Source organism: Aristolochia californica, unplaced genomic scaffold, assembly GCF_029961685.1.
Source record: "Aristolochia californica isolate CCGP_79_NKW_82.1479 unplaced genomic scaffold, dmAriCali1.0.hap1 SCAF_7, whole genome shotgun sequence".
In the NCBI taxonomy this organism is placed as follows: Eukaryota; Viridiplantae; Streptophyta; class Magnoliopsida; order Piperales; family Aristolochiaceae; genus Aristolochia; species Aristolochia californica.
In genome coordinates this window covers 4230283-4284795 of record NW_027182268.1, presented here as the reverse complement: position 1 = coordinate 4284795, position 54513 = coordinate 4230283, and the positions used below count along the sequence as shown (strand labels likewise).

The 54513-nt window shown below is 37.2% G+C and overlaps 4 protein-coding genes across 8 annotated transcripts; 2 read left to right on the top strand and 2 right to left on the bottom strand.

Annotated features, from left to right (window-relative positions):
- Positions 1 to 1129: 1129 nt before the first annotated feature.
- On the top strand, positions 1130 to 2804 carry LOC137936283 (uncharacterized). Its single transcript, XM_068780867.1, has 5 exons — positions 1130 to 1632; positions 1721 to 1980; positions 2122 to 2215; positions 2302 to 2413; positions 2494 to 2804. Exons 1-5 carry the CDS (start codon positions 1497 to 1499, stop codon positions 2645 to 2647), a joined length of 756 nt encoding a protein of 251 aa, XP_068636968.1. The 5' UTR covers positions 1130 to 1496; the 3' UTR covers positions 2648 to 2804.
- A 9926-nt stretch (positions 2805 to 12730) lies between these two features.
- On the top strand, positions 12731 to 21966 carry LOC137936866 (zinc finger CCCH domain-containing protein 62-like). The gene is made up of 9 exons (XM_068781799.1): positions 12731 to 13106; positions 13193 to 13362; positions 17015 to 17132; positions 18392 to 18453; positions 18531 to 18582; positions 18681 to 18786; positions 18873 to 18971; positions 20710 to 20818; positions 21085 to 21966. Exons 1-9 carry the CDS (start codon positions 13003 to 13005, stop codon positions 21696 to 21698), a joined length of 1434 nt encoding a protein of 477 aa, XP_068637900.1. The 5' UTR covers positions 12731 to 13002; the 3' UTR covers positions 21699 to 21966.
- Positions 21967 to 24078: 2112 nt separating this feature from the next.
- Positions 24079 to 29929, bottom strand: LOC137935967 (CDPK-related kinase 5-like). 5 transcript variants are annotated; one of them, XR_011109507.1, is made up of 11 exons: positions 28836 to 29673; positions 27910 to 28040; positions 27439 to 27480; positions 27130 to 27238; positions 26544 to 27006; positions 26352 to 26464; positions 26131 to 26238; positions 25950 to 26012; positions 25658 to 25825; positions 24842 to 25085; positions 24079 to 24225 (listed from the first exon to the last, which is right to left on the bottom strand). XR_011109507.1 is itself a non-coding variant. In XM_068780421.1 (11 exons), exons 2-11 carry the CDS (start codon positions 29391 to 29393, stop codon positions 24948 to 24950), a joined length of 1893 nt encoding a protein of 630 aa, XP_068636522.1. In that variant the 5' UTR covers positions 29394 to 29560; positions 29695 to 29929; the 3' UTR covers positions 24450 to 24947. The 5 variants fall into 5 exon arrangements, 4 of the variants coding, with proteins under 4 accessions (XP_068636522.1, XP_068636523.1, XP_068636524.1 ...); XM_068780421.1 differs by lacking the exon at positions 24079 to 24225 and adding an exon at positions 29695 to 29929 and having other exon boundaries at positions 24450 to 25085; positions 28836 to 29560; XM_068780422.1 differs by lacking the exon at positions 24079 to 24225 and adding an exon at positions 29695 to 29929 and having other exon boundaries at positions 24450 to 25085; positions 28836 to 29549.
- Positions 29930 to 36597: 6668 nt separating this feature from the next.
- Positions 36598 to 54277, bottom strand: LOC137936284 (phosphoglycerate mutase-like protein 4). The gene is made up of 7 exons (XM_068780868.1): positions 54046 to 54277; positions 52792 to 52888; positions 46978 to 47028; positions 46774 to 46884; positions 39164 to 39295; positions 37185 to 37260; positions 36598 to 37101 (listed from the first exon to the last, which is right to left on the bottom strand). Exons 1-7 carry the CDS (start codon positions 54078 to 54080, stop codon positions 36872 to 36874), a joined length of 732 nt encoding a protein of 243 aa, XP_068636969.1. The 5' UTR covers positions 54081 to 54277; the 3' UTR covers positions 36598 to 36871.
- Between the last annotated feature and the right edge of the window lie 236 nt (positions 54278 to 54513).

Here is a 54513-nt window from a genome sequence, read left to right as displayed (position 1 = left end):
GTCAGAGATTGCGGGTATTCAAACATTGAGAAAATCCATTTCATCATGTAATGTCATAATTATAAATGGATTTTGGAAAGCTCTTTTGACATTGATCCTCCAATCCCGGCTTCTATTTCTCATTTGTTCTATTTAAGATGAGAAATCATATGCCATCTCCGTATCTAATTTGATCAATCTTTGACTTAAGTAAACCACTTTCATTGATTAGCTCCTTCTATTGACCATTTTGAAAGGCTCTCATGTTTTGATGCCAGCGAAGGAGGAAAAAGAGTAAGGATTGTTCCAACTATATTCTCTTTCCAATGGACTGAGCAGGCAATTTGATCCAGTTACTCTTTTTTTTTTTTTTTTTGTTGTTCGCATTTGATCAAACACTTGCCAGGCCCATGACAATATGGATCAAATTGTTACAGGTTACAAAATTCAGTTGTGACAGGTTGCAACCCAAGAAAGAGGGGTGATCCATGCTCTTAAAAAAGCAAGCTAGAAAGATACAATCTCCATTGCTTGTGTAAGCATGAAGACAAAGACAGGGCTGCACACTTTTCAGTTTTCCTTACAACTGTGTAGTGTTGTACTCTGGAACTCTTCTTTGAGTACCCGCCAGAGCAGGGGAAATCATCATCCAGAACACCCTTTCTTCCCCGGTAGCTGGATTCAAACTTGTTTTCTCTGGAACTCTTCTTTGAGTACCCTCCAGAGCAGGGGAAACCATCATCCAGGACACCCTTTCTTCCCCAGTAGCTGGATTCGAACTTGTTTTCTCTGGAACTCTTCTTTGAGTACCTCCAGAGCAGGGGAAGTCATCATCCAGGACACCCTTTCTTCCCCAGTAGCTGGATTCAAACTTGTTTTCTTACGAGGGGGGGGGGGGGGGGTGGGGGGCTCCAAGAAAGGGGAGGAGCAGACTCACTTTAGGTCCTCAGTTGTTGAAATCCCTTCTGAAGGATCTCTTCTGTTTTACCTTGTAATTTACAGAAGAGGACGAATCCAATGTGTTAAACATCAAGGAACGAGGCTAGTACGTTGAAGCACTTTATAGTTTTATAATCATCGCCTCAGATTCAGAGACCTTTGTACTTTGTTCTTTCTCCTTTTCCTGCTGCTTTCCGCATTTCAAAGCATATATGCATGTATGGAAGAATTTGATAATAAACTTGTTAATCTTTGTAAAACTTCTTCTTCTTCCTTGTAATGGTTTTAACATTACTGTATCGGCTCTTTCTTTTTTGCTCTCTCTTCCTCTAATCTCGACTTAAATGTAAATGGGTAACGGTGGAAGTGTCGGTCTTGCTGTAGGAGAGTGGGAGTCACTATCCCATTTCCAAAATCCATCTCACTATCCATTTCTATTAAGAATTCGACTCTCCCCTCCTTCGTTCCTCCACGCTTCCACGTCTTCTTCTCCTACTCTATAAGCAGCAGTAGCCGCAGCTCCGTTTCCCTCCCTTGCGCCTTGCCGAGTTGCCAATCCTCCATGCCTGCCTGCTAACATGCGCCCTCTGTCCAGCTCCACCGTCGCCAAGGGCGTCGTCGCCGTCGTTGGAGTCGGGCCCAGGCTCGGCCGCTCCATTGCTCACAAATTCGCTCATGAAGGCTACACTGTTGCTATTCTCGCCAGAAATTTGGGTTACTTTACCCACCAGCCCCGTATCTCCAACCGTCCCGTGTTTGCTTCCTTCACCCTTTTGCTGATTTCTGGGTGTTTGTTTTGCAGGACGATTATCGCGATTTGCTGACGAGATAGCGCGGGAGGAGAAGGCCCAGGTGTTTGCCATTCGGATCGATTGCTCCGATGCTCGGAGTCTTCGTGAGGCATTTGAAGGAGTTCACTCCCTAGGCTTTGTGGAGGTTTTGGTCTATAATGCCTGCCCTCCTTCCTCCTGGCATGCCCCCAGATTCGCTGATATCAGACTCGAGTCTTTCCAGAAAGCCCTCGCTGTCTCCTCCACCGGCGCTTTCCACTGCGCCCAGCAAGTAAACCTCACATTCTTCCTCTTATTTTTTGAACTTCTTTGTTGGTGCCTTGCTGAACCATTCTCCATTAAAGAAAAAGCTCGCTTCTTAGTTTCTCTTCTTCTTTATCTCTGTAATTTTTCCCCCTATTGTTGGTTATAGGTTATTCCTGGCATGGTTGATAGAGGGAAGGGAACGATCCTCTTCACTGGTTCACCAGCTTCACTTAATGGCATCGCGGGTTTCTGTGAATTAAGTAAGAGTACTCAGATTTCATTCTACAAAAAAAAATCTCTGATTTCCGATTGATACAAGAGAGTTTATTTCATTTGGCAAAAAAAGGTTGCGGCAAATTTGCTCTCAGAGCTCTCTCTCAGTGCCTCGCGAAGGAGTTCCAACCACTGGGAATCCATGTCGCTCATGTTATCATCGACAGCATCATTGGTGCACCCAGGTAACTAGTCAAAACCTTTCGTCCCCAGATAGAAATCTATAGTGAGAAAGAAGGATATCAGAACTGAGCCGTGATTTCAGATCTCTGCAAAGATCATCCTCAGGAGAGCAAAGCTCCGCCGACATCTCCATGGACCCTGATGCCATTGCTCAAACATACTGGCATTTACACGTCCAGGACAAGAGTGCATGGACCCAGGAGATCGACCTCCGCGCCTACAATCAGGCATTCTAGCTTCCATTTTCCTCTGGGTACAGCTCCTCTTCTTGTTGTGTTGGTTACAGACTAATAGGTTGTATCAGTATTATCCTACTGTTAATGTTTTCCTCCCTCAATCTGTCAATCTGATTCTCCTTTGCTATAAATATATAAACTCATGAAAGTTTTTTTTCTTGTATACATGATTTTCAATCAGAATTAAATAAGAAGTAAAGATGTTTCTCATTTACATTAAATTATTTAATGAAAGCGATGATCGATAATCCCGAAATGGACAGAAAAGTAAGGAAAAGTGCATGGACAGGGGTGAAGTCCTGTCCTCCCTCAAAGACACGGAGGGGTATTCATCCAGTTGGATTCAGAATCATCAGGTGAATTCGGAATCATAAGATTATTCATTCCAACAAAAGGAGTTTCGCAAATCTTTCAGTTTCTACTCTCAATCATTTGTGGGTAGATTTGAAAGAAAAAAAAGGCACCAAAAAGTCAGGGACAACCATTACAGTCGACCAAAAGGTCTTTCGACAACGCATGGTGTCATGATCCCAAAGGGAAGAAGCTTGACTACGTGTTCCAACCTCGCTGGGTCTCAACTCTCTCTCTCTTCCCCCACCTAAAGAGAGAAGACAAGAGACTAGTAGAGGTCTCCTTCTCCGTGACAGATGAGGAAAAACTCTACTTTCTTGGCAACCGTACAGAGCTATTCCTTCTTTTGCCTAAAAAAAGGAAATCCAGGGGGAAGGGGAGGACCCCCACACTCTCTATCTACCTATAAGGAACAAGAAGGTAGTATCTAATAAGGGATTAAGATAATCGTTTCAATTATTGAATAAAATTATATGATATTTATCTTATATTGTAATTATCTCCACATATAAAACTTATCTTTTCGGATTCTAAAAAGTATAACGACTCTTAATCAATGAAAGGATCGTGGTTCAGTTGTTCATCTCACATGTTATCAGAGCAGTTGCATTTTGCCATCTTGAATTTTTTTTTTCTCTTGTCTTTTGCCTTGCTCCTGTAACCCCCCTGGAAATTCCTCTCTATGCCACACACTCGGCCAAATAAAGATCATGCTGTAATTATCTCCACATGTAAAGGTTATATTTTTTGATTATAAAAAGTATAACCACTCTTAATTAATGAAAGGATTGTGGTTCAGTTCTTCATCTTACATGGTATCAGAGCAATTGCATTTTGCCATTCTGATTTTTTTTCTCTTGTCCTTCACCTCACCCTCGTAACCCCCCTGGAAATTCCTCTTTGTGCCACACGCTCAGCCAAGTATAAGTTGAGCTCCGACAAAGCCTCCAGGCACCGCCAACGACAGTAGCTCAACCACCGGAACAGGTTTACATCGTCCTACAACTACCCTCTTTGTCTCTCACTCTCTACGACTCCCGACTCTTCACCATCCCCCCAACTCCGGTAGAACATCTAAAAGCCGCTGACAATCACAACTGAACCACCGACATGTCCTTCTGACGCCTCCCACCAACAGTTCCATTGAGACTTCGCTCCCGACCCCACCAAAGGAAGCAACCAGACACACGCATGTCGTCCGTGTGAACCCCATGTGTGATTCTCACACGTGCGAAAAATAAAATAAAATCTCAGACTACCTTCTCACTGTCACTCAACTCCAAATTACTATTGACGTTCCACAAGTCAGCACAACCACTATGTCCACTACAAATGGTGCTTCAAAGGCTCCAATGTACGTACTCAACCGAGTCTATATAGGTAAGGTTTCTCCCCTTCAATTTTTTATTTTTAGTTTTTTATTTCAAGGGTAGAGTTGTTTGTGCTCCGAGAAATCGTCTCAAGTGACTCTGACATGGTAGCCATTCCATAGTAGCAGAGCCAAATACAAACACTTTAGTCAGACAAGATTCAACTAAAAATTCTACCTGACACCCTTGATTCATAAAATGTTTCTCCAACAAACCAACGAGCCTCTAAGTTTGACCCTCACCTTTTCCAACTTTTCCAAAAACTCAAGAAAAGATTCAACCTTTGCATTCCAACATGAGTGGTGTTCAGATTGGCCACATCAACTCAGACTAGATATTATGGCAGAGCTTGACCTGGTTTTTCAAATAGGACCAATCTCATCCCTCTCCATCATATATGATTAGTATAAAATAAAAATTTGGTACTCTTTTTTGCTTTGATTCCAATTGTCAAAGGAGACATGGGCTGTGTCAGAGAGATATGGGTTGATAGGACACGAAGGACATTTTTTTCTTTGGCATATGCTGTACTCAAGCAAAAAAAAATTAAGGGTCTTTGCCTCAATAAATTTTTTCTGTTCGGCGTCTCCAACCTCAGCGTAGAGGGAGAGAGTCGAGAAGAGAAAGGGGGGAAGAAATACCTCGGTGTATCCTCAGTGTTGAGGGAGAGAGCAGAGAAGAGAAAGAAGAAACACCTCGGTGTGTCCGGGTTCGGGAGATCTGCATCTTTGCAGTCCTCATTTTTTCTCTGGTAGTCGAGAGAGGAAGTGTAGAGGCTCTGTCTAGTTTGCTTTTACTTTGAGGTGTTTGGGCGTCGGCAAGGCTCGGGGAACTACCAGGATCTCCATACAGGTTTCACTATTTTCTTTATTGATCTCTACTAGATTTTCGCAAATCTGTCCTTCTGTTATCTGCGGTGCTAGATTGACTTATGGGTTGTGATTTGAGAATGTTGTAAACACTGTGAAATTTTTCTTCCTATGATAAAATAAATGCAGCAATCATCTATAGACGTAGCCAGAATTGGGCGAACCACGTTAAAACAGTGTTGTTATTTTGTTTCCTGTTAAATCTGGTTAGAAATTTCTTAACAATGGAAACTCTGGTCTGGTGACGCTTCGTCAGTTCAGTGGCCCAATCATAATATGCTGGAAAGGTGGTTGAAAATTGTCCTTCTCGATGGGTTCCATCGAATTGGACTGTGAGAGGCTGATGGGGATGCAATAGAGTCAGTATCAAGGTTTAATAGTTTTGGATTCATCCGAGAAGAAAAATTACTTTAGAACCCAGTTATCTTCTGGTAATGAATAATGTAGTAAAGAGCTAATTTCTCTGGTAAGAGTCTCGGTATCAAACAACAACTAAAGCTGCTTCTCCAACCGGCCATGATTTTACCAGTGAATTCCAGCAATTCTCGCAACGTTGGAAACCAATGATTGAGGCGTCAAAGAGACTCAGCCAGATAATGTCTTCTTTTAGGCCATATTTAAGACAGCCAAGTACCAAACAGTCCATGATAAGTCTATTTTTTAATGGCATAGAAGTTTGGTTCCAGTCTGCTTGATTTTATATCATTCCCTTCTTCCAGTTTGTTGTTCAGGTTCACAACATTGATACCACTGTCACTCTGTATTTATCAGTATATTTGAACTTCATAGAATGTGTCACTAATATAGGAAACCTTATTTTTAGCTCCTGAGATAAACATGGTGATATTTGTCAAAACCCAATTTGCCCATCAAAAGCACAAATGGTAGAAGTTTGTTCCTAGTGGATTATATCGATTCTGAATGACTTGTTAACAAAATGAACCAATCCAATAGTGACCCATCATTAGTCACCCAATAGTCACTCCCCAATCCCATAACTGTATTTAATCATATGTTTTTGTTTTATTAATTTTATGACACAGTCATAAGTCCAAACCAATTGTGCACTAACAAGCTTTTGGATAGAAATACCACGACATGGATAAGACAAAATATTCTTGGAATTGCACTCCTTATTTGGATAACTGTGACAAAGAGATTGGTTGGAGGAAAATGCAATCAGAGAAATTAATTCCAGGCGAGAAAATTAACTACCAATGACTCAATACAGTTTTTCACTGGAAAAAGAACATAATGAAAATAAACAGTAAACAAAAAGAAACCCAAAGGAACATAAATCTTTCAGGTTTCAGGCACCTCATCTTGGATCATTAGATAGAACAGCCAACAATTATTTTCATCTTGTCATCTGTTCAGCACCCTTAGCCTGGCATTTGACTCATGTTTCCAAGAAATTTGTGACATTTGCAGGTTCTTTGAATGTTGGCGATTTCAAATCTAACAATAGCAAAGCCGACTGCACTTTTTCTAGGAGAAATCAATTTGAGCTTGAGAGAGAGAGAGAGAGAGAGAGAGAGAGAGAGAGAGAGAGAGAGAGAGTCTCATAAGCATCTCCAAAATAATAAATTAATCTTAAGTTTCAACCATTTGCTACCATGCTTTTCAAAATGTCTTCCTCCCCCACAGTCAATGATATTGAACGGAGCTATGCAAATTAATCTTAAGTTTCAACCATTTGATTCCATTATACATATTAGGATCGGGGCATACTTAAATAATAAAAAAGTATTTCTAGCATTCCTTAAAAAGTAACATCAGAGAGAGAGAGAGAGAGTCTCATAAGCATCTCTGTGATTCATCTGCTACCATGCTTTCCAAAATGTCTTCCTCCCCCACAATCAATGATATTGAATAGAGCTATGCAAATTAATCTTAAGTTTCAACCATTTGATTCCATTATATATTAGGATCAGGGCATACTTAAATAAATAAATAAAGTATTTCTAGCATTCCTTAAAAAGTAACATCAGAGAGAGAGAGCATCATCAGCATCTCTGTGATTCATCTACTACCATGCTTTCCAAAATGTCTTCCAAAATGTCTTCCTCCCCCACAGTCAATGATATTGAACAGAGCTATGCAAATTAATCTTAAGTTTCAGCATTTCTTTAAAAGTAACATCATTCAAAATGGAAGAACTTATCAGTATAGTCGCAACAGCGTATATAAAAGCTCAGCTCTGAGTTTACACTGCATCATGTAAAAAATAACATGCTCATAACACTGAGAAAGTTATTCATTCACCACAATAATTTATCATCCTGCAAAATCATCCCATAAGCTCATTATATAATTCAGCTATAATCCTTTTCTTCCGTGGCTTGGGCCTTTGGTTCATTTGTTATATTGGGGGTGTTTCCGATGTGAGGTCTTAGGTGCAAGTTTCACAAGGGGACGAGGGGCTGTGTGCATGTGTAATCAACATTAAAAAAATCTCTTAATTGTTGTGACACATGCATACATTTACTCAGAAGCCTTAATCCACATTCAAATTCAACCATGCTTTCCCAGATTATGAGTTGTCAAAAAATAACAGAAAAAAAAAATTCAAATCTTCCTCCTACACTATTATCTACTTCCTCATCAATAAGTTATTCTCACATACTCCGGGAAGACTTTGTTATGGTCATGGGTTAAATACCTATGTCTTTCGCTCCTAACAGGCCGGTCTTTTGGGTAACATTGGCTAGGTGCTTAACAGTTGGTATCAGAGCGGGCTCCCACGTCACACGTTCGAATCCCGGAGGGGGCGACCTAGAGGCCAGATTAAAATTATTGGTAGGCGTGCAGAACGGGTTTGGCCAGTGTCGCTAGAGTAGGCCGTCGCTAGAGTGAACTGTCGTGGACGTCGGCTCACTAAGGTGGGGTGTGATGTTATGGTCCTGGTTTAAGTACCTATGTCTTCCGCTCCTAACAGGCCGGTTTGTTGGGTAGTATTGGCTAGGTGCTTAACAGACTTTAGTGGCGGGAAGACGGGTAACCATGTTGGTAATTTTGGATACAAGTGTTGGAATGACTTGTCTTTAATATGCATGCTGCGCATTCACTAACAGATCGGTCTTTTGGTGCAATAGCTAGTAACATGGTATCAAAACAGGTGGTCTCGAGTTCGAGTCCCGCTCCCCCCGTTTGTTTCGTCCCCGCATAGGTGGGACTTTGTCTTTGGCCGTCCCCGTATAGGTGGGTTTGTGCATTTGCATTTGTACACGGGTGTTCCCTGTGCAGGCGAGTGTTGGAATGACTTGTCTTTAATATGCATACTGCGCATTCGCTAACAGACCGGTCTTTTGGAGAGGGAGATATTATCTCGGAGGAAATAAGGGCGGATGAGGTCCAAGAGTGAGGAGAACACCGGATAAGAGACGGAGTATGATTCTTGATAGTTGGCGTCGCGTGAAGTTGGGTCAAGGGAGAGGAGGCGAGGTGGAGAAGAGGATGAGGACGAAGTTAGAGAAGAAGAGGAACGAAGGAGGGAGGCATAGAAAAGTACAGAGGCAAGAGTGAAGAAGAGAAGAGGTACCCCACAAGAGGAGGATAGATGAACGGATGTCGGAGATGAGAGGATGGAGCCGGAGGGATCGAGATGATTTTGGAGGTGGAGAAGGTTCGACAGCATTAGAAGGAGAGATGGATCCATAGTACTCGGCTTTTCTCTTTCTCTACGTGTTTGTAAAAGTAAAACAAGATAGATAGAAAAATGTTTTCCTTTCTTGATTTTGGAGTACTACGTGCAGTTATATTTATAGGTGTTTTGTAGATAAGATATATCTGTTACAAATATTTGAAAAATATTTAAATTTGAACAGATTTTGTTATATCCTGGATTATCTTCCATAATCGTTATCCTCATCTATTTGTTTAGCTTTTATCTTTTTGTTGAGATACAGTTCTTCCAATAGTGTTTATGTAGGGAAAGCTGGACAGGACGGAGAAGAATGAACCGAAAGCTAAAATCTCGTTCTTCTGCCAAACCTGATGTTCTTTTGCTTAACTAACTATCTATCGAATTTCTGAAAGCGGGTTTCTACCGCAATTCTGCAATCGAGGGTTTAAAATTTTGAATTTCTGAAAGAGGGAATCTCTTCAGATTACTGTTCAAAATCACGGATTAAATTCTGCACCTCCTCCTTCTATGGATTTCATGAACGAATTTTCCAAGGATGCATATGTTTTGCTGTCTGAGCAAGCGCACAAGGGTCCCGATTTTCCTCTAGGGTTTTATAGGACGGAGCGACGATGGATCTGATTTAGCGGAATACCAAACTTTGACCCACTGAAAATACTAATCGACCTGTGTTTCCACGCTGCTCCCTCCACATTCTGGCAGTCTCTATTCCCGCCCTCAGCAGTCCGCAGACGAGCTGCGATCCAAGTCACCTCCCGCTCGCCGGCTGAACGAACAGGATAACGACTGCATATACGCATACCACAAGCGAAGAGTCGGAATTAACTATCAAGACTGGAGAAGTCAGAAAGGCCATGGGGATCGCCGAATTTAGCTACACGAATCTTCACAGAATCCAGAGCTTTGGTCCCTTCTCCAGGTTTTAATCGTCCGCTACCGCATCATATTTGGATTGCCCATGGTTTGGATTTGGATCTGGTTTTTAAAAACACATCCCAGAAGTCTAACCTCATTCCAATCCTTGGATGCATAGTTTTTAGGGTGGAGATGGAAGATAATAAATTTAAAACTATATAAAACCTATAACAAATTGACCTCTAACAACATTTATATAATCAAATTGACCTCATACAACAAAAACAATAATTTTTTCTCTTTTTTCTTATTAAAATTTATATTATTTTCAAAATGCATCATGTAAGTAAACTCAATATCCAACTTGAATCAAATCTTTTGTTCTTCACCCAAGAGGTGATTTGTGTTTGGGCCACCTTTAAAGTATGAGTACTCTCTTTGTTAAACCCTAAAGTTGGGTAATTTTTTCGCTTTTAAAATCGAGAGGAGTGTGTTTTAGACTATGTCCGTTTTGACTAGTGTATGGAGATTTGTGATACGGCTAGAAGTGATTTTCTTCTCCCACATTGTGTTTTATCCAAGTTGGGTTTATATGTCATTTTTTTTCCTCCAACTTGAGGGGGAAAAGTAGATGAAAACGTACAATAAAGAGGTATTCTGTTCCACATGTTGTGGTAAATTTTTTTTTACTAAAATATTCAAGAAAGGGGGAGAACAAATGTTAAAGATTTAACATCTATGAAACCGTTTTAGCCAATGAAAATTGAAGACAAAAAATCTTTTCATTGCAAAAGCTCGACTGTTAAAGAGCAGGCATGGAAGTCTTACATGACTCTCACAATAAGAATTCTCATAGAGCCAGAGTTATTATGGTGGAATCTAATAAGAGTCTCATGGAAGGAGGTCTCACAGAAGAGTCGTAGTTAAAACTGTTTTAGTTTTGTTAGTCTTCTATTTATGTTCAGTTATTCAATTGTTCTAGGACTTATCTTTTTAGTGTTAACTTTAGGTATAATTGGGATAAGAGTAGATTAATTATAATAAGATTCTATTTATTTACTCTATTATAAATAGAGGCTTATGTAATCAAATTACAACAAGTTAATGAAGTTTTTATGTTTTCCAGAAATTTAACAATGATCAATCAATCCAAGTGAGATGATTGATCATGCTTTATCGAATGAAATGGCCATGTTCTGGATGATCGATCAATCGATTATGGTTGATCGACTATGCTTTATATTTCTGGCATGCACAGTTCTGGATGATCGATCATTCCAATGCTAGTTCAAAAATTTTAACTTTTAAAGCATGAAAATATTTTTCTCAAAGTGCTCTAGCATGTTCTAAATGATATTTATGATGTTCTTAAACTTGTCTATATGCAAATTATGACCTAAAGGTCTGATTTCACATTTATACTTAAAAAAGATAGTTTAGAATACTTTCTTACATAAAGTGATTGAGTTTGGACATTTGACTATCACACTTAAAACTCTTGTCTTCTTGTTATCTTCTTCTTGTGGGTGCTTCTTTGGGAGACGTCTTTCAATGGTGTTTGAGGTCTTGAGTAAGGCTTAATTATTTTGAAGCTTTAGACTTTGAGATGCATTTACTCTTGAAGATGAAGTATTTGAAATACTCAGATTTCAAGTTGTTAGAACAATTAAGTTTTGTTATCATAAAAAACAACACCGGGGTCAACCTACGATTAATAAGAACCATGATAACTGGATTGTCGTTCAAATTTATGTGGATGATATCATATTTAGTTCTACAAATCCTTCTCAATGTCAAGAATTTTTCTTGTGTAATGAAGAATGATTTTGAAATGAGTTTAATGGGTGAACTCACATTCTTCCTTGGACTTCAAGTAATGCAAACCAAAAATGGCAAATTTATAAATCAGTCCAAGTACACTAAGAGATTGCTTAAGAGATTCAACATTGAAAATCTTAAGTCAATTAGCACACCCATGAGTTCATCTTTAAAACTTGACTCGGACTAGATAAAAAATTATATAAAAGTATGATATGATCCATACTTTACCTTTCAGGTAGTAGACCAAATATAATGTTCTTGGTATGCCTATGTGCTAGATTTCAATCCGATCTTAGTGAATCTCACTTAGTGGTAGTGAAAAGAATATTTCGTTATCTACTTGGGACACCAAACTTAGGTAAGCCATTGGTCTAGTCCAATGCTGATTTTGTTGGTTGCAAAATTGACAGAAAAAGTTCGAGTGGTACTTGCTAATTACTTGGAAATATGTTTGTTTCTTGGTTTTCCAAGAAACAACATTCAGTTGGACTATCCACCACCTGAACTGAATATATCACATGTGAAAGTTGTTGTGCTCTACTTCTTTGGATGAAATAACAACTAGATGACTATGACATAAAACAAAAAAAAATTTCAGTCCATTGTGACAATATGAGCGCCATAAGCATAAGTAAGAATTTGGTTCACCATTCTCGGTCAAAACACATAAAGATTAGACACACTTCATTAGAGAGTTGGTTCAAACCAAGGTTATAAAATTGAGTTTGTTCCCACCGAAAATCAATTAGCTGATATCTTTACAAAACCATTAGGATATGACCATTTCTCTAAGCTTCGAGGAGAGTTAGGCATGAGCAATCCAATAGATCAACTATTTCAATTGATCAATCAATTGAAATAGAATGATTGATCATTCCAAGATACAGGATGAGAACTTGAAGAGACATAAACGTTTTTTAACACAATATCTTCACTCCAAATGAAGAACAAATTAAGGGAAGTTTTCTTCTCTATATGGTTCCGCATGATAGAGGATAGGGTAGGAGCCCCTTTTGCATTTTCTTCTATATGAAAGGGATTCTCCACCATCACCTAATGGCGGAGTCTACAGGAGATCCCTCTTCGCTTGTTATAAATAATCAAAGAGAAGTGTCCCCATGGGGTGGGGGCGTCACTGCCCCTTTCCATTTTTTTATCGACTGGGAATGAGCTACTACCCTCCTAATTGTCAATGACATGGGCAATGACACCAATCCTGTTGTTGATGAAAGCCTTAAACAAAGGGTATGGGGGCTTTCGCTCCCTTCCAAGTGGTGCATCAAGTGCACCCTACACGAGAGTGACCCAATGATCGATTGATTGATTAGTCGATTCACAGGGTTTTAACTTATGCTGATTTTCATTTATATGTGATCTTGATAGGAGACCAAGTATAATATTCCATCGCCTGCTAGAGTTGTTTGTTTTCCTTGCCCGGTTCTCATGACCAAACGAGATCAACAGTACGTCTGCATCTCCTCTTCTTCTTCTGAATCAGAAGAAAGTGATGACGACGACGATGATGATGTGAATTGCTCTTCGCCCAGGTACCTCGCTGTTATGAAATTTGGTCCATCAAATGTATCGTCCTTTCTTCTTTTCTCAAGTTTACTTCTCAAATTTGGTGTATTAGCGACGATGGGAGTGAATTGAGCGACGAAGAAATCGATCAAGAATGTGACAGCGACGATGGAAGTGAATTGAGCGGCGAGGATATCGATCAGGAGGCAGTCGAAGATGACTCGGATGACTTGTCAGGGGATGATGAAGCTTATTGCGATAAAGTCGTCGCACTGCTAAAGGGTGATTTCTCTGTTACTTGTCTCACTTGGAGCTGCATTTTTTTCCCCTCTAGTTATTCTTCAATAGCGGTGACCTCTCTTTGGCTGCATAAATTTAGTGGTTTCTCCCATCGACTCCTTTGAGTTCGTTGTCTTTGTGTTTTATCACTCTTTTGTAGAAGTATGGAAGTTAATGAGCAAGTATTGCAACGTTTTGCTATGAAATATATGACAATTTGATCCAAGTTTATTTGTTCTTGAGTTTTATCTAAAGAGCCAGAATCCAACATTCATTTCCTTGGAAAAAAAAACATCTCCTGTTTCTTGGAGCTTTCTGTCTGATTGTTTTTTTTTTTTTTGCAGGTAGTTTTATTTTTTCTTTTCCGGTTGTTTCACTTTTTTTTGGTCTCATATTGCGGATTTTCGTTTATGGCTCTTGTGTTATTGTGAGATAGGAAAGGCGCCTATGATGTCTTGCCATATATTTCCTTTAACTTATGAATGTGGGCAGCTGTTGCAGTATGCCTCACGATGATTGCCTCATTTTGGTTAGAACAGGAAACATTTTTTTGCTACTGTTATTATCTACCTTGAGAATATTTTTGGTTGAATTAAGAGATTTTTTGTTAAAAATTGAAGCCAAGCACTTCCGAAGTTTCTATAGTCACAACTCTTTACCTTTTACTATTGACTTCACTCCTGTCAATTGTTGTGCTTTTGCAGTGTGATAAGTTGAGGACATGGCACTTTTACCGAATAAAACTCTGGACAGTTTGTTCTTGTACTTTGAATATTTATCGACAGTTTCTGTTGTTGCTCATTTATTATTTTAAACCTTCTATAAGTTTACTCAGGACCATGGGTTGCTGGAGGCAATTAGTTAGACTAGCAATCAAATGGTGGTGCCAGGAAGAAATTATAGTTGATAAAACCAAAAATAGGAAAAGGAGATATGATGGGCTTTCTTGACAAAAGAGGAGGCACATGCTTGTAAAAGACAAAGTAGATGAAGCAAAAAATGATCCACAAAGGGAGGATGAAGCCTATGACTACAATAGGCTTGGAGAGGTAGCTGTTAGTCGATAAAGAAGTCCTCACTTCCATTTTCTTTGAGCCTTAGAATGTATTCATTCTGTTCAGAAAATATAAAAATGAAAGGTAGCCATAATGTGGGAGTCAGAAGCACTGTCGAAGTTCTATTGCATGAGTTATCTTCTTATACCATCTCAAGTACTTCTAAGGAGGTCATAAGTTGATAATTGATAGCTGATAGTATTACTGAGAGCAAGATGTGGTATCCATAGATCATTTGCCTTTTTTAAGTTATGTGGGCTACACCAAAATAATACTCTAGTAAAGCCATGAATATTCGAAGTATGTCATTTTCAAGAAGATTAGTAAACTCGATTTATATATTATTTTCATCGGTTGAATTTTTTTTAATAAATATTCTCAGAATCATGTTGAGTTAGATTTCTTTCACTGCATTTTTTCTAAGATATGATGAACTTAAATGTAGAGCATTTTTTGCTGGCCTGGACAGAAGATGTTTTCTTATACAATTTCACTTAAATTGAAAAGCCATGATTACAAAAGCAGAACTAATCAAGAGCATAATAAGCTCAGCAGTTGCAATGTTTCTCTATATAAGAAACTAATGTAAAAAGTAGATGCAATGGAAGCCTTTTTTTTGTGTGTGTGTGTGTTGTTGAAAAGAAGGTGATCATTGAGGCCAAAAGCCAAATCACAGCAGCGGACTAAGGAGGGTAGATCTGAACAATGGGGGATTGAAGATCAACCCCTTCCTTAGCCTACTTATCAGCAAGCCTGTTACTGCACCTACTAGCATAGGATCATTTACAAACAGCATTATGACCAAGGCTACAAACCTTATAAAATACTTCCAATGGCTCCAGGGGGGCTTCTTAAACTTCTTTCACCACCTAATTACTGAAGTGGAGTCGCTTTCTACCTCCAAAGGTGCTGAGAAGTGCTCCTGGTCAGTTTTAACCCCCACAAAAAAGCATTGTTCTTGCAGAGTTTGGGTTAGAATGGTTTGAATCAGAATGGCCAAGAGGATACCCCTGGAACACCCATCAAAGCTGAGCTTAATGTGCCCCAATTGAGGCATCCACTCAATTACCCGAGTCACAAAAGTAGTCAATATGCTGGCAACCAGCAGTCAACTGTTGTGTATTAAACCACCTAGAATATCCTCAAACTCAGGCTAGTAGCAAACCCAGGCTGCCACTTGATTAGTAATGTTATTGATCAGCTTTGGAGAAGGGGAGGACTTGCTGTTGAAGTGTCTGATGTTTCTTTCATCTCAGATACTCCAAGGAATGCATGCAAGGCAAGTCTTCCACAACAACTTGCCCGAGGGGCCCATCTTGCAAGAGATAATTTGCTAGATAAAGTCATCAAAGGTGCAGGGAAAGGGACCTTGCAAGTTAAATTTGGTAAGGAAGTGAGCCCAGATTTCAGGATGGTAGGGCAAGGCAACAGTGGCTTCCCTTCGAATTAGATTGTCATATGAGAGGATGCTGCCTCTTGCAGCACTTCAGACGAAATTTTTTACTTTATGGGCCCCTCGAGACTCCATGCCTTGAAAGCCAGGTGATTGGGATCTGTTGCAATTGATTAGATCATTACACCCCTGATTTCACAAGATCCCAATGCAGTAGGAGTCCAGATTAAGGTGTCAATATCTGATGGTCCAAAAGGCTAATTGCCAAGTTGAGTTAGCATCACACTGAGGTCTGTTAATTCCTCATCCTTAAGGTTCCTTCTAAGCTGAATATTCCAGACAACTTCCCCCTTCAGCCCCTGCTCTGAAGATCAGCAGCCTTGCAGACTAGCTGGTTAGGCTGGCTAGAGATGTTATAAGGCCTTCCAAACTCTTGGCGGAGCCAATGATTTGCAAGCCATAGATCAGTCCAGAACTTGGTTGCTCTCCCATTGCACTCATGCAATTTATTTTGGCTTCACATTTTACTAGCAAGGACTACAATTTTACACCAAATAGGAAAGAGATTCCTGTTAGGGACCCCATCAAGCCATCAAACCTCATCAGCCAGACCAAGCTTCACTGACATGATTCTCCTCCTAATTGAGTCATCCATCCTAGCAAATTTCCAGATCCACTTCATCATGAAAGCTTCATTAAATTCTCTGATTCTTCTCACTACCAGACTGCCTCTCCTCTTCGATTGATTGACCCTGCCAATTAACTAGGTGGAATTAAATGCTTCTGAAGTCCCTTTCAACAGAAACCTTCACTCGTCTTTTTATCTGTCTGCAATGCTCGCGGGCTGTGTGAGTCAGGAAAGATAGTGAGTGGCGAGCCCTGCAAGAGAGGACTTAGCAGGTAAGCCCTGCAATCGAAGCCAGTCCTTTATCAAATTTGTTCTTGTTTTTTGGCTTTATTTTTTGCTAATTTTTATGTGACTATCTTGATAAAAGTAGTCCGGATGATTTTTCCATTTGTTTTAGATGAGTCACACTTGGATTTCATATCAGTGTTATACTGCTTGTTTAGTTTCTTGTTATTTGACCACATGATGGCTTTAAACTTGTAGAATAGTTAGTGTGGTATTGGGACTTCTATGGAAGTGATATCGAAAGGGTAGTTGGTTTCATTATTACATGTATGTGATATTGTTGTCTCTGCGTAGGAGGGAGAGATCTTCATGCACTAAAATTGGAAGAGTGCAAAGCATATCTGCGGAAGCATGGTCTCAGAATAACAGGGACTAAAGAGACCTGTATACAAAGAATCCAGGAGCACTGGCGGTCAGTCATTTTCTGTTACTTATGTTGTGTACGAGTAGATCAAGTTATCTGTTACACCGATCCTGTTGAAATTTCACGACTAATATGAATATTCTACATATTAATTGGAGCCACTCATATGGGGTGCACCAGTTAACAGCTGTTCTCCCAAGCACTTGAATGATCAAGTGACCTGAGCTCATTTATTTGGCCACCTAGACAAAAAAAAGTGCTATGTCATCGTTGGGACCTGAGATGCTTGAAGAATCTTATCCTTTTTGTTCCATTCTGTTTAATGTATTGTGGTTATCTCATATGTGGGTTCTCATATGCTCATTAGTACCATTTGCTCTGTTCACTTTGTTGTCTTTGCATTTGAACCTAAGTAGTTGGTCTGGTGACCCATTTATTTTAGATTATAAGTTGATCATTTATAAGTTTATTTTGATGTGTTTCAACTATTTTTTAATGAAATAAGAAATCAGTTTGCAACTTTTATCCATACATACAGACAATGGTCTTGAGTTTATGAATCGTAAATTTGATTCTTTCTGTTAGTCAGAAGGAATCATTCATCAAACTTCTTGTGTGTTTACTCCACAAAAAAATAGAATTTTTGAGTGCAAAAATCATCATTTACTTGAGGTAGCTCGCATTATGCTGATTCACATGAATGTACCTAAATCTTATTGGGGTGATGTTGTTCTTACTGTATGCTCTGATACCATGAAAAAAGTAAGAAGAAAAAAGGTTGAAGAGAGAGAATGAGAGGGAGAGAAAGTGGAGAAGAAAAAAATTGAGAAATAGACTGAGATGGGGGACCTGCATGTCCCCCAGCCTCTATTTATAACTTAGGGTTGAGTCCAATTTACAACATTGCCCCTAATTTAAGTGAAAACCCTAATTCTCTATATCTCCTATTCTACGTGTCCTCTTTACATGAAATTTGGTCCATAGACATAGTTTGACATGTAGAACAAGATTACATAAAGAAATATAAATAACGATAAGGTAAAATGACCAAAATACCCCTGTTCTTGTTTTTTAGCACTTCCACTCAAAAAATATTAAAGGATATCCTCTTTCATTGTATTGTTATCATTTGCACTTCAACAGAAATAGCCAGGTTGTTGACCTGATTACTGTAGATTGCGTCTCCATCCCAGATTTCATGTAATGTTGTGAATTACATTTTAAGCTTTAGGAGAAGGCATACATTTTCACTTTTAGTCTCAATTGTCCACTAGCTGGCTTACGGATGTCTTTTTTTCATCTTTTAGGATAAAGGATGGCAGAGGGGAAAAATTGTATCCAAGGTCATCCTTTATGATCAACTGTACAGGTGGAATGGATCCATTGAACATTCATACGGGTCTTTACTTTAGCATATTTAGATAGTAAATCCAGAACCCATTGCAGGTGACGTTTGCAGAGGTGATATTGTTCTGTTCAGACAGAGGGTTTACCAGAAGTAAATACACTTTTCAGAGACTTTGTTTGAATATCTATGTGAAATATTAAGATTTCCCATTTTAAATGGTGATATTACTCATTCACTGTTTCAAATAGGTATGATCTTGCTAGAAAAGGTGGGAATCTCATAGGGAAGCGAACCATTGCTGGAAGAGTAGTCAAAGAGAGTTATGGTGCAGCCAAGCAGCAACACACTTTTACCGTAAGACTGATTCAAATGTTAAAGATTTATCCTCTGTAAACCCTATTCTATAGTGATTATTTGTTAATGCGATTTGGTTGAGAAAGGTTGAAGTTCTGTGGAGCAAAGGGCTGAAGACCTTGCCACCATTATTTCCTTTGCTTGTGAAAGGCCGCAATCTTTACAGGTTAAAAACTTTGCGACAGGTAAAAATATCTATCTGTTCTATAATCTGCAATTTTACATGGACTGGTTATATATTTCATCATTAATTTGGACAACCAAGAAAAATAAAAAGATACTCAAAGTGAAACTAAGTTGAAAACTATTGCCTGAGCCATTTAACAAATTAGGAAAGATAATCTCAAGCTACTGGAATTCATCTTTTCCAATGACAACTTGAACTGTATCAATAGAAGTTTCATGACAACCTATGATCGCCTTTGGTCTGAGAATTGTGGCAAAAGTAGAAAATAAGAAAATATTAACCATGTTAAAATCCTTAATAGGATTTAAAATATTTATTTAAATGAGTTCCATTTAGTCTTTTTTTTCTTCTATTTAAATGAACTAAGATAACTTCATTTGACATATGATGAGAAGAAATCTGAAGTTGGAAGTGTAACTATGGTACTTTCATGTCAAGCAATTTCGCCAGATAGAACGTGTCATCATGGATCACCGCCAATGACATTTATTCTGTTAAGAATTAAAATCACTCTGGTTGAGAGATTAAAAGTTGTTTGTATGGATATGTGAGTAGTTCCTCTTGTCTGCTCACTACCCCAGAGAAATAGCTACTACCGGACTTCAAACCTTTCAGACATTTAGAGAAAAATGTCTCCATTCGCTCTCTGCTCTTAATCTTATTCATGCTCTAAGGAGAAGATGGCTTTTTTATAGTTGATCTCATTGGCTTCTTTATTTAGAGAGAACTCCCAGTTATATAAAGTAGTGACAAACAGAGCAAGACAATCGGCTCTAGGAATTTTCTTCCTTTTTGTAATCATAGGTTAATAATAAGAGATTGCCCAGATGTCTCCTCTTTTAAATGTATATATCTTGTGGATTGGTCTTTGGCTCCACATGTAGGGTTTTATAGTAAGAGGTCTTCATTTTCAGTCTAACTAGGCTTTGTAGGGTAGTGTGTAGTCTGGTATTATAAGACCCTGATTGAGCCAGTCAGTTGAGTTGGGTTATATATGTAAGACCCAAAGGAGAGTCAAAACCCGGCTGACTTGGTCAGGTTTACCAATTTGACTAGTTACTGGGCGGAGTTGGCATGTCCAACTAGACCACCCCCTTTCCTTCTCTTCTGATATTGGTGGGCGCTCCTCTTCTACTGGCACCAGAAAAAGGGAGTGGAGGCCTCCTTGGGGATACCTCCTTTGTTGCAGAAATCTGCCCCTCTAGGAGAAGAGCCCCCACCCTCTTCTCTGGTGTGTAGATCTGTAGGATGATGATGGAAGGTGGATGGTTGCAGGACCTCACCAGGGGAAGGATGGTTGATGTCTTTTTTCAGATCAAGGGAGACTTCTTCCGTCTTTTTTTTTTTTTAATGAACATCATATTGACATCATCTGGGTCAATCGGCTGCAAACCCAGGTTCAAACTGACCGGGTCACTGACTAGGTCAGTTTGAAGAGAACTGTTCTTTTATGCCATTTATTGTCTTGGGAGTCTTTGGGTAATTTATCAAGAAGCACGTAAGAAAACTCAAAATTTCCCTACCATTTTTACAGTATTGGATAGAATATGGATGTAATTGGAACCTCTTAGAGCCTTGGGATCTTGATTGGAAACTTTTCAAACGATTAGTGTACCCCTAACCACCTCCACATCATTCTTATATGTTTATCCTCTATGGCATAGTTGTCCCATAAAAAAATGTTTGTTCGTCTACAATTTTTTTAAAAATAAAGAAAATTGTATGTTGAACTTCAGGTATGGGATGATGAGGCTGAGAGAGAAAAGGTCTTGGCTGAGAAACACAGAAGAGGAGGAGAGGCAAGACTAACTAGAGCAATCAAGAAGGCTCAAGCTGCCAGTAGAGGTCAGGTTCCCTTCTGACAATCGAAAGCTTACTTTTTATAGAAACTATGGAACTTAGCAACAAAATATGGAGAGGTCATTGTGGCCCTATTAAATCCATGCTCTGATATATTCATTTATGCTTTCATATACAACTTATACATAGATGGACATGCAATTGCATTATCAATTCTGTACTAGTGTGATGGAAATGTTACTCTCTCCCATCTAGTTTGTTGTCCTGTTATAGTTTCATTATTCTGAATGTTGTTTCATGCTTCTGGTCAGGTCCCAACTGCCACAGAAATTTGCATCACACAAAGGCACCTCCAAAGGAGAAAAAACCAGAAAGATGCCCCCCAAGGAAACGTAAAAGAGCAGATTGTGATGATTTTCCAGTGCCTAGAAATGCAAATGTGAGTAGAGATGCAAAAAGAAAAACGCATGAACCGACATCATCAGGTTCCAAGCAGAAAAAGCATACCCATCAGACTACCATTAACAAGAGACTGAAAAGTCATGACCCTAGGGTAGTCTTTGAAAGAGGCCCTCTTGGCAGTACTTACTCACACATAGCGGTGCAGTCTTCTGGTAACTTTGTTCCATTCACTGGTTATAGAGGGATGTGCTCAAGCTCTAATTACAACATTGGCTCTGGTTCTACCACGTACCCAACAGCTGTCTCTACATTTAATCATGAACCATTAAGCCGCAGAAACAATTTCAACACAGGCCGTGCATATCCTAGCCATCGATCGGATCCTAGAAGACTCAACCGTAGCATTTTATTACCCTGCTCCACACCAGGATGCGGAGACTCGGCGGCTAGAGACTGTGTTGGTTGTTACTGCTGGAAATGTTGCATGAGGGTTGGCAGGAGATGTTTAAGGCATAAGTACTAGAAATTGCTCTCCGTTTGCCGGTTCTTTTGTCTGTGCATAGGACCTTGGAGCTGCTATATCAAACGCGTTTTTGAATTCAACCTATTGCAGTCCTATGCACCATCACAAGAAAAGTTTCCTTTTGTAGCTGCCACGACAAAGGCAACGACTACTTGGGAAGCTATTTGTGCTTTTCCGAAAGCAAGTTGTGATTGATGCTAGAAATTATGGGTTCATTGGTCAATTTACTTTAAACTACTGAGTTTGATATCAAGGAGGCTGCATGGGCTATCTCAAATGCCACGTCTGAACTTTTCAATTTTAATTTCTTAAATTACCCCCTTATTGAGAAGCCACCTGAGCTCACATATTATAGCAGAGTATAGGGCTGCAGTATACCCTTAAAGATATCTCCATTGTGGGTGTGATTGTGAGACTACAACACAGAGAATTAAAGTTTATTTTCTAAAAGACACTCACAAGACAAGATACCTGCACATAGTCATAACACGCTACCCCAATGGAACTCACATGCTTATACATAAAGTTTAAGTTCGAGATTCATTCACTAAAGAGTGGTGTGGGTGGCGACATATCAACTAGATGAAGTTTAAGTCTAAAAGACTCCTGTCATCGAAAGCTATAATGTACTGATTGTCGTATCAAATTATATGTTAGTTTTAAAATTTAAAAAATGGTGGATAATGTTAAACCTTTTTTTTTTTTTTTAAATTTGAAGGATACATGCACACAAGAGAGGCTCAGCCACGTGTACCTTTCTCTTTTATCTTAGTCCACATTGTTTTGAGTAATGGGACTTTTAAGACGGTTATAGGCCAAGACACTCCTTTTATCTTTGATCACATGTGTGAGATACCCATGCATGCATGTGTTTATGATATCATGCGTGACCTGTGTTGAAGAGCAGGTATGGAAGAGTCTTATAAGACTCTCATAGAGCCAAAATTAAAATGGTGGAGTCACAGCAGAGTCTCAGTTAAAAGTGTTTTAGTTATGTTAGTTTTCTATTTATGCTCAGTTATTTAATTATTTTAAAACTTATCTTTTAGTGTTTAACTTTTGGTGTAACTTGGACAAGGGTAATTTAATTGTAACTGGAGTTTACTTATTTCTTCTAATATAAATAGAAATTTATGTACTCAAATTACATAATGTTAGTAAAATTTTTCTCTTTTTCATATATTCAACAACATGGCATGCACACACGTGTGTTTGTGGGCCTTGCATGTCACACGTGTGACATGTAAGGTAGGCTAGATGAGTTTTTTTTCAAAACAATCGAATTGATCCGATCATTGGGATGGATGCGGATGAGAGCCGTTGGATAAAAACTGTTATAGATTTGAACCATCGGATCACATGGTTATAGATCTAAATCATCGAATCAAACAGTTATTGATCTAAATAATCAAATCGTGCACTTATAAATCTGAAAAGTCAGAACATGTAGTTATAGATCGAGCAGTTATAGATCTGAATGATCACTGAATGACCAGATCATGTAGTTATAGATTTGAATTCAAATTGAATGGCTATATATCTAAAAGGCAGATTTGAACTGAGATCAAGGGAATACACATCTAGATGGCCAAATTAGTCTGAAGATGATTTTCATCCTTAGGGTAGAAAAATCTATAAATAGAGTTTCATGCGGAGAGCGGTAGATCAAAGGAAAATCACTTAACTTAGTGATCTTGGTGTTCAATCATAGTTTAGAGAAATCACTTATATGGAAGAAAATGATCTTGGTGTTCTTCATGTTGTTCAAGAATTCGTATCTATTGTATCTTAAGGAAGGATCACCAACATCTAATATATTATAAAGGTGAATCTCTTTCGAAAACCATGAATAAAAACATTGGTCTTTTTGAGGTATTATATAATTTGTTCATTATTTATATGATTGGTGAACGAGTCAACAAAATGTATGCATTGACACCAAAATTTATTTGGGTTTATTACATTCAATATTGTGAATTATATAATTTTCTAACAAGGCAAAGTTGCATCAAGCCTCTTTGTAATTCTGTTGGTCTATCCTAACACAAGGGTCATAAGAGTTTGTTTGGAAGGGCTAGAGAACATCTTGAAAGTTGGGTAACATAGGAGAAATGAACCTCTAGGTGATTTGGAAGGTGATAGGATAAGAGAGCTGACATCCTTGAGCCAACTTAAAAAACAAAAAGAAAACAAAGACATGGACATGGAAGACAACCAAAAAAAAAAAAAAAACAAAGAAGAGAATTGATAGGATGCCAATTGCATATTAGACTCCAACAAGGAAGGATAGAATGCAGTTGGATTAGGACTTCTTCTGGGCAAGAAATGTTACAGTAATAATCAAATAGAAACTTCATTATTTAAAGATGGAAGTCCCAAGAAAAGCAGGATTCTAAGCAGAACATAAGACTTCTATTATGATAACATATTGTAATCTAAAGAACCAACAACATCCAAATCAAGCTAACCCAAGACTTGAAGAACGACATCATTGCTCCTGTCAGCTTCTATTTTTGCCAACCAAAACCTAGCAGACATGAAAAGATACTAAGAATAATACAACAACAGACACTAAACAAAAGAAGTTTGCAATTTGGCTGCATCCTCAAGCAATTATTTAACAAGAGAAACTCAAAACTCACCACAGTAGAGTTTTCCTATAGCCCTAAAAAAACTCGGAAAAACAAAAAAAGAAGCGAAACTCTTTAACTTCTCCACAGATTAGGAGGGCAATTAACACAATGACAATACATTACCTTAACATTTCGAAAAGTTAATTGCTCAAAGAGTTTCAGTGTCCAAGACACAAATTAGAATGGAATGAGCCGCGAATATATATATTTGACTGTAAGTACCATACAACACTTTCATTTTACAGTGGGCAAGAACAACACCAGCTATTGTGGCTTTAAAAATTACGGTGAATGGGACAGACAAATAGACGCTCCAGGTGAGACAACCTCACCCTTTTTGGTCACTACACAATTACTGCTCCGGCTGGCTCATCTCTTTTTTGTTTTTTTTTTTGTTTTTTCCCTCAGAAGGTTGGCTGAGACTGGTTATACACCCGAAAACTCTAATTGGGTGGTGGGCATGATGCAATCCACAACAAAGCACCCTGAAACAAGGTTGTGAAAGCAAACCTGAAAAATAAGTGTCCTCCTTCCTGCCTGTTTTGAATACACTGCACCGGCACAATTGATGCCGCAACCTAGAAGCGTATCCCTCCATTGGTTCACCAGAGAGCTACTAAGCCTTTGCAAAGGTACGGCTTGATATACCATGTAATAACTTCACAAAGCCAAGGAAGCTTAGCTTCCCATCAGTATGTCTGATCCAATCATGTAGGACCACATGAACAGGTACAGATGGGCCTAGCCCAAGTTCCTGTCATCAAAGACCAAATAAATCAGACAAACCAACATTATTTTCTTCGTAATTTTGATTATCATTAGGTACTTCTAAGTACAAAGCAATTGACAAAAATCAGAATACATTACTGATGATTATGTCATGCCCATAACAAGAAGGCAGTACAGTCGAGAAGAAACAATAGATGTCTAATAATGAAAGACTGAATCAGGTTTAGGCTGTGACATGGATGGTTGATGTAAAATTCTGGGCAACTGTAGTTTCGAGGTCATTATCAAATAAAAAAAGAAAGAAAGAAGAAAATGTAGTTTAAAAGGAAAATGTATGATAGGCGTGTAGTAACTTTAAATATCTTAAGTACTTCCCGCAATATTATTTTCCATCTCATTCAGAATAAAGAATATAGACGAAAATATTTATAAAAAATCCAAAGACTAATTCAAGTGCATAACGACAATGCTTTATCAGCAAATTATTCTAAAATAAAGAATATGAATTCCGTCTCCACGAATGTGTATGCAAAGAGGATAGTAAAAAAATACAAGGGCCTGAATCGATACAAAGAGAGAAAGAGAGAAAATTCATACGGAAGCAAGTTCTTCAATTACAATGGCTCTGTTTCCATCCTTCTCAAATATCTCGTAAGCAGAACGTGCATGTTGCTCCCACCTATCTGATCCTTCAAGCTGAAGCACGCTGAGTGCTGCAGCACAGAATTCCTCAAAATCCATTTTTCTGTATTGAAGAGGACCCAGCTGCCACAAGATGCAACAACATTAGTACGTTAGAAACATACCTTTCCATTCTCTAATCAAGAACAGAAACCAAACAAGCTTAAACTTAAAGAATATATGAGTAGCTCTAGGGATGTATACATACTGATGCTAGAAAGTCAGGAACACGAGATTCCTTCATTGCATCTGTCGCATTTTTCATTAATGCCTGTTCAATGTAATAACAAAAGTCACATCACCCACAAATCAAAATAATATTTCACAAATCATCAATAATCCCATACGTCTCCAGAAAGGTCACCAGTTACAAGAACAAAGAAGCTAACCATTCTGATGTTCTCCAGGGAGATGCACTCATTTTTATTTGGCTCCAATAGAGCAAACTGCTCTTTAAGGTAGAAAAGCTCATCTGCAGTCAATGTCTTTGACAAAGCCTGAAAGGGTAGAACATATACATTAACAGCAGAAACACAAACAAACAGGTCCAAGTAAACCAAAAATATTAAAGGGCAGTTCACAAAGACAGAAAATATCACCAGATACACACCCTCAATGCAGCCTTGCGCAGAGATGATGAGCGCATGTAAGCCTTCATAAGCCTGAATATTAATATATCCAATGGTACTTTTACATCATTGTAATTTCTAATCCAGGGATGACCTGTAGAGATAAATTAGTTAATACAAGCATTTCATTATATCGAGTAAAATAATGGAAATAAATGTAAACGGACACTCACTCAGAGCCTGAGCAGCACTCATTCTTTTTCGTGGATCTTTATTTAGTAATCGTTTGACAAAATCTTTGGCTTCAGCAGAAAGAGAAGGCCATGGTACCTCATCAAAACTAGGATCAGCTTTAAGGACTGCCCGAAAAATTCCAGACTCTGTCCTGGCCCAGAATGGACGGCTTCCACATAAAAGAATATAAGCAATCACACCAATGCTCCATACATCAGCCTCCGTGCTGTAAGACCTGTGGAGAACTTCAGGCGCTACATAGTATGCACTTCCCACTATGTCATTTAGCCTTTCATCTGGAAAACAATTTGCAATCTTAGAAACCAGAAGCTCAAAGTGACACCACTTTCCAAGAAGCAATATGACAGCTAAGCAGAACAAACCTGGCTTGACAAAATCTGATAACCCAAAATCTATCGCTTTCATTTGCGAATTTTCATCCTTTAACATGAAAAGAAAATTCTGATCCACAGAGGGAGAAAAATAAATTAGCCCAAGTATTTCTCACAGATTGCTGCTTGATTTATACAGTTGGGTAAATGAAATTAGTTGTAAACTGTAGCCGACATATGACAAGAGATCAACCTCTGGTTTCAGATCTCTATGAACAACCCCTTGAAGATGACAAAATGCAACGACATTTAATATCTGGATCATGACAACCCTGGCATCATCTTCTGAATACTTTCCACCACTACAAGAGGAACAATGAATTATTTCGTCACATATGCATGAAGCACTACAGACATCAGTTGTCAGGAGTCTCTTCAGTTCATGGAATAAGACTTCTGAAAAATATCTATACTCCATTGATTCATGAGTCTCCACAAGTATCAATTATCCATGGAGTGCAAAGATGCCACAAGTAAAATTAAATAATCAACAAATTAGTACCAAGAAAGTATCCTATCCAAAAGTTCCCCTCCTTCACATAACCTGAAAAAAGCAGCAAATAAATGTCAAATGCGATGAATTGTATTGTTTTGAAAGTCTAACCTGGACTTCAAATACAGAATATCTCAGACATATATAAAAAACAAGGATGTCATTAAAGCAGGGGGAAGAAGCTATTTAAACTTTTTTTTAAACAATAACATGCATTAAAAAGAAACCCAGAAAGATTTCTATAACTACACATAAACTGCCAAACAGAACTACAGGAACAATGAACATAGAAATTAATGCTGCAGTTTGAACCCGAGGCATCCCATTCAATTGCTCACCAGACCAAGATCTAAATTGCATTACTTCTAAAATTTTTAATTTTCTCCACGTCATAATTAAAGTCTTCAATAACCAGGAGCCAACTGTTTCATAATTATATAAAAAATTCAACAATCAGGAGCAAGAACGTTTCTGGCTTACTCCATTACTATGTACACATTGTCATGGTCTTCGTATGCATCATAAAACTGCACTAAATTGTTATGTCCAGTCAATGCTCTCAATATTTTCACCTCCCTTCTAACGTCCTCAATGGCAATAGTTGTAGTCATCTGCCAAAAGCAGAAAACATGACATAAGTCAAGAGAAAAAGGGACACAGAAATCTTCCCAGAAAAATCGGAAGGCTTAATAACTTTCACATGCTCAAATAGGCTCCTGTAATAAAAACTAATGAGAAATTATTATGCAAAAACTATATCGCAATTAGAAGCCTAAGCCTCATCAATATTGTCACTCCTGATTATTTCATCTCAAAGCATTTACATGAGAACTGTGATTTCTAGCCCAGAGAGATAATTGCCCGACCATCCTTTGCATTCTCTTTTATGAAATCATCGAGACACGTTAAATGATCAAATCACACTAAAAATTGTTTTCCATACAATCAGTTGCTCAGAAAACTGGCTTATGCATGTTCAAGCTAGGTGATGTCCCAGAGTTGGTAGCCGACTAGATATTGTTTGTTTAGTCCCAGAGAGTTGGTAGCTGGCTGATTTGAAGAATGTTTGCTTTGAAAAGAACCATATTTGAAGGCTAAAATCAACAGAACCGACAACACAGAATGACAAGAACTACAATCACTAATTACTCACTAAGGCCCAATTGATGTCCCTCTCGACCGTACTCAATTCATCAATGACTAATATAAAAATCAAGACAGCACAGAAAACCATCCTGAAAACCAAAAATGGACGCCAGAAAACAAGTAGTCGGATGTCATGGCGTAGATAGAAAATAATCAACACCTCAGTGAAGATATCAGACTTGTAAGATCCAAACTTCACTTTTTCACTTATTAATAAGTAAGAACCAGAAGAAAACGACCCGGGAAGCAAAATGAAGTACCTTGGCTTTAGGGATGACCTTCACCGCAACCTGCTGCCCCTTGAGCTCACCTTTTTTAAACTTAGCCTTGCACGTATACCCAAAATGTCCTCGCCCAACCTCCTCTCCAATCTCGTATTTGTTCCCAAAATTCTTCGAAAAACCAAAACTCTTATCCAACCCAGTGACAGCCTCCGCCTCACTCCCCTCCGGAATGGCTGCCTCGTTCGGCTTCACCGACCCATGCCGCCGCGCCAGCACCGCTCTTATATGCTTCGCCGGCGACGGCGGCGGGAACGGCTTCTTAAAAAACCTTCTGGGAGTCGAATTCGAGCTGTGATTCGACGGGGACTTCTTGGAAAAGAAGTGGTGCGCCGGGCTCGGGCTGTAGAACGGAAAGAAAGGTGACTTCTTTCCGATCTCCTCGTCCTTCACATTCGAGTTCTCCGCATTGGGAACCTGAATTTGCATTTGGGGAGGCTCCCCGGTTTCCTTTTTCTTCTCCTTCTCCTCCCAATTGGCTTCCTCCGCCTCAGAGGTGTTAGGGTTCGGCAAAGGCTTCCCATGGCAGAGCCCCATTTTCGACCAGTAACCAGTAACAACCAAAAAAATAAAAAAACAAAAAATTCACACACACACACCCGAGAACACTAGCTCAAACCTCCTCTCTGCAACTGCATTCTCCTTCCCTCTCTCAGCTCGAAGCTCGATCCAAATCTTCTTCTCTGCAAAACCCTAGTAAAAAACTACAAGGAAATAAAAAGAAAGAGCTAAAGTGTACTGAAGAGAGAAAGACTGACGACTGGAGTGAAAATAATAATTATAAAAAACGAGTAACGAGTAACGACGATGATTTCACTTTTTCTGCTAATGGCCGCACCTCAACGAGCAGAAAATCCCAGCCTGTTCAGATGCTCTTTGCCACGTGGCATCCGGATTACTAATTGCTTCTTTACTCCTTCATTTACTCGTTTCGCTTCTCGGAGCCATCATGAGGACGGAAGTCGCAGAGTAACAGGCACTTCTCTCTCATCTCTTCCGCTTCTCAATGAATTCCCACAGTCGACCCTGATTAGAGGTCTAAATGTAAAAAAGTGGCTTCAGTTACAACTGGAATGAGGTTGAAACAGGGTAAGACAAGAGATAATATAAAACCCATTATTGGATATTGTACATTTGCTTGAGATCTTCAGGTCAAGATTCAAGTCCATTGATGACCACGGTCAAGAATCAAGCTACCAATAATATAAAATGAAGATGCCGATTAGCAGATCTGATCCTTGCATGAGACAATCAGGAACTGCAAAGAAGTAGAAGATGACAGCTAAAAAGACACTACAGGTAAATAATCCGACTGTATTTGAAAAACATTTGAATTAGTTATAATTTGCGGTTAAATACATTAATCGGGAGGTAGATTAAAGCCTATCAATCAGCAGAGAAAATTCAATCATCTGGGTGCAGAGTGGGAGTGGAACCTATCATGAGCTGGGGCAGTGTTTCAACAGTGAATGAGATCATTCCAACATCAGTCACCTAAAATGGGTACAAAATGAGATGAACAATGAGTAGAGTCTTATTTATTCTTCTCTTAAGAAGAGCCCAAACCAGTACCCACCAAAAGCACCACTAACCTCCCAAAACAGATAACGTGATGTTTGAAAATAATTTCTACTGATTTTGATGGTACAGGGCAGCCCCTCTCCAACAGGTGGAGACTGTCTGCAGTCTCATCAATGGTCAATGGGGACCCAGTACAATCATTCTGTTCAGAGGAGAAATCTCAGTCCTTGTTTCTCCTTTGAAAAAAAGCTAAAATCACCAGTGAACACTTGAAAAATGATGAAAACCACTGTGGTGGAATGAAAAGGTGCCACTGCTTCAACCTCAGTTGAGGATGTCACAGTTTGCTGTAATTCCTAGCATTTTTATTCAGAAAAAACTGTTCTCACCAAAACCCACAAGTAACCTATAAGATTGCTTTCTATTGGTTGTTCATAAGGTCTTTTTTTTTGTAGAAACTTATCTCACCAGATTGGATCCTTCAATTTGGAGCTGCAAAAGGCTGTTTGCTGGTTCAGTTCTCCCCTCTGTCATCATCAAAGCATTTTGGTGGGTTGCCCCTGAGGGATATTACAGTCCATCCTCTCTCCCCTCTTTTTTTTTTCCACTCTTGGAGACAACACCCACAAAAGGGAGAACAATGATTACTGTTGACTTGGTAGCAGCAAATTTGACTGCAATAAACTAGGGGCTTTGAGTGATTTTGGAGGTGATTATGGGGTTCCCCAAGTGAAAGGTTCCTTGCTTCCAGAGGAAAAAGGCCATGGGAAATCCTAAAGAGAAGGTGAGAGCAAAACTCAACAACTTGAAAGCAACACCCACCAACAAAAGCAGCCTGCCCCACTCTTGATGGCTTCACTGGTGCAACTGAGCACACACACATGCAGCCCATAACACATGTGTCTCTCCCTTTTTACCCCTTGTCTTCCTCTGAACTTTGTTTGTATGAGGGAGAGTGAAAGAGACCTATCAAGATGCATGAAGTTGCCCCATTTGTAATCTTTCATTTCATTTCATTTATAGTTTCTTCCTGCTAGAGATAGACTGGTTCAAGGAGATTGGAAGATATCTGGATCCCTTCAAGAAAAGGACAGCAAACAACAAACAGATGGCTGAGATAGATATCTTACCCACGAAGATTCATGAAAGATTCTCTGTTTTTTCCAAATGGAAGTATGTGACAGATCACTTCTTTCTGAGGTATGGGACAGACAGTTTGCAACTTCCGAGAAATCTATAAAGCTGGTGGATGAGGAGTTTCTAGTTCCCATGCCTGGCACATGTTTGCTGCTATTTTCATAAAAAAATTCTCCACTACAGTAGTGTCTGCTCTCAAAAGCATGGCTCAGGGAGTTCTTTACAGCATTTGACAAGGGAAATGCATGAAATTGCTTCTACTTTAACCAAGTCAAATACTTGTTTGTGTAATTGCAGTTTAAGCTGGTAATAATGGAAATTAAACCTCTTGATTGCAGGGTTAGTCAAAATTTAATAAGGTGGTTTAGGTGATCCAACTAAGCAAATTCAAGGACATCTATCGAGAAGGAAAGGCTTGTTGGACCAGCTAAAAGCTTACTAACACAATTCTCCAAACAGTCGGACCTCATTTTTCAAGAAGGCACTCAGTTCTGCTTTCTGCGTGAATGTCATCTATAATACCAATACTTTCTCGAAGAAACTTAGCTTTCTAGGACAGAGGAGAAGCATTATTACCATTATTGTACCAGTAAAGAAAGGAGACGAAGCAAGTCAAACATATATCCATTGCTTCATAGACACCCAAGACCAGTTTTGACAATCATCCTTTAGCTAGCTTTACAATGAAATGTGTATCACAGGTGTCTGCAAAAGTGGCAGCTGGTGCAGCAATACTTTCTCGAAGAAACTTAGCTTTCCAGGACAGAGAGAAGAAGCATTTAAATGGGTTTTTTAAATGGGTTTTAGATGGTTGGAGGGAGAAAAGGAAAGGGTATAATGGACGAAGCTTCTAGGAGAACATATGACTCGTGGACTTTTTGACAAAGACGACAAAGTACTTGATTTGATTGACCAAATCAATTTGTGCAGCAAGTTGCTAAATAGAGTGGAAACATGAAGTTTTCATTGAATGTGTCAATAAGTTTAACGGAGACAAAGGGAACACCAAAGACATGTGATCAGTTGAAAAAATACACAAGGACTTGGAAGAAAACTTTACCAGATTGTGACAATTTGCCTTAAATACTAGTGTCTTTAGGTGGAAGTTGATAACATAGAGAGTCACTACAAGTAATGCAGTGTGGCAAAAATACATAAAAGAAGTCAACGAATGTAATATAGGAAGTTATGTTTTTTGTATTCCTAATCGGGATTCCAAGTTTTCTAAAAAATGTAACTTTTTTTGTATGAACATAAAGAAGCCAACAAATATAGGCGGGAAGGGTGCTTCTATATGAAAAGTTGGCTTTAGTTGTTGGAACTTCCATAGCCATGGGGATAGCAAATCAAACATTTGTGGAGTTTGATGCAGACCTTCCTTATATAGTGGAAGGGGCATTGATTGAGGAGATAAATAAAGATGATACAATTAGGGAGATCCTTGAGCCACAACCTTATGGTAAGGAGTCTATGCTCGGTGAAGAGTTAAAACGTAATCACATTCCAAGTCTAGGGGATCTTCTACTCGTTGTAGGAAGAGATCCCAATAGTCTCCTAATAGTATCGAACATTGATGTCATTAACAATATGGCACCAACCCTTGTGGAAATCTTTAAACCCAAAGATGTCAATGTAAAGCTTTCATGGTTCATAGCACTTCTAGAATTCCTTGACTTGCCCAAAGAAGTTAAATTCCGTGCCCCCCAATTGCTGGACACTGTAGATAACAAAGATATATTTATTCGATATTTATTCGGGTGACACTAGAAGAGCGAAGTGATTGGCTCATGTTTAACTACAATGAAATGTACTAGATTGACAAATGATTGATGTTGAAATTGATTTTGGGACATCATATATGATTTTGATTGAATGTTGTGAATGTGTGTGTATTTTGATTGATTTTGATAGAGCGGAGTGATTGGCTCATGGTTAACTACAATGAAATGTAATAGTTTGACAAATGATTGATGTTAAAATTGATTTTGAGACATTATATATGATTTTGATTGAATGTTGTGAGTGTGTGTGTATTTTGATTGATTTTGATACATTATGCCAAAATGTAGATGAATGTGTATTTTTGGTTAATATATGGATGTATTCGTGGTTAATATATGGATATGTGTGGTTAAGACAAGAATGTGTTTATAGTTAAGAGATGGATGTGTTTGTGGGTAAGACATGGATGTAGTGTTTTTGTGGGTAATACAAGGATGTTGAAAATTATTTGATAATATAACTTGAGTTTTTGTGTTTTTATATATATATATATATATATATATATATATTTGATGATATAGGTTGTGTTTTTGTGATTCAGACATGGACACTCATTTGTATTTGTGCCTTTGTTTTCATTATTGAATGTCTAACATTGCAAATACCCATGGATAATCTTTCACATAAAGAAAATATTAGCATTATGATTGCCTTTTACACAGTTGTGCTTGCACTTGCAAGATATTATTTTTATCATCGTAATAAGCGAGTACAACATTATTATGGTATGAGTGGTCCACAATATTTGAAAAAAAAACATTTGAGAGATCACCTATTAAATTTAGGTTTACAAGATGAATAAAATTGTTTTTTCTCAATTGGCCGGGATGTTGAAGAGTAGATGACTCTTATCTAATACAAGGACTATATCTAGGGAAGAATGACTTGCATATTTTGTGTTACTGTTGGTCAACAATAATTATATAGTATTACCTTAGAGATGTTTGATAGATCAAATTGGATCATCAGTAAATATTTTAATAAGGTGTTAGATTCTATTGTCAGACTACAATTTGATGACATTAAATGACCTTCAATATTATCTTTACCTTGAGGTAAATATAAATCCATTTGATGAATAATTTTAGATTAATATCAAATATATGTTTGTATTAATTAAATTAGTGTTATTAGGATTGATGTTATTGATGGTACCCATATTAAAACACATATCCTGTTTGATCAACAAGTAAGATACTAGAACAGGAAAGGTTTCCTCTCACAAAATGTAATGGCAACATATACATTTAATATGCAATTTATTTATGTAATTGCTCGATGAGAGGGATCAACAGTTGATTCATGTGTAATGAAGACAATATTAATAAGAGATAAACTCTGGGGTAATCGAAGGTAAATGACATTCTTTATTTAGTATATTTTTATCTATTATTTTTTTAATTAATTTATGTAGAATATATCTTTGTTGTAAGTAAATATGATTTACTAATGCTGGATATGAAAATATTCCATGGTTTTTTGACTCCTTATCGAGGGACTTGTCATCATTTGCAATTTTTAAGAATTTGGAGATAACGCTCCTATTAATCCAAGAGAATTGTTCAACCTAAGACACTCATCTGAGTGTACTTTTGGGGTTTTAAAAGCTCGTCTTAAAATATTAAAAGATGTTCCTCCTTTTGCTTTTGATGTTCAAATAAAAATTGTGTTTGCTTGGTGTATATTACATAATTATATATGCGAGGATGATTATGTGGATTTATTTGAAGATGATGATGATGATGATGATGATGATTCAAACGATGTGTTAGGTGGAGAAGATCATCAAGGTAATGATGTAAGTGAAGATGAAGATAGTGATGATGGTAATGATTTTGAGGAAGGAGGACCAAAAAATAAATATTCAGAGGGAGTGTGTAACATAATCCATAAGAGCATCATATTTTTTAGAGTTATTAGCAACTCAAATGTGGCAAAATTATTGGTTATTATATTTTAATGAAAATGAACATTTAGGTTGTATTTCATAAGTACTAACTTGACTTTTTTTATATTAAATATTTAAATGTGTTATACTTGTGTTATTTCTTTTTCATTATTATGTCATTTACATAAGATATTGGAAAATTATTCCAATATAATGATAAAAAAAATTACAAGTTCTATCTACACTAAAATAAGTGAAATTGACATTATATTATGTTCATAAAATAAATAATAAATATATTAATATTGATAGTAAAAATATTTTGGTAAATTTTTATATGAATTGTGCACTTTTACGAATAAGTTGTTTCTTATATTATATCTAAATAATTTAAATATAATTTAAAAATTTTACTTTCTTAGTTTGTTAATAGAAAAGTTAAGTAAAACCATATCAAAAATTTAAATCTATTAGAGTAATTTTATATAATAAAATGCACTCTTTGTATTTATATAAATTCATGATTTTTAATATTATATTTCATTACTAATTTAAGAGTGAGAGTTTAGATGTTGGAAAAGTAACAATTTGATCTAGCATTTGTTTATTCATTTAATTATTTTATTTTTAAATAAATAAATAATCTTAATTGAAATTTTTAATTATTTATTAATTTAGACAAATTAAAATCTATCTTAGTTTATTAATAAAAAATTATATAAAAATATCTTATAAAAATTAAATCTATTAGAATAATTTTATTTTATAAAATACCCTCCCTGTTTTTTTATATATAAATTCATAATTTTTAATATTATATTAATTACTAATTTAAGAGTGAGAATTTAGATATTTCAAAAGTAACAATCTGATTAACCATTTGGATATTATAAAAGTAAGCATTTGTTTAATTTTTTCATTTTATATATTTAATTAATAAATAGTGTTAATGTAATTTATTAATTAAGACATGTTAAAATCTATCTTAGTTTATTAATAGGAAGTTAAGTCAAACTATCTTATTAAAGTTAAATCTATCAGAATAATTTTATATAATAAACTATTTTTTTATTTATATACATTCATGATTTTTAATATTGTATTCAATTACTAACTTAATAGTGAGGATTTAGATATTACAAAAGCAACAATTTGATTAACCATTTGGATAAAATAAGTTAAAATCTATCTTAACTTAATAATAGAAAATAAATAAAATGATATTATAAAAGTTAAATCTATCAGTATTTTATTAATAAACTATTTTGTACTCACTAATTTAAAAAAGTACTTTATGCTGGAAGAAAAGAAGAGTAATTGTAAGTGCAGTGCACTCTACAGAGATTTCAAGTGTAACAATTTCAGTAGAACCCGCCTTTACTCTTCAAAAGAGAAATTTCAAGCTGCCTACATCTTATCCGAACAAAGAGATGAATGACATTGTCTCTTTCTCTTTATCCATAAACAAAAAGTTGACATGTTTAAGCGAATTATGGGCTTCAATCTGACATTGGCAAAACAATTTTCATCAAGTAATCAGTACGTAAGTCTAACTTGATTGGTACAAAATACTGAAGGCCAAAAAACGCCTTAATTTGTCCTGCCGTACTAGAGCCAGAAATAGATTAACCAATACCAGAAAAAAATGAATTCGCTTTCCCTGGCTGTGGGAAGAGCTATAATTGAGCTAACCCGAATGCCGGTCACCTCCGAAGCCGCTCTCAAGAAAACCAGATCTGTCAAGATGGCTCACATCGCCCCATCTTTTAATGACCCAACGGCAGTCAGACAGATGAAATATGTTTAAAGATGTATTCAACACCTTTCCCTGGGATGATCCCTTTGGAGCAGAATGCCCAGCTCGCTCATAAAGTGCTCTAAGAGTTCCACCATGGGTAACCACAACAATTTGCTCTCCTGCGCAAATGGTAATAATACTAAGAAGCTTCTCACTGAAAAGATATATGAATAAAAGTTGTATTCATCAAATAGAAACCAACCTTTGTGGTTTGCAGCAATTTCTTCCAAGCCAGATGTTGCTCGATCATAAAGTTGATCTAAACTTTCTCCACCGCCCTGTCACCCAAGGGACACAAATTAAGGGCCTGTATGGAACCCCTAGAAAGGAAAGAAAATAGGTTTTTTTTTTCTCGTTTGGATGCCCATGGAAAATAAGAGAAAGAACAAAAGAGAATCGTGGTTTTTCTTGTTTGGAAACACAAGGAAAATGGAAAAGAAATAAAGTTAGTAATATTTTAAAATTTTGATCAAGTTTCTATTTTTTTTTTTTTTTCTCTTGGAATTGCATCATTTTAAGATGGAAAATATTATAACTAAGAGAAAAACATTTTCTTTTCTCTCCGTGATTCTCTGCTGCCAAACAACAGAAAATCACTTTCTTTCTCCTTTTCTTTTCTTTTCTTTTCTTTTCTAGGGGTTCCAAATAGACCCTAAAGCTCAGATATGAGATGCTTCCTAGAAAGAAGTGCTGGAGTTATATAGAGGAGGGTCAAGTTGAAGATCCACTTATAGCCAATGCTTCAGTACTTGTACTAGTTATGTGATTTATATAGCCTTTTTGACTCTGTCCAAACAGAGATATAAGGTAGATGGGCATGGGCTACTGGTAAGGTGGGTTGAAGTACATTTCAAAATGACTAGCTAAATTAAGAAGTCTCTTCCCAACTAGTAAGTACATAGATCTTTCTAATTTCTTATCCATGGACTATTGTTAACAATTTACATAGGTCACTGAAAATACAATAAATAGACAACAAGTAGAAAAAAGTGATGATAATTTGATAAAAGAAAGAGTTTCCTAAATCCTCTGCTTCGATGAAAAAATATAAGCAGAATCCGCTGAAATAACCTGGAAACGATGAGCTATGTTTTGTTTAATATCATCTTACAGAACATTTTTTACTGAAATGGTTACGGAATATTTTCAAGTGATCCACTCTCCGACAGCTAGCCTAATGCCACTCAAAACCATCGTACCTTAGTTTTCATACTCACTCGAAAGTTGCATTACCAGAAAAAGTTCAGATAAAAGAAAAAATTCAATGTGCTCAAAAGATTCTACTTGAAACAACATATCCTTCAATTGAGTGAAATATTACTCTGAAGTACTATTTGTGCAAAAAGACGGATCGTCAGACATCAGAAGATGACAATCCCAACTATTCCGGTCTTCAGCCCTTTTTGGAAGTCAAAATCTTGGCTGACTATGGATCTTTGACAGCATTTGGTGGCATCCAACCCAACAGCCAACATGGCTTTGTACATGTTACAGTTTTACCACAAAAGCAGAAAAGAAATGGAGTTATTAGAAAGCCAAACACACCTAATATAGGTCTGTTTGCTCATGGTGGCATCTTTGACAGCATTTGGTGGCGTCTAGCTCAACAGCCAACATGGCTTTGTACATGTTAAAGTTTTACCAGAAAAGGTAGAAAAGAAATGGAGTTACTAGAAGGCCAAACACACCTAATATAGGTCTGTTTGCTCATGGTGGCATCTTTGACAGCATTTGGTGGCGTCTAGCCCAACAGCCAACATGGCTTCGTACATGTTAAAGTTTTACCAGAAAAGGTAGAAAAGAAATGGAGTTAATAGAAACCCAAACACACCTAATATAGATGTGTTTGCACATGGTTTTCTGCAAGTTCAGAAACAGCATGCACTTTCTTTCAAGTTGTATAAGCAAATTGTAGTAAAACTGAGAGGAAATATATAAACCCAGAATGAAACAGTTAAGAGATTTTTTCAGGAATTTCAGTTCATTGCCCGTACTGAAGAGGTTTGTAACTCCTCAGAGCAAGTTTTCACTAAATTTACAAATCATAGCTAATTTTGGAGCAGTTCAGCTGCTCAGCATATGCTACCTTGGTTTGAATAAATTTCCACATTTACCCCAGAAAGTTAATAAAAAAGCAACGAGGCCTGAGAAAAAACCCAGAAGAAATATAGAGAAGCTTACAGGGACTTCTTGGTCTGTCTTAGGTGATACAAATGCTTGATAGGCCTTGGGGTTAAGCTTTGATGCTTCTCGAAATACTAGACCTTGAAGATCCCCCAAATTTCTTTCTCTCAATCTTGCATCTTTCTTTACCTGTGTAAATGTACTGAATCAGTAAAAAAAAAAAAAAAAAAAAAGAGTAAAAGAGAGAGAATTTGAGTTAAGAAGAACAGCAGTGTAGAGGGGAGAGAACAACAAGGTTGGCCTAATAGCAAGAAGCTGGGTGACGTTAACCTGCTTTCAGCATTTATTGCATCCAGCGTTAACACCACTAAGACTGAATGACCTTCAAAGTTAATGCATAGAACTAATTTTACAAGCCAGAATGGTTGTTATAGTAGTAGCATGGCTAGTTTTGTTTCAACCGTGTTTAACCAGGTTCAACCCAGATTAAAATTATATGATGCAATTTTGGTCTACAAACAATCCTTATCTATATATTCAAATTTCTTATTACTAACGATATCTATGAAAAGTAAGGTGGTTGGGGGACTTTGCTCTTCCTCTAGGAGGCCAAGTTTGAGTCAAATTTTAAATTTACATGACATAACTGGAATATTACAGCTGAAAAAAGCCAGTTTAGTAACAAAGGTTCCATAACAAACTGATCCAGATAAATTGGTCAGCTGGATATAAGTTAGAAACAGGTCTGACCTATCTGAGAACCAGGAAGGATCCAAGTTCCAGTCCAACCCAGTTCCACGAACCTGCCAGATCTAGGTGACAAAGATTGCCATACACAACAGGTTACACTGAAGAGGCACTGATAAAATTAGTCAACTACCAATTCTCCAAACCAAAAACATGAATACAAAGAAAACACATGTTTGCATTCATCTAAGGTTAAAGGCATTGAAAAGTAAGGCCTCTGACAAAAATAAAGTATCCTGTTTCATCTTCAGCACTGATGGAGAAAAGCATAAGTATTTAAAACACATAATTTGAAGCACTTCTAACAAAGACAAATTCTTAGCTTCAAAATACAAATATTGTCGATCTACAATTCACTCAATAACAATCTGAAATAAAATTTTCAGTCACCTTCCGAGACCAATACTAATTTTAACTTGTACTGGTAAATGTAAGTGAAGATAGAATGACTAATAGACTGGCCCATTGGTGCAAGTATTTACCACAGGGTATATTTTCTGTTGAGAGGCAAATTAAATATGTTATCAACCTTGGCTTTAGATCGTGTGGTAGTTTGGTTGTTTGATTATTCACAACATCATAAATCAACCTAACACTCAATGGTTGAGCATCTGGCTACAATTTTCTAAAGAAGTTCATTAAGGATATCTGTTGATTTTTAGAACTCCATAGATTTAGCTCATGGAGAAAAAGAGGGAGACACTCATCGGGAGAAAACAGGAGGAAGAAAGGTTATGAACTTGTAATCCTAACCCTTCCCCTAAGTTCAATTTATAGATTAATCAACCTACAATATTACAATTATAACCCTGGAACTTAACCTAATTACATCAATGCCATCTCTATGAGATGACTCTTTATTTACCATCCTGCCATCATTGTATAGGCTTGTGGGCCTTCTCCTTGATCTATGGGCCTTGAGCCCATCTTCCACATCTCTTGAATGTGTGAGCCTTCCTTGGTTTTATGGGCTTGGGCCCATCTTCCAACACACTTGGATATGTGGGTCTTCCTTGGTCTGTAGGCTTGGGCCCATCTTCCAACACTCCCCCTAAAACTTGGGGTGAGAGAACATCATGAACTCCCCAGCTTGCTGCAAATGGTGTATAGGATCTTCTCGTATAAAATGGCAGTCCTCCATATCTTCCAACACTCCCCCTCACACTGGTGATCTCTTCCATGAGGCCCAGTTGTTATAAGATAAGTGAGAGTAAAATCACCCCAAGCCGTATGACATCGCTTCATACTGCAGTCATAACTCATGCTGGATGTGGGGCACACTCCTATCTTTTGTAGGTAGTGGGTCTATACACAGTGCTCATAAGTGTAATAAAACTCCTCCATCACTGTGTCCCTCCACAAGACACCGAATCTCAAGTGGTAGGAGTAATAAATGCTAATTAAGGGGGGTAACGGGTAATTACCCGAAAGATAATATTCTGGGGCCAACTTGACTTTCTTCATCATCAGAGTAGCCAATGCTGATTAAAATCAGCAATTGAGAAATCCTTTTTCAATAATAATGTCTCATCCAAAGAGACACAATAGCAGTAGCTAAAATAGGCATGGGCCCAATAACACGTACCAAATAATCCTTTAAAATGACCCATAAAATAATCCGATGCGAGTCTGTGTAACAAATAATATGTTGACCAAGGAATAAGCTACCAATACATCAAAATAATAATCCAGTCGGAGAAAAAGAACCGAGTTGCGCCGAGTCAAATAGTAGACCACTATATTGCCGAGTCATGAAAGAAATATGTATAGAACTCGGGACCCGGACCCCTATAACTGAGGCAAAAAATAAGTGAGCCGAGTCAGGTTGACCTGGATCGAGTTGATCTGAACCGAGTTGAGCCGAGTTAACTTGGCAGATTAGAAACATCAAGTGATCGCTGGTTCACTGGTTTGACCCGGCAACATCTGGTCTGAGTTAGGCTCGGCGCTGAACCAGGATTTAATTTTCCTAACTTAGGAAAAATTAAATCTGGCAACTCCACCTTCTTCTTCCCCAACGCCGAACAACTCCGGAGACCAGAGATGGCAGGGAGGTATCGTCGCGGCAATCAGAAAAGGAACAGCAAGATCAAGATTAAATTCCGTGAATCAAGCGGCAATAAATCCGCAGTGTCGAAGTCGGCAATGAGCGAGATCCAGCAAGAGTTTCTGAAACCAGGAACTGCCATTTTACAAATCCCGTTAATTCAGCAGCCGAATCCCATTAAAATAGTAAGCCAGCTGCAAATAATCTGCACCGAAAACAGCTGGAGATGTTCAACAAAACAGCATGGAAAATCCTCTGCTAAAAGAAATACTCTCTGATTAGCATCCAGCTCTCTTCCAGAAATAAGATAAACGCCAACGAGCAATTTTGGAATTCTGGAATGAGATTACGGTTGCTGGAATGAAGACGACTTTCCAGCGAAGGCAACTTTCCAAGATTTTTAAAAAGGCAAGCTGTTGTATCCGGTTTCAATAAGACCTTCCAGAAATAAATCTTCCAACTGCTGTATCCTGCTGTCGACGCTAATCACCTAGAGATACCAGCATTGTCAAACGGCAATCACGCCAGAAATTCAGTATGAAATTCTTTAACCTTCCAAACAGCAATGGAAAGGCGATGTTCTAGAAGAGGCAACACAGCAGAGACAGCAGTAGTAAGAAAACGTGATCTTCCAAAAAATCTCTCCTCTTCTCTCGCAACTCCCGTCGGTTCGTCTGGTTGGATTGTTGTCAGCAGAGAGTTTACGAATGAAGCAGCAGGGATGCTTCGCATCCATTAATACGATCTGAGAAGAGTTGACATGATCTCTGGTGTTTGGTTTCGGAGAAATTTCTGATGATTGACGCAGAGAGATTCCCTTCGGAATCTCAGGCTGGACGACAACAGAGATGGCAAGTCTCAGAACTCTTCCAATGCAGCTAAAAGTGTAGGCGTTGTGATAAGAAATCTCCTCTGTAGGTTTACTTTCCATGTTTCATAAGGAAATCTATACAATCACAAACTTTCCTTCTCGGGATCACATTGCTAAAAAAAATTCTGAATCATCAGCAGTGAGAGCTTTGATCATGCCAGCACAGCAACATCTGAAATCCTTAAATGTATCTTCCACTGTCCGAGGAGTATAGGAAGCCCCCTCCATGTCTACCAGCGGATATAAACGTGGAGTGACACAAAGCAAAGAAAAAAGCAAAGCAATAGAGCAGGGGAGAACGAATGGAGCTTCCAAACTTATTGAAAAAAAGATTAACCCACAATACAACTCGGAATGAGAATTCTAAAGAAACCATAGTTACGAGTCCATAAAATTAATACTATGATATCATGTTGAGTTGGGTCCCAAGGCCCATCCCAAAATAACTAGCCAACTTAGGAAACCTCTTTCCCAACTAATAAACTCAAGATCTTTGTACTCCATAGGGGGAGTGTTAAGGAATAGTCCAACATGAATAGTCCAACATGGATTAGTGAGTACAAGGATCTTGAGTTTATTAGTTGGGGAAGAGGTTTCCTAAGTTGGCTAGTTATTTTGGGATGGACCTTGGACCCAACTTCACAATATCTAAACCATGTTTCGAGGCATGTCAAAGGAACTCTGTCAGGTGCCTTGTCAGCAAAGTAGAGATGTTGCACAAAGTCTTGTCTTCGGGTAATTGAGTTATAAACTTATGTTAGGGTTCTAACTGTCAGTCAAGGAAGCACACTGCTTTTGTTTTTTTTTTTTTTTCCAAATATCATAAGAGAATTTTATTAAGGCACACTCTGTTTGTCTTTGTCTTTGTTTGTCCAACTATTTTTTCAACTACAATCACATCTGCCTTACAGGTCCGACTTGTTTGATTGAGCTTTTATGTGGATTACATAAAGATCTCTATATTCACAATTTAGATATGATTACCTACGATTATTTTGCCATTTGGACACAGTATCCAAAATACATTAGCCTGGAATAGGAACATTTGACCCAAAACAGTGATCCATGTATTTCTCCATAATATTATAGTTTTTGAATGCAAATGAGCCATGAATTTGGATATTTGATTCTCAGTACACCCTAGAGCCTTATTATACAAAGACCAAGTAGACATGCTATAAGTGGGAACCTAGATAAACATGGATGGAGTCAACTTACAAGTAAAAAAGTTCGTGTTGATATACAAATATTTGAGAAAGGAGCATGTTACAGGTAAATGGAAGAAACTCTCCTACTTGGAACATGTAATCCAAACTAGAAGGTCCAAGAACCGAATAGAGAAATGACCTAACAACATGTAAAAGGATAAAACTGAAAAAACAATACTGTATGAAGTTTACAAGCAAACAATAAAATTGAAGATCAAAAATTCTATTTATGTTGAAGAATAAATATCGAAGAGTCTTACATGACTCTCATGGAATGGTGTCTCATGGGAAGGAGTTGTTGCTAAGGAGAAAGTTTAGTATTTTCAGATTTCTACTTAGTTAAAAGTTGTTTAATTGTGCTAGTATTTATCTTCAAGTAGTTGTTTATTTTGATTATCATTAGGAATTCTATTCTAGGTGTAACTAGGAGTTGGGTAGTTTAATTTCATTATGAGTTCATATATTTCCTCTATTATAACTAGAGGCCCAGTGTACTCAAATTACAACAGTTAATGATTCAACATGGTACTAAAGTAGGTCCTATGAGTTGATTCGGTCAACCCAGAGAGACTATATAATCCTTTTCTTATCTCTGATTTCTATTAGTTCGGATTTGTATTCTATTTTTTTCTTCCGCATTGATGTTTTCTTATCCCATTACCCCTTTTTTCCTTGAAGTTCTCACCTTCATACTACACTTTCCATATTACAAATCATATACTGGCGGAAAGATCTTTGAGTCTATTTCAACACAAAAATAATTTTACCAATGGGAGTTTTCTACAAAGAGAAATTGGCATCTGGAACAACAAAAATCATGCAGTAGGAAAGGTTTGAGTGGCAACCAAAAAACTTCATTTTTCAAACGTTTTATGCCATCACAAACGAGACTTTATATTAGAATTACAAAAAAGAAAGCTTTGTGAGTCTAATTTCTAACCCATTTAACCATTTTCTTAATCCGATGTGTCTAGATAGAGATATCAACATCGGAAGAACCAAAGGTCATGCTACCAGTATGTTGCTTACAAAAATCTGAATTTTAAGCTCCTTACTCAAAGATAAGTTTATTTGTTTCAATTATGGTTGTTTTTCCTTAGCGTACATAAATTTAAGGCTCCAAAGTTTATTTTTTAATTGCATGCCTCATTAATTTACAAACACCCACATCATAGTTCTTTCTTCTCAATCAAAACCTGGTTTTGCATGTACCATATAGTAGTCATGCATGCCAAAATTTCTCTTTTTCCTCTCCAGCCATTGCCTTCACTTTTGTATGCCATAAGTTCGCTCCTATATGGATGAAAATTCCATTGAAATTTCATCTTTAAAAAACCTTTTTGCTAGACAAAATTACCTTGTCTCTCACATGAAACCCTAAATTAGGGTTTGAGGTTGTTTCAAATGAAACAAGGGATAAAAAAGGCCTATTTCTCATGTTATTTTCTATTAGAATTTTCTATTTTATTTTACTAACTTGCTGCCATTGACTCTTAAGCTAAACAAGTTCTCTTATTCAACACCCTTTACTGTTCTTATGTGTCCTTGAGCTTCCTTCAAAACTTTCTATTTTTTTGTTCAATTGTGGTAAACTTTTTGCTCCTACGTAATGTTACTTCATTCCTCAAGAAAATTTCAAAAGGAATGATAGAAATCTAGACTTCTATTTTTTTATTCCTTTTTTTGTGTCAAGATTAATCACTCTCATTAATCTATTGATTTGATGAACACCTCCTTTTTTGGAAGTATGAGTGTTGCATTGCTTCCTTTTGTTTAAAGTATGAGTGCTACTATTTTTGTGTTTCTCTAGTATTTCTTCCATTCATTATCTTTTATTTTCATCACTTCGGAGCAATACTTATAGACCCACTATTTGCACAAAACAAAAGCACATCCAACATCCAGTTTGCGTCAACTATTTTATTATTTACCCAATAGGTATTTTTGTTTGAGCTACTTATAAAAAGTAAATAGTCTATTTTTTGTGCCCGAAAATTGAGCCTTTTTTCACCTTTGAAATTAATGGAGTTATTTTTTCTTTTCTAACTCAAGACCATTTTGATTGGTGTATTGAGTTTTGTCATATGACTAGGAGCGACTTTTTTTCTTCCATATTTGTTTGTCCAAGTCGGATCTTTATGTCCTATTTTATCCCCAACTTGAGAAGGAGAACTAGAAGAAAAAGTACAACCAATAGGTATTTTCTTCCATATTTTGTAATAAATTTTTATGTGACTTAAATATCTTAGGGGAGAATAGAAGATGAATAATTAGTATCTATGAAGAATGTTTTTAGCCAATGAAGATTGAAAACCAAGAATATTTTTCTTTGCAAATTGACGTTACAAACTCCAGCTTGAGGGGGTAGTGTTGAAGAATGAAAATGAAAGAGTCTTACATGACTCTCATGGAAAAGTGTCTCATGGGAAGGAGCTGTAGCCAAGGAGGAAGTTTAGTATTTTTAGATTTTTATTTTGTTAATAGTTGTTTAATTGTTCTAGGATTTATTATGAAGTAGTTATTTACTTTGATTATAATTAGGAATTCTATTCTAGGTGTAACTAGGAGTTAGGTAGTTTAATTTCATTATGATTTTATGTATTTCCTGTATTATTAATAGACTCATTGTACTCAAATTACAACAATCAATGAATTATTTCTTTTTTCTAGAAATTCAACAATTTATTTTCATATGACGACAACAAAAATTGGTACCAACAAGCACCTAGCTGGTGTATCATTGCGCCGACAACCACATATAGGAAAACTTTAGACAGTTAGTCTACTAAAATACCTCAGGCAAACCACAACTCTTTGCAATGATTTGTGCGGTATCATAAGCTCTCTTCAAATCAGAAGAGTAAATTGCTGAAACACTGAACTCCTTAGATAGTCGATCAGCTACCTAGATGGAAAAAAAAGATAGAGAATAAAATGCGAAGTGATTTATAGAAATTTAAAGAGTACAATAAATAAACATCAAGGAAGTTGTGCATACTGCAGCTGCTTGTTGCCTCCCAATGTCATTTAACTCAATATCCAAGTGCCCCTACATAAATGAGATCAACAAAATAACATGTGAAGTGTAACAGATGACAAAAGATATTAAAATTGAAGTCTCATATTAACAAATACAAAAGATTTATAATGCTGTATGAAAATTTTCTAGTGCTTTGAGAAGAAAGTGAGGCATAATGTTCGGACAGCGCGGAAGTTTTTTAACTTTGCGACCATTGTGATTATTATGAATTAGAAGCTGAAAATGTTTGGACTCAATTGTGAAGAGACTACTAGAATAACTTTTTGTGGGATTCTGAAAAAATGAAAAGATTGTTTCTCATTGTTGAACACCACTTGCTTCATATTATCTTTCTGAAATATTTAAGAAGCAACGAGTTTTAATGCAGATATGATAAAAAAAAAGCAAAACATTGTATTTATCAGCCATTGAATTATAGTTAAACCTGACAATAAGCCCAGACCCAACCTAGATCTGAGTGATTTAGTCTGGTTTTGGGGGGATATGAACATGTCCCACATTGTTCAAAAGGATCCGAGAATCCAACCAATTAGAAATTTATCTGAATAGGACTTAGACATAGAGAGATCCGACTTGGGTTTGACACGATTCCCAGCCAAATGTAGATAGTAGATCAGAGGAGGTAGTATGAAATGTCATGATTTCATTACATACATTTCATTTTTATCCTTTTTTTCTTATAATCCTTATTAATTTTTCTCAAAATGTTTTAATAATTTTGCATATTTTATATAACATGAAGAGAATAGAAGAGATTTGAGAGAGAAATAAGAGAGCAAAAGAGAGAAAAGAAAGATGGGGAAAAGCAGCAATGCTGCGTTGGAGTTCAGTGCTAAAAAAGCACGAGCTCCCCTCTTGAATTAATGATTTAGGTGAAAATTTTACAAAACGGCAAAAATGCCCCTAGTTACACAAATTCTATAAAACTTAAAATACAATTCAGAATGAGATGAAATTTGGAATATAAGATCTTAACTAAGATATCTATCTAGTAGAGTTAAGTAAAGAATAATCAGGGTGAGCGAAATGACCAAAACATCCCTGTACTAAAATTTTCATATTCCCCCTCCAATTGGAGCATAAATATCAAACAATCCCAACTTGTCACAAAATATTAAATGTTCACATCTCCCCAGAGGTTTTTGAACACATCTCCAAGTTGGTATGATGATCTCACATATGGTGTAACTACCTTCCCTTGCATAACTACATCTTTGATAAAGTGAAAATCCACTTCTATGTGTTTAGTTCTCTCATGCAACACTGAATTGTTTGCAATGAAGATAGCCACTTGATTGCCACGTTTCATCCTCATAGGTTCTGGGTGTTGGAAGCCAAACTCAAGAAGAATAGACTTGACTCACTTAAACTCACTAAATGTATACACTATAGCTCTATACTCAGCTTCTGCACTAGATCTAGCAATCACTATCTGTTTCTTACTTCTCCAATTTATTAAGTTACCCCCAACAAAGTAACAGTAGCCAGAAGTGGATATCCTATCCATTTTACTTCTAGTATATTTAGCATCAAAGCAACCTATCACATCAATCTTTTTACTTCAAGTGTATAATAGACCCTTTCCAGGGGACCCTTCTACCACTTTAAAAATCTCTGAGCAACTTCTAATTGTACCTTCCTTAGATTTTCCATAAATTAACTCACAATACCCACAACCAAGGATATATAGGGCCGGGTAACTGTAGCATAAATCAACTTGCCTACTAGGCATCTATACTATGTCTTGTCCTTGAGTACTAGTATTGATTTCCATGGGAGTCTCTACTGATTTTGCACCCAAAAGGCCATATTCCTATAGCATATCCAAAATGTACTTTCTCTCAGAGAGTACCATACCTTGTTTACTGCAAGCAACTTCAATACTAAGGAAGTATTTCAAGTGACCCAAATTTTTGGTTTGAAAGTGGGTGGACAAATGCTTCTTAACTTGGTTAATTCCTTCAAGATCATCCCCAAATAGTATAATATCATCAAAATGTACCAATAAGACAACTACGCCCATCTTTCTTTTGACTAGAAACATAAAAAGATAACAATGACTTTTGTAAAACTCAAACTGCATCACAACATTACTAAACTTTTCAAATCAAGCTCTGGGACTTTATTTAAGTCCATAGATAGCCTTCTTCAACCTGCATCCCTTCCCTGCCTCCCCCTGAGCAACATACCCAAGAGGTTGCTCCATAAAGACTTTTTCTTTCAAGTTACCATACAGAAATGCATTCTTCACATCAAGTTGAAAAAGTGGACATCCTTTATTAATTGCCACAGAAATCAAAATACGTATTGTGTACAAAACTTATTGCGTATGAAACTAGACTCGAATAGCTTTCGTTCAAGTATAATATTGCCAAATAAAAATATGCTTCTATTGAAGGAAATGATTTAATAAATTGTCAGCTCTGTAGTCTGGTCGAACTAATCTTCTATTCGGCTAACAGTTGAGACGAAGAAGGTTCCAAAGAAGGAATTCATACTAACATGTCCCCGTAGATTTTTTAGAAAATTAAATTAAATTGCCACATTTACCCTTAAGGTGATGCGCCTTAGACTTTTTTAAAATAAATGCCCCCCAAATTAAAATTTTTACCCCTCCCCTGGCTAGATACATTAGTGCATTTACATAAATTAGGGTTTAATTATCCCATCCCTCTTGGAAGATCAACCTCACCCTCAAGGTTGAGGACTAAGAAAGCATTGTAAGAACTTGTCTTCAATCTCCCAAGTTGTATACTTCTTGTTAAGCTTGTTTTGTTTTTGCTCATGTTATTTTGAGTTGGTGCTTGTTGAGCATAGGAGCTAGATCTAGGTCCAACCAAACTTCGTTTAGAGTGACAATATTTTGGTCTTGGATAATGGTGGGTAATTGTGTCGAATGTGAGGGTGGGTGATACATAGGTGGTGGATGAGGGTGAGAGCTCGGTTGTTGGTATGAGTGAGAATTTTCTTCTTAGAGCGGATCAAGGCTTGATTTTGGAAAGTGAATTTAGATGGGGTTCAGTTGGAAAATAGGGACGTAATGTGTGGTGTGGTTTATAGAAGGAATAGGATAGGGTTCGTAATGGGGGAGGGTAACTGGATGAGTAGTTTGGTGAAGAGGATTTGTTTAGGAAGGAGAGGGAGGGCTGAAATGGATGGAGAATATGAAGGAGTTGGGTGAGTTGTATGTGGATAGGACATTGATAATCCATATGGGTTGGGGTGAAGAGGAAAACAGTAAGGATTGTTTTCTTGAGATATAGTGTGAAACTATGAATGATTGGATTTGAGAGTTTGTTTAAAGGATGGCCAAATTGAGAGTGAAAGTGGGAATAAGTGTTCCGGTGTGTGGGGAAGGTTTGGACTGTTGTGGCATTAAGGTAGGTAGTGGGTGGGGTATATGGGTGGTGTTTGAAATTGATTAAGTTGATGTGGTGAAATTGGAGATGGATAAGATGAAATTTCATGGTTGGGTGTAAAAGTACGGATGTGCTGGGAAAGGGGTATGGTGGCTGGAGTAGAGGAATAAAAAAAAAAGGTTGGGGTATTGAGTGGTAATTTTGGCTTGGTGGAGGTGCCTTGAGGAGGGTGAGTGGGTATTACTCTAAAAAAAAAATGGAGGGGAAAAAAGATGGGGGAGGTTGATTTGGAAAACTTTGGTGGTGGTGAATAAGAAAAGTTACCAAAACATGTTTTGATGAGGTTTCATGACCCATTGCTTGTTGAGGAGAGGAAGAAGGTTTTGCCACTCTTGCTTCCAAGACAGATTGAAACATGTTTATTAGTTGTTGAATTTACCCTTCAAACTAATAATTTTTTTTGCCCAGCCAAACTTGTGAAGCAATGACCTCATGTTGTTGTTGTTGTTGTTCCATGCATCTTGTGTTCACCATGCTTCTTCTTTTCCTTTTTTTTGGTATAGGTGATTTTGGAGAAGGGAGAGCATTTAAGGGGGTTGGGATGTGATTTAGTAAGGTCAAGGGTCATGGGTTTGGCTGATAACAAATTGTAAGAAAAGTTAGGGAGTTAGGAGAGAAAATAGGGGGAATTTATTTCTCCTAAGATGTAGGGATATAATTTTTTTTTTTTTTTTTTTTTTTTTGTGGATGCGTATAGACCTAATGACATTCTAGGATTAGGTGAAACACGTGGAGTACAATGAAAAAATATTTTTTAGGGGTTTTAGGTAATGGGGAAAGGGAAAGGGAGGGCTAGGTGGAATAGGCTCAAGGAATAAAGAAAAAAGTTTCGACAGGACTAACCTTTATGGCTTCTGATGGTGATATCTCACAAAATATAGCTTAGAATATCAAAATTCTTTTTTCTATAGATATTAGACTTGAAGATCTTTAATTTGGTATGCACTTTGATATGTAAAGCTCTCACCTCGAGCAAGACCCTAGTCGGCTCCGATAGGGATATCTCTTTATAAAGAGATCAGATTGACTTGAAACTTATTGCTTATGAAACAAGACTTGAATAACTTTTTTCAAGTATAATATTGCCACATAAACTGTGCTTCTTGTGAAGGCAATGATCTGATAAATCGTCAAGTTTGTAGTCTGGCGGAATTAATCTTCTATTCGACTAACGGTTGAGATGGAGAAGGTCCCAAAGAAGCACTGATCTGATACTAATTGATAAGAACCTTACTTGTGAGAAGTCCTTATATTTTTTAAAAGTGAAAGGAAGAGTTGAAAGAGAAATTTAAGAGGGTTAGAATAAGAGAGAAGGGAAGAAGGGAGTAGTAAAGTAGAGGAGGAGAAGGAGAAAGTGAGAGATCTTGAAAGAAAAGAGAGAAGAAGAGAAGAGAAAAGATGGGAGAGGTGCTATCTTATCAAGAAGAGGGGACATTTCCCCTTTTTGCCCTCATGCCCCCACACCCCCTTCTTTCTTGGAGGTGGTACCACTTTCCATTTTGTAGTGGCATCATTTTCTATCTCTCTTTCTTCTTTTATTTCTTCTTCGTCTTCTTCTTTTTCTTCTTATTCTCTTCTTCCTTTTTTCTTCTTCTTCTTATCTTCTTCTTTGGGGGTAATTTTAGGTCTCTAGTATTCCACCCTTCTTGAGTATCAACCTTATCTTCAAGGTTGAAAGTTGGGGAATTATAGAAGGAATTCATCCTTAACTGTCCCAAGTGGCACCCCCTGGATTTTAGTTCTTGTCTACATGTTCAACAGTTTTAATTCCCTTTAATGTAGGAGATAAGATATATTTGACTATGAATGCAGATTCATTTTGTGAAAATTAATTCTACGGGTCAACCCATTCTTCTACTTCTTCCAAAAAAAATCTTATTTTTAGATCTCTGAATTCTCCTTTAAGTTTAGGTCAAAGGGCTTTGGTTATAAGACTGCAGTCACTGAAGCTGACAGTCTGATTTAGTTCACACCATGTGAACAGAGAAGTAATCCTGGGCCCGTTAAGTGATATGTGACATCAAAAGGGACTGGGCCCAGCTACTGACATTCAGACCATTGAAACGGATCGTCCATTTCATCTTATCTATACAATTTGCAGATGAGTGGATGGCAAGCACAGAACCACTGAACCTTTTACACCTCAGCCAGCCCACAGTCGATTCTTGAATTCATAGGACAATAACTGTTCTTGCATGTGCCTTATATGATTCAAGAGCTTTTTTTACCTAGAATTGAGTTCAGTAAAAAAATATAGAAGGATGTAACCTGTGAAGGAACTCAATTTAAGCACAATCTATCTTAATTTAGTCAACAGGTACTATTTAACAAGAAATCAGAACATAGAAGAAACCTGAATCTTTCCACAAGCATTCCACATAGTTTCCCCATGTCGTACCACAATGACTTCAGCAAAATCTGAAGGAACTCGACCAAAGCCTTCACTGTTACTGCAATAGTTTATAGGACATTGTAAGAAAGTGATTTCTTTTTCATGGCAATTTTTTGTTTAAAAAAGTTCAATGTTCATTTTTTCGTAAGACCATCTAGTGTCCTTTCAAGTGCACACTACTTGCAGAGTTTAGAACAGATAACTCAGTATGCAACTTTGGTATGTTCACTTAAATTTCTGATAAATTTTAGAAACATAAACTCGGCACCAAAAAGAGCATTGATTTTTAACATCCATCATTTTTTTAAGAAGAAGAAGAGTATCTATCAATTTGAGGATGACTTGCAAGCTCTAATGCTTATTAACCTGAACAGAAAGTGAAAAACAACGTTGAACCAGACTGGGATATCAATAAGAGAAACCATAATAAGTGCTGGAAGAAAAAAAGACTAAGATGAGGGGGGAATAATATATGACAGTCAATTTTAAGATAAGAAAAACTGCAACATTATCGTCCCAAAGCAAATGAGGTTATTTTTTCTTTATTATTATTATTTTTGTAAAGCCAAAAGCACATGATCCGTTAGATGTCACTGCAATTTGAACTGTTGAAGTTTTCACCTTCAATTGTCTACAATAGCAGAAGAAAATATAAGTTTCATATGAAACCCACACAGAAGAAAAAGAATTAATGATTTTCCTTCTAACAGCACCATATAGACCATCTGAACTTTCAACAGATAATGTTCATAAATAACAGACCACAGGAGATGCATCATTTGTGCCTAATAAAGGAGCTTCTTTTTTCTTCCTTACAATCAAGAAACCCTGTAAGAATCCGATCATGTCTCATTTACAGAAACATATGTGAACACAAATTACAACCATAGGAATTCTCAAGTGCTGTAATTTCATGATCACCACGATATTCAATAGAGTATGTGATATATCATCACGATTTAACTCTTCAAATGCAGCTTCCGAAGAATAGTCACGAATCCTCTGTTTCAGACTGTTCGAGTGGACATAATTTGATACCTTCTTGCTTGGAACATAAACAATTGTTGCTGGATCCTATTACGGACACAAATAAAGAAATAATCCACGGAGATGTGATATCATTATTCAGAATTTGTGTGCGACATTTGGACGGACTCCGATGATTTTGCTAGAGAAACAGTAAATAAACGGAAACACGAAGAATGTGACAATCACCTGAAATGAGAACTGGCAAAGCTCGACGCAGCCATGCGAGAGACGCAGATCGATCGACGACGAACAGAAACTAGTCCTCTATACGTCAGCCAACGATTTTCTGCTTCGAAATGGACGTTTACTGGACAGCGGAAAGTCCGAGTTACTATGCAGAGTTATATTCCTGAGACTGGCACATCTGCATTTGAGCACATTGATCATAAAATTCGCAGGATTTAAATAATTTAATCACGAAATCATATTCCAGTAAACCGGGGAAAATGTAAAATTTGGGCCAGGCCCCGAAAGGAGAAGTCAATGTCTAACAAGTAACAGTGACAAGCTACTCATCGCCTCACCGCCTCTTTCCGTGGATAAAAACTCTCCTCTACCTTGTGAAATAGAAGATTAAAGAAATTTCATTGGATAAAGTTTGGAAAAGATCTATCTCTAGAAGAGCAAAAACGGAAACTGAAAAACCTTTTTAGT

What these genes read in the sequence shown, in the direction of transcription:
- LOC137936283 (XM_068780867.1), top strand. Translation starts at nt 1,497, where the DNA reads ATGCGCCCTCTGTCCAGCTCCACCGTCGCCAAGGGCGTCGTCGCCGTC. An exon ending in TATTCTCGCCAGAAATTTGG is followed by an intron (nt 1,633 to 1,720) that starts GTTACTTTACCC and finishes TTTGTTTTGCAG; the next exon opens with GACGATTATCGCGATTTGCT. An exon ending in CTTTCCACTGCGCCCAGCAA is followed by an intron (nt 1,981 to 2,121) that starts GTAAACCTCACA and finishes TGTTGGTTATAG; the next exon opens with GTTATTCCTGGCATGGTTGA.
- LOC137936866 (XM_068781799.1), top strand. Translation starts at nt 13,003, where the DNA reads ATGACCAAACGAGATCAACAGTACGTCTGCATCTCCTCTTCTTCTTCT. An exon ending in AGCAGCAACACACTTTTACC is followed by an intron (nt 18,787 to 18,872) that starts GTAAGACTGATT and finishes TGGTTGAGAAAG; the next exon opens with GTTGAAGTTCTGTGGAGCAA. An exon ending in GGTTAAAAACTTTGCGACAG is followed by an intron (nt 18,972 to 20,709) that starts GTAAAAATATCT and finishes GTTGAACTTCAG; the next exon opens with GTATGGGATGATGAGGCTGA.
- LOC137935967 (XM_068780421.1), bottom strand. Translation starts at nt 29,393, where the DNA reads ATGGGGCTCTGCCATGGGAAGCCTTTGCCGAACCCTAACACCTCTGAG. An exon ending in GAGTGCTGCTCAGGCTCTGA is followed by an intron (nt 26,465 to 26,543) that starts GTGAGTGTCCGT and finishes TTATCTCTACAG; the next exon opens with GTCATCCCTGGATTAGAAAT. An exon ending in TTCCTGACTTTCTAGCATCA is followed by an intron (nt 25,826 to 25,949) that starts GTATGTATACAT and finishes ATCTTGTGGCAG; the next exon opens with CTGGGTCCTCTTCAATACAG.
- LOC137936284 (XM_068780868.1), bottom strand. Translation starts at nt 54,080, where the DNA reads ATGGCTGCGTCGAGCTTTGCCAGTTCTCATTTCAG. An exon ending in TTTGCCAGTTCTCATTTCAG is followed by an intron (nt 52,889 to 54,045) that starts GTGATTGTCACA and finishes AAACTATTGCAG; the next exon opens with TAACAGTGAAGGCTTTGGTC. An exon ending in AATTGCTGCAAACCACAAAG is followed by an intron (nt 37,102 to 37,184) that starts GTTGGTTTCTAT and finishes CCATTTGCGCAG; the next exon opens with GAGAGCAAATTGTTGTGGTT.